Source organism: Eretmochelys imbricata, chromosome 24 (genome assembly GCF_965152235.1).
Source record: "Eretmochelys imbricata isolate rEreImb1 chromosome 24, rEreImb1.hap1, whole genome shotgun sequence".
NCBI classification, from domain to species: domain Eukaryota; kingdom Metazoa; phylum Chordata; order Testudines; family Cheloniidae; genus Eretmochelys; species Eretmochelys imbricata.
Window position 1 is genome coordinate 18274477 of NC_135595.1, and position 60948 is coordinate 18335424.

The 60948-nt window shown below is 52.5% G+C and overlaps 6 protein-coding genes across 10 annotated transcripts in view; 3 read left to right on the top strand and 3 right to left on the bottom strand.

Annotated features, from left to right (window-relative positions):
- The window catches only part of LOC144279998 (interferon-inducible GTPase 5-like), a 4815-nt gene extending 2735 nt beyond the window's left edge, over positions 1 to 2080 (bottom strand). Inside the window, exons 1-2 of the mRNA XM_077841693.1 lie at positions 2063 to 2080; positions 161 to 245 (exon numbers count right to left, since the gene is read on the bottom strand). Coding sequence (XP_077697819.1) covers positions 161 to 245; positions 2063 to 2080 — 103 coding nt within the window. The remainder of the gene's footprint in view (positions 1 to 160; positions 246 to 2062) is intronic.
- Positions 2081 to 2833: 753 nt separating this feature from the next.
- On the bottom strand, positions 2834 to 4132 carry LOC144279657 (interferon-inducible GTPase 5-like). Its single transcript, XM_077841241.1, has one exon. It carries the CDS (start codon positions 4130 to 4132, stop codon positions 2834 to 2836), a length of 1299 nt encoding a protein of 432 aa, XP_077697367.1.
- Positions 4133 to 9857: 5725 nt separating this feature from the next.
- Positions 9858 to 23632, top strand: LOC144279377 (uncharacterized). 2 transcript variants are annotated; one of them, XM_077840832.1, is made up of 7 exons: positions 9858 to 10125; positions 11210 to 11286; positions 12941 to 13285; positions 13830 to 14180; positions 14938 to 15218; positions 19096 to 19216; positions 20970 to 23632. In XM_077840832.1, exons 2-7 carry the CDS (start codon positions 11232 to 11234, stop codon positions 21662 to 21664), a joined length of 1848 nt encoding a protein of 615 aa, XP_077696958.1. In that variant the 5' UTR covers positions 9858 to 10125; positions 11210 to 11231; the 3' UTR covers positions 21665 to 23632. The 2 variants fall into 2 exon arrangements, with proteins under 2 accessions (XP_077696958.1, XP_077696957.1); XM_077840831.1 differs by lacking the exon at positions 9858 to 10125 and adding an exon at positions 10214 to 10338.
- A 2469-nt stretch (positions 23633 to 26101) lies between these two features.
- Positions 26102 to 36403, top strand: LOC144279375 (uncharacterized). 2 transcript variants are annotated; one of them, XM_077840830.1, is made up of 6 exons: positions 26102 to 26944; positions 27382 to 27611; positions 29508 to 29861; positions 30790 to 31140; positions 31503 to 31783; positions 33791 to 36403. In XM_077840830.1, exons 2-6 carry the CDS (start codon positions 27554 to 27556, stop codon positions 34982 to 34984), a joined length of 2238 nt encoding a protein of 745 aa, XP_077696956.1. In that variant the 5' UTR covers positions 26102 to 26944; positions 27382 to 27553; the 3' UTR covers positions 34985 to 36403. The 2 variants fall into 2 exon arrangements, with proteins under 2 accessions (XP_077696956.1, XP_077696955.1); XM_077840829.1 differs by having other exon boundaries at positions 26102 to 26397.
- An 8134-nt stretch (positions 36404 to 44537) lies between these two features.
- On the bottom strand, positions 44538 to 50051 carry LOC144280012 (interferon-inducible GTPase 5-like). 3 transcript variants are annotated; one of them, XM_077841703.1, is made up of 2 exons: positions 49904 to 50051; positions 44538 to 46518 (listed from the first exon to the last, which is right to left on the bottom strand). In XM_077841703.1, the coding sequence occupies exon 2, from the start codon at positions 46428 to 46430 to the stop codon at positions 45147 to 45149; it is 1284 nt and encodes a 427-aa protein (XP_077697829.1). In that variant the 5' UTR covers positions 46431 to 46518; positions 49904 to 50051; the 3' UTR covers positions 44538 to 45146. The 3 variants fall into 3 exon arrangements, with proteins under 3 accessions (XP_077697829.1, XP_077697831.1, XP_077697830.1); XM_077841705.1 differs by having other exon boundaries at positions 44538 to 46514; positions 49904 to 50018; XM_077841704.1 differs by lacking the exon at positions 49904 to 50051 and adding an exon at positions 49340 to 49484.
- On the top strand, positions 49821 to 60528 carry LOC144280011 (interferon-inducible GTPase 5-like). Its single transcript, XM_077841702.1, has 2 exons — positions 49821 to 49960; positions 56306 to 60528. Exon 2 carries the CDS (start codon positions 56394 to 56396, stop codon positions 57675 to 57677), a length of 1284 nt encoding a protein of 427 aa, XP_077697828.1. The 5' UTR covers positions 49821 to 49960; positions 56306 to 56393; the 3' UTR covers positions 57678 to 60528.
- The last annotated feature ends 420 nt before the right edge of the window (positions 60529 to 60948 follow it).

Below are 60948 nucleotides of genomic sequence, written 5' to 3' on the forward strand. Positions count from 1 at the left end.
CTGGGCATCTGGGCTGCTCACCTGCCGGTTTCCTGCAGCTGCTGAATGGGGAGGGGAGGGGATGAGCCCCAGGAGACGGGAGCCCTCGCGGCTGCAGAGTCGTTGCCCAGAATGGCCCTGGGCTTCGGTCAGAGATGAAAGGCCGGAGCCATTTCAGGGCCTTGCTGGTCCTCCTTCGGAGGCGGTAGCACGGTGGCAAACGCTGCCGAGACCTGCCGCAGGAGCAGGGCGGCTGCACCCCTGGCCTGTGGGCGGGAGCCCGTCACTCAGGGCCCAAGTGCGGGAGCCAGGCAGGGCCAGGGCCGAGCTGCTTGCAAAGTGGGGGAGCCCGCAGGTTGCACGGGTGGAACGAGGAGACCTGCTGTCAGGGGCACGCCTTCGTCACCAGGAGTCACAGTAACTTTTCACTCCAGAGACTCCAGCCCAGCTGGAGGGGGCTGAGCAACATCGCCCAGGCTGGCTTGCCATGCCTGGAGTGTAGGCCCCCAGCCCCCCAGCCCATTTCCTGGTGGACACAGCTCTAAATGTTGCCATGCAGTCAGGGGGTGACAGTGTGCAGTTATCACACACACACACACAATGCAGGGCTCAGCCCCTCCAGCAGGGGGCAGCACTCACGCACACACCCACACCCACACACACACCCACCAAGCCCCAACCCCCTGCCCCAGCCCTGAGCCCCCTGCAACCCAGAGCCCCCTCCTGCACCCCAAGCCCCTCATCCCTGGGTTGCCTAAGCATTTAGTTACGGTCGGGACTCCCTGCCACTGGACATTAACGGTGTTAACTAGAGGGACTCCCTGCCACTGGGAATTAGTGGTGTTAACCAGTGGGACTTCCTGCCACTTGGAATTAGTGGGGTTCACCCACCAGACTCCCTGCCACTGGGAATTAATGGGGTTAACCAGTGGTATTCTCTGTCACTGGGAATTAGCAGTGTTAAACAGTGGGACTCCTCCCACTGGGAATTAGTGGAGTTAACCCACGGGACTCCCTGCCACTGGGCATTAACAGTGTTAACCAGTGGGACTCCCTGCCAATGGGAATTACTGGGGTTAACCCATGGGACTCCCTGCCACTGGGTTTTTCTCTCTGACCATTGTCATCATGAGCTACACAGAGGCTTAATTCAGGTTATAACTGAATTTATTACATGAGACGACTATATATGCACGAGCAGTAATCATAAAGAAACAAGCACACTAATTATTGATACAGCATGAATGCAGTTGCACTGGCCATAGATTACATCGGACAGTGGTTTTCAAACCGTGGGTCACGACCCAGCACTGGGTCGCAGAACGGAAGGCGCTGGGTCGCGGCGGTTCTGGTCAGCACTGCCGACCGGGCCGTTAAAAGTCCCGTGGGCGGTGCTGCCCGGCTAAGGCAAGCTAGTCCCTTCCTGTTCTGACACCACGCTGAGCTCAGGAAGCGGCCAGCGGCAGGTCTGGCTCCTAGGTGGGGGAGCCACGGGGCTCCATGCGCTGCCCCTACCCTGAGCACCCGCTTGTGCAGATCCGCCAAGGAGCCAGACCTGCTGCTGGCCGCTTCTGGGTGCAGCGCGGTCCCCGGTGCCAGGACAGTGGGGAAGCCTGCCCTAGCACATCTGCTGCGCCGCTGACCGGGAGCCCCCGGAGCTTAGCCCGTGCCCCACCCGTGCACCCCAATCCTTTGCCCCAGCCCTGAGCCCCCCCAAAACCTGGAGCTCCTTCCTGCACCCAATCCCTGCATCCCTGGCCCCACCCCAGAGCCTGTACCCCCAGCCCAGAGCCCTGACCCCCTCCTCCACCCCAACCCCCTGCCCCAGCCCAGAGCCCCCTCCCACATCTTGAACCCTCATTCCCAGCCCCACCCCACAGCCCTCACCCATGCATCCCATCCCTCTGCCCCAGCCCTGAGCCCCTCCCACACCCCAAACCCCTCATCCCCAGCTCCGCTGGGTCGCGGGCATCAACAGTGCTCTTCAACGGGGTCACCAGAAAAAAAGGTTGAAAACCACAGACATAGAATTTAGCTTCTATATCCAACTCGTAGCAATACGCTGGATTGTCCAAGGGCTCACCCGGGCTGTTGGGATCATGCTATGATTAAATTGCTCCTCGGATCACCTGATGCAAAACACAGCTTGGTTACAGTCGCTATATGAGCGTTGCAAACTCTTGTGATTCATGCAGTTATTGGTAGTTCCCTGTAAAGCTTCCTGGTGTCATGTGGTCATGGGAGATTCTCAGGTGTTATTTAAAAAAAGAAGTTTCTGGCCCTGGTTTTCAGGGGCTGTGCAGAACAGCAGCACAAGGTGACCAGCAAACCCTCAAAACAGGAGGCAAATGAAAAAAAAACAACATTTTTAAAAATCTCATGATTTTGAGGGGCCTGAGTGGTGATTTCTGAATGCTTGCAGTGACATTGCTGGGAAATGCTTGTTCCAGCACCCTCATTCATCTGTAACCCGGCTGCTAGCACACAAACTAGCCATGGTCTGCACTTCTTCAGATCAAAGGCATTGTTTAGAAGGTGCACAGAGTCTGCTGTAGGCAGTGGCTGGATGGTCGTGCAGGCCGGGTACGAAAGAGACAGCAGCTGATGGCAAAGTTGGTTGCGACACTGATTTACATTAGTTGAGGATCTTGGTGTATTTTGTTGGTTTTCCCGTTTTAGACAAATGGTTTGGCTATCCTAACAAGTCCAACAGAAAGACTAGAAACCCGACTCACCGGGGGAAATTAAAGAATGAAAGAGCCGGTTCTTTTCGGCTTGATTTTTAACATTTGGGGGTGAGGTGGCCCAGTCTCCAGCTGGGATTGGGTCTCTTATTCATGAACAGGTCTGCTGATCATTTACGCTTTTTCCCGTCTTCCTTCAAAGCAGTCTTCCGAACCCTTCTGGCATCTTCAGCCACTTTATCGAGAAAGCTCAACAGCATGAAGTAGGTGGTTAAAAAAGAGATTCCCGCAGTTAACATGGGACCAAGCACTGGCAGATTTGCAGTTAATCTAGGTAAACCCTTCTCCCCCTTTAGAAGCATTTTGATTACAACATCTCTGTTTATTTCTTTTGCCCCAGGAGATGTGATAACGGCCTTCAACTCTGCTATTGGTTTCCCAGTCTGCCTGGCCAGATTAGCCAAGGAGCCCTCATCTAGGCGGAAGTGCTTGTAGAAGGCAATCATGGATCCCAGCAGGATGCTAATATCACAAGCAACAGAGAGCTGCGGGATTGGAATGACATTGACTAAAGCCGATGCGACAGAGATTAGCCATATCAGCTTCTGCAGGGCAGCTTTCTTCTCCTCTATGATTTCTGCAGACAGGTTTGGCAGACTGAGCAGAAAGGCAAGTCTCTGCAGACCTTGGAGATCATCCTGCAAAGTCTTGACCAGGGCAGGAGCATCATACTTAGTGAATTCACAGCTGGAGAGAAGGAAAATCTCTGGGTTGCTCATCCCTGTCTTTTGCAGGTGTTTCCTGCAGTCCATCCTGAGTCGCTCCAGGATGCTCTCCTGACTGAATGTTCTAGGGTGATCCCTTTCTTCGTTGCGCAAGTCTTCATCCACCTTGGAGCGCACAAAATAGAACCTCTTCCCCATCCTCTCGATCTCCCGGGCCAGGGCCACGTGGTTGCATTTGAAGCGCTCCGAAGCGATGATCACGAAGAAGTCATAGCGTTTGAACTTCACCTGCCGCAGGTACGTGTTTGGCTGGAAATCTGGGGCACCAATGCCGGGCAGGTCCCACAGGCTCACGTTGGGGTGGTTTGGATAGGGATAAACAGTCGGCTCCGTCGTCGTTTCTGTCACCCCAGTTGGGGCAGCCCCGTCATCCTCAGCGGTCAGTCCCCGGAGGGCGTTGATGAAGGACGATTTCCCGGCACCCGTCTCCCCCGTGACTGCGATGTCGAGCATAGTGGATTTGAACGACTCCAGCTCCGCCTGCACTGTGGAAGCCACTTCAGCCTGTCCTTTGTCTTTGAAAAGATCCATGAACTCCTCAAACACCTTTATGGAGCCATCGAAGAATTCCTTTGGGTCCAAGCTTAGATCCAGAGCTCCCATGAGCACTGAGATGGACTCCATACCCTTCATGAGCACTGAGACGGACTCCATACCCTTCGTGAGCGCTGAGACCAGCTCCATATCCGTGGCACCTGCAAGAGATTTCCTCTTCCCAAGACAAGAAAAGGAAACGGCACGTTTTGGTCAGTGTAAATGCAGCCTTAAAAAAATAAACTGGTTCAGGTTTTATAGCAACGTATAGACTTGCAGCTGTGGGGCTGGTTTCACCCCCACCAGCACGTGTGCTGGAACTTGCATCCCCGTCCCCACGGTGCAGACACCTGAAGCGCTGTAAATACTGGGTAACCTCCCCGGTGCACGGACTGTTACTCCTGGGGGGATTCTGCGCTCCTGTGCACGTGTCTAATTAACGAGCTGTGCATATTTTTAATACTTTGGAGCAGAATTCTCCCAGGAGTAGTCGATGGGGCCGTCAGATGTGCTGCTCTGCGGAGCCAGGAGAGCAGGAGGTCGCCAGCAGGGGTGTCTGGTGATGTCTGGAGTACGTGTTGCTTTTGGGGATGAGTTGGGGATGGGAGTGAAAGCCAAGGACCACCCAGGACAGGCACAGGGGTGGAGGGAGAGGGGCTCAGACCACTCCACGAGATCGAAGTGCTCCTAATTCCCGATTCCCACATGGGGGGCAGGCATGGAGACCCCCCCTCCCCAGGGCTGCAGGGTCGTGCCGGCGGCTTTCAGCTGCTTCTGGAAGCTGAGCGGGCAGGCAGAAAGCTGCCTTAGGCCTGTTGCACTGCTCTTGGTGGTGGTGGGGGGTCCCCAGGGCCTTTTAAATTGCCCAGGGGTGGCAGGCGGGGACGGGGTGGACAGGCCAGGAGAGGTGCGCGGGGGCGGCAGGCGGGGCTGCGGGAGAAACCTGGCCCCCAACTTTGGTGGAGTTGGCCCCCCCCTTGCTCCATACATCTCGCCGCCCCTGTGGGTGCGGGAATATCCTTATGGGACCAGCTTCTGGGTGGAAGAGACACAAGCTTGCAAACTTCACAGAGTTCATCAGGTCTGGCACCAAATAATCATTGGTAGAACCCGTGATCCTTAAGAAAAGGATTTTGGGGGGGAGAAGAGGGAAAGCACTGGATCTTGGGAATCCCTGGCTTAAATGACCCCATATTTGGATCAGTAACCCTAGCCAGTACCTCCATGAGGCACACCCTGGTTCAAGGCGATCTAATTAACTATGCAGACTTTAGAGCACTAGAAGATACCGAAAGGTGGTCTAAATCTTAACGGAGCAGAGCTGCGGGTGCTGGCCCACTGTCATAGGAGGAAGGGCCAAGAGAACGTGCTCCTGTTTGCGTTGTGTTCTCCAGGGCGTTGGCTGGCTCACGGGAGCTGGGAATGGAAAATATTCCCATCGATAACTGAAACTGACAGATCAGCCAAGTACGGGAAATGCTGCTTCAGAGCTGATTAGAATTTGATTTAAGGTCAAAGTTTTGACACGCGACGTTGACAGTTTGTGTTTTAACAGCTGCAAAGTTTCAACTTTCTGAGTCTCAATGTCTACTGTCGTTCTTGTCTGACCCCCCCGATTGTCTGACCTTCCCTGGCTTCCCGCAACTGTGAACATTTAAATCAATAAACATGCTTAAAGCCCATAATTGTGCACAACTGAGAAAACTGAAATCAATACAAATAAAACAAATGCTTAAAACCAAACATTGATATCAAATAAAAATACAAATTCTGCCAGGCCTCGCTATGGGCCTTTCTCCTCCACAGCGCTGGTTCCAGTCCAGCTCCAGGGTTTAAATCTCTGGGAGATTAAACAGCCCAAACTGGTGGTTGTATTTTTATGTGTATTCTGTGGCGGGTGAGAGATTTCTCACATTCTTTAATACCTCGTTTTCGGGCCTTGTAAATGACAGAAACAGCCTTTGGGTTTTGTGGAGAGGAATGCGGGGTCCGAAATCTCAGTTAAGCTTCATCTCACCACTCGGGCGGCATGAAGGGGATTTAGCGTAACTGAGAATCTCCCTAGTTCCTTGGTACCTTCCCCCCGCCCTATAATTGCCCCGCTCTGTACCTCAGAGCTCCACAACTCTGCCTTGCCCCACCTGGCCCCTCAGGGGCCCTCCAGGGCTCCCCATCATTCCCCTTGTGCCCCCCTTCCCCGCCCTTCAACGCCCTCCCCGCCCCAGCTACCTCAAAGCTTCCTCTGCCTTGCAGCCACAGCAGCTCCCAGCTTTCTTCTGTGACGAGGCAGGAGCAAAGTGCAGGTGTTTTGTTATCGGGGTCACACCCCGCCTGGCAAGTAGTCAGCAACACTGACCAAGCCAGGCCAGTGCTTCAGCTTTGCACAAGCACCGTCTGGAAGTTACCTGCAGCTGGTGGTGAACGCAGTAAGAGAACAGGGGACGTGGCTGCTCAGACATTCACCTCGCCTTGTGACCAGAGCACCACCAAAACTCCCCTCTGCAACTTCTGTGCTCTCTCCTTGCACCCCAGAGCCTCCAGGTAACCAGTCCAGCTGCCCACTGAGCGCCCCCTTGTGGGCATAGCAGCTCCACAGCACCCTGTCTCAGTTTCCCTTCTTCAGGGCTCCTCACCGAACACCACACACAGGAGTTTCTCCATTCAAACACCCCTCCTCAGAGTGAAGCATCCCAGGCAGGAGCTCCCTGCTCTGTGAAGCCCTGGCCAGAGCTTCCCCTCTGGCTCTTCAGAGTCTCCTTGAACAAGGGGTCCTGTCATTTGACAGAGCATGGGGCCTGGCTTCCAACCCACCAGCATTCCTTCCCTTACTCCTAACCCTGACCTGCTCCCGGGGAGGGGTGCAAATTGCCACATGTAAAAACAATCCATCCCCCCCACCTGCTCCAAATCATCCCCCCATGTCACTGCCCCTTTTACTGTCCCAGACCCCTCCAGCCCATCCCTGCTGCCCCCCAGCCCCTCGTTTCTTCACCCTCACATACTGACTGTCTCTTTCTGGACTCTATGTTGTCGCCCTGATCTCTGGCTCCATTCCCTTTTCCGTCCCGACAAGAGCTGGGCCCCATCGTCGGCCAGTAACACACCCACCCACCAGTGGCCTGGATCCCAGGCCAGACTGTGAGCTGCCCTCTGGGCCATCTCGCTAGGGCAGTGCAGACCTGCTGTTGAGCGGCAATGAAGCTCCAGTTGTATTAATTAATTAAGGCCTGGTCTACACGACAAAGTTAGGTCAAAGGAAGCCGCCTTTGCGTCTACAGTAGGAGGTCCCTTCCGCCAACCTAACCCGCCTGTAGCATTGACTTAATTACTTAATTAATTTGATGTTGATGGGTTGACAGCTTAGCTGAGCATGGTGACTCAATGCCCCAAATGTGCCCCAGCGTGGAGTACACAGGAGGCGGTGGATCTTATTGCCGTGTGGGAAGAAGAGTCTGTGGAGGCAGAGCTCCCATCCAGCTGAAGAAATGTTGACACCTACGCAAAGATCGCGTGGGACATGGGGGAGACAGGCTACACCCGGGACATGCAACAGTGCCATGTGAAAACCAAAGCACTTCAGCAGGCAGGGGTATCAGAAGACAAGGGAGGCAAACAATCATTCTGGTTCGACAACGAGCTGCGTGCGATTCTCAGCGGCGACCCCAGCACTACCCCGAAAATGCAGTATGGCTACCTCCCAGGAGCCCCGGGCCACCTCCGGCAACAACAAGGAGGACACTGTGGACAAAGAGCAGGAGGAGGAGAATGGAAGGCAGGCGAGCGGGGGATCCATTCTTCCTGAGAGCTAGGACCTACTTTTAACCCCAGAGCAGTCCAGCCATTCCCAGAACAGCATCGTGGTCAGGCGTGATGCCGGGGAAGGCACCTCTGGTGGGGATGCAATTCCAATGAAACTGTAGGGGTTACATGCTCTTATATTTTATGTTTAATATGAAGGAAAAGTAAGGTGCAGTGGGTAGCTGATTCCCCGTGGCTGCCCCAGCTATGCAGAGGGTTCTCTCCCAAAAAGGATGTTTATGTGCACAGGGATGGCCCAGGAATCCTCCATGGAAACTTTCATGGAGGTTCTCTGCAATTCTTTCCAGAAGGTTTCTGGGGAGGGCTGCCTTATTGGGAACACCCACAACCAGGCTTTCAGATGCTGCAAAGGAGGAGCCAGATGCACTGATGGTCTACTAAAGGGAATCCACACTCCCAAGGACTTTCCCAGGAACTGGATACCATGGAGACTCCTCAGAGAGAGCACGTAGACAATGGAGGCTCTTTAACTCAGGTCATAGCAAAGCCTAAGGGACTTAGGCACCAAAGTTCTATTTTCATAAGTGACTGAGGGCTATATTTCCATAGCTATTTAGGTACCTAAAGGTGCAAAGAGGGATTGGAAATCAATGGGAGTTGGGTGGCTACCCTGTTGGAGCACTTCCCAAAACTCCACTAGGTGCCTTTCTGCATCCTCTGGCACCTAAATACCTTTGAAAAGCCAGCCCTTAGCTCCTAAGGCACTTTTGAAATGTTCACTCCTGGTTCTTGTTCATTTGGATATTATCCAATTCCCCCAAACAGCTTCATCTCACCCTGCCGATATCCAAAAGTAGAACCAATAGACTCCCAAAGGAAGGACAAAATAATTCATCAGAAGCTAATAAATGTGTGAGGTAACACCACTTGCTAGCACTTTTGTGATTTCAGGATTTTGTGTTTTGAAATGCAAATATAATAAAAAAATCAAGAGACACTCTGTGTGTGTGTTGGGGGAAGAGAGCAGAATGGAGACACATTAGGGTCCAAAAAAAGGAATGTCCCTTATAAAAGAAGCTGCGAATCACCCATGAGTTCTGCACCTTTTGAATGATGAGAAACAATTGGAAGCCCTGAGTTGAGCCATCCAAGGCCCGTGTGTTTATGTCATTCGGCAGCCTGCAGAGGCAGTATTAGCTCTGAACACATGTTCCCACCCATTTCCCCTTCCAGAACAAACAGGAAACCCAAGCTCAGTAGCGGGCAAACATACAGAAAGCAGTAACTCTTTAACTGCTAGAGGTGCTCAAATAGGTCTGTTAAGCCCCCCACCCCGCCCCCATGCAGCACAGCGCCCCCTAGTGCCGCCCTGGGGCACCGGCACCAGCCCTGACAGCCGGGGGAGAGCCCCCACCCCGCCCCCTTGCAGCACAGCGCCCCCTAGTGCCGCCCTGGGGCACCGGCACCAGCCCTGACAGCCAGGGGAGAACCCCCACCCCGCCCCCATGCAGCACAGCGCCCCCTAGTGCCGCCCTGGGGCACCGGCACCAGCCCTGACAGCCAGGGGAGAACCCCCACCCCGCCCCCTTGCAGCACAGCGCCCCCTAGTGCCACCCTGGGGCACCGGCACCAGCCCTGACAGCCGGGGGAGAGCCCCCACCCCGCCCCCATGCAGCACAGCGCCCCCTAGTGCCGCCCTGGGGCACCGGCACCAGCCCTGACAGCCAGGGGAGAACCCCCACCCCGCCCCCATGCAGCACAGCGCCCCCTAGTGCCGCCCTGGGGCACCGGCACCAGCCCTGACAGCCGGGGGAGAGCCCCCACCCCGCCCCCTTGCAGCACAGCGCCCCCTAGTGCCTTTCTGGGGCATTAGGGCCAGGCCTGCCTGCCGCAGGAGCGCGCCCCCCCCAGCACAGCGCCTCTAGTGTTGCCCTGGTTCATTGCACTGCCTGCAAGGGGAGAGCGCCCCCTACTGAGTCACTGACCCCACACCCTGGAGCCACCTTAAATTTTCTGGTGTCCCACCCAAGCACTGAGCGCTGCCAGCTCTGCTTGTCTTGAGTCTGTGAGATCAAGGCTGCTGTGTGCCAGGGGAACTTTTCGGAACATCTGGGCAACAACTTTACAGGGATGAAACAGAGCTGAAGTGGTTTAACTTTCACGTTTCTTTGTTAAAACGACTTAACTGATTGAGTGTAAACCCTTGCCTGGACCCTCTTATTTCTTCTTAAAGCAATTAAGAAGCAACTGAAATAAATCAGCTGAAGACATGTAACTTCTGTGTGTGTAGACAAGGCCTCGAGGTTCCTGTCCTGAATCCATAAAGCGCCATCTGCAAACATTAGGGCTTCATCCTTTTGTGGCGTTCGGGACGCACGTTCCAGGTCTGTGCCTCCTTTAGCTACATTATCTGGCTGCTGCGTGAATTTTGTGCTGTTTCAATAAGCGGTTGCTTGTTTACTTTCACTTTCCTGTTACTCAGAGGCTGCTCTCGTAGGGGGGAGAGATGGGGCGGGTGCCGGGGAACGAACAGGAATTATTCCCTTTCCCCCAGCACACCGAGTAGATCGGAGGGTTTGATGCCTTTGGGGTGGAAGGTAAGAGATTCCCCTGCCGCCTGGGGCTGATTTCTTGCTGGGATTTTCTCCAGAATACGTTTCGAAGGCCTGCTGAGTGGCACCTCGAAAATGGCTGCTAAACACGGAACTGCACGTTAATAGCTCTAGATCGAACCTGGAATCTGCTGTTCTAACGGAGTCACGGCCGTAACAGCTGCACGTGGCCCGCGGATTTAGTCAGGGGGACCCCAGCCTTCGTGGGATGATGGTGCCGAGCAACATGTGATGATGGGGGAAGACTTTTGTGGCTAGGCAGAAGGGAGGGGGAGAAGCCCTGAATCCCCAGTATGTGTCTAAACTAGTGGTCCCCAAACTTTTCAGGGTCACATCCCCCACTTACCCCTGTCGCCCTCCCGCCCCGAACCAGGGCTGGGAACATGGCCACACTTCCGGGGTGGGGAGGATGTGGATGGGGTAAGGGGGCCGAGGCTGGGGCCCGGTAGCAGGCCCGCAGCCAGGGGCTGAGGGTGGGGGTGGGCCTGAAGCTGAGATGGGGGCAGAGCGGGGCTGGGTGTCGCTTCCTCCCCATCCCTGTGGGGGCTGGCCCTGGCCCACTGTGCCCCCCCGCCCCGGGAACGTTCCTCCACACCAGCGGGTCAGTCGGTGTAACTGCGTGGCTCAGCCGGGGGGGGTGGTGGTGGTGGATGTTTCACACCCCTGAACGAGGTGGTTATAGCGATGTAAGTTTGTAGACTAGACCTCGCTTCAGTCTCTATTAGTTTACCCTAGGTTTGTAGAGACATTTCGCTAGGACCCTGCTGAGCCGAGCCGAGCATCAGGTCGTCAGCGTTCAAACAGGCATTTGGGGCAGGATCCAGCCGTTCAGAGCATGTTGCTCCTTCTCTTGCAGATGTCCGACAGCCTTCAGCGTAATGGGAACCGGCCCCACGTTATCACTTCACTCGCTCGCTCTGTGGACCCTCTACGGTAAGTCCCCGGTTCAGTACAGTTCTGATTGTAATGACGCAGGCTCGGACACGTGCTCCTCGGTCTTTGGATCACACCCGGGGAGAGGCTCAGTCCCAGATCTCCCGCACATCACACTCACCGCTCTCCCACGTGGCTCCAACTAGTCCCTCCACCATTCAGTGCAGCTATGCCCTACCCTTTGAAGGCAAGTAGCGCGCACACTGATCGTTCTCTTGCTGTGCCAACTCCAGGGGGGCAGAGTTAAGGTTACAGGGGTGTTAACCTTATCTCAATACTTCCTGGTTTTCAGAAGCCTCAGTTTTGTTGAACTCGACATTCTGGTAAGACAGGAGCTATGACTGGGCGTCCTTAACTCTGCATTAACGAGGGTGACCATACGTCCCGCTTTGGTCGAGAGACTCCCATTTTTAAGTCCTGTCCTGGCTCAGTTGGCAAAAGCAAAATGCACAAATGCACAGTTGTGTCAAACAGGTGGGGAGCGACCCCTAGCAGGGGGCAGAGGAACGTGTGGGGAAGGGGGACGAGTGGCAAGGCCAGCCCTGCATGGGAGGGAGGGCTCGGGAGAGCGGCTTAGGCCAGGCCAGCCCCACATGAGCGGGTGACAGGGGGTCTTGGGCTGGCCCCACGTGCAGGGGGTTGAGGGAGGCCTCAGGCTGGCCCCACGTGGGTGGGCGGTGGGGGCCTTGGGCCAGCCCCATGTGGTGTCCCGTTTTCCCTTTGGGAAAATATGGCCACCCTAGCATTAACAAAATGTTTTGACGTTTGTCCCATCTGGATTTGGAGACATTTTACCTCTGGCCTGGAGCTGTGACTGGTTTTCTTCCCCTGCCCCTGTACTCCCCTGCTTCCAAACGATTTTGGTCCCTGTAACACGCTGCCCTTGTCACACTCTGGGAGAAACATTCATGCTAGCATATGAGGCACTGGGGAGACCTCATCTGGAAAACCGTGTCCAATTCTGCTCAGGGAAGATGAATCCGGACTGGGCCAGGTGCAGAGAAGGGCTGCTAGGATGATCAGAGGAATGGAGAGCTGATCTTAGGAGAGGAGACTGAAAGGCTTGTTTAGCCTAGCAAAAGCAGGCCAGGAAATGAGTCTCTCTGGCCTGTGTTGTGCCGATGGTCATAATGGTCCATTCTGGCTTTAACATCTATGCTTCTGGTTCTTGGTTCGCCTGAGCCCCACACTGGCCCTGTAATTTTCACCCACTTTCAGATCCCTTCATGCAGTGAGAGTGGCACAAAGCAGCTTCAGTGTCAATGGGAATCAGGGCTGAAAAATGTACAGGCAGAGAGAGACTGGATCTGAAAGTGAAAGATGTTATATTGACATATTACAACTAGAGAAGTTAGAAACAAACTTCATATCCACTTATGGAAAGATTATGACATAACACAAAACTTATTTCTTAAGAATCCAGAACCCTAACACAGAAGAACCAAAACCAGAGAGAGACAAAGCAGGCTGCTCCTAGGGCAGAGAGGCATAACTCAGCCCATCTTACTCTAGGCTGGCTCTTTGCAGACAGACTGATGATCGCACACTTCCCTGCAGACCCCCAGCTTTTGAGTGGGACCCGGAAACCTCTTACCCGTTAAAGAGATAGCTTGTCATTTTAACACTCTAATACCGACCCTTGCTTTCCTTTCAGGGGTCATTGTGGCACAGTCACCCATCACAGCTCAGTGCGGCAAGGACATTACCCTGAGCTGCACCTTTCCCACACTCGGCTTGGCAGCAAATCAACAAGTGAATGTCACCTGGAAGAAGCCAAGAGCCGAAGGACCAGACCTGCTGGTCCACAGCTACTCTTTGGGAACAGAGAAACAATCTGAGGCTTACAGGGGGCGGACGCAGCTGGATCCAGAAGGATTCGCCAAAGGGGACGCATCCCTGAGACTGAGGGATGTTCACATTCAGGACGAGGGGTTTTATAGCTGCTTCGTCAACTCTGAGCTGGGCCTGTGGTCTGAGGAGACGTCGCTGACAGTGCTGAGTATGTCGCCTCCTACAATGGGCTTTGCTGGCCTCTGAGGCTACAGCTGGTCGAAATGATGCTGTCCAAACGTTTGTTGGGTGGAAAACAGCTTTTCAATTAAATGCAAATTGTCACCCCCCCAAAAAATTTTTTTCCCCGTTTTTTGTTGCTTAATTCCCATTGAAGTCGAGGGATTTAGGCACGTAGAGGGATTCTCAAAAGCACCTCTCTGCCTCTGTAGGCACCTGAATCCCTTTGGAAATCCTCTCACTCTGTCTTGGTGCATCCATGGCCTTGATACCAAAGCTTCTCTGGCACCCTCCATCACTAACTCCAGTATTAACCACCATCTCCCCTTCTGCGAATCCACTCAGGTTTGGCAGTTACAGATTTTGGGGTGGAATGGAAGATGGGTGCAGGCTGTTTCCCTGAGGAAACACCAACAGAGAAGCGTTGTGTTGTGGTTACCTTTTAGACTACAGCGTATGCAAGTTGTGTGTGCATGAGCCACTGGTTGGTGTCTGAAAAATTCCACAAAAAAATACGGATTTTTCTCTTTAAGGGGCAAGACAACGGGAGTTACCCGTTGTAGTTCAGGAAGGGGAGGACGTCACCCTCAGCTGCTCCTTCGAACCTGAGCAAAACCTCCGGCTGTTGAACATCACCTGGAAGAAGGAAACAGCGGAGGGACGGGATCTCCTGGTTCACACGTACTATAATGGGAGGGACCAGATGCTGAGACAGAATAAGGCTTACTGGGGCCGGACCCAGCTGTATCCGGAGAGATTCCATGAAGGAATCGCGTCCCTGAGACTCAAGAACGTCCGGCTGGAGGATGACGGGGTCTACACCTGCCACGTCAAGCCCAAACTGGGCAGGTTTTCCATGCGGATGAGAGTTACCGTGGAGAAGGGTAGGGCTCCTCTTACAGGGTACCGCACAAGTCCCAGGGTCAGGGTAGCTGGGCCGCTAGGAACTGCTCCACGTGGCGGTGGGTTATCACATCACCATAACCCACTGGGGAGCAGAGTCGGACGGCTCAGCGAGATGGTACATGGGGGGCCAAGGCGATCGCTGGTGAATCTCAGTGGTAGCAAAGGGGAAGAGGTCAGAGGGCCCAAGCACAGGCAAATAGGGTTGCCAACGGTCTTGTTTTTACCCAGGTAGTCTAGTTTTTGGCTTCTCTGTCTGGGTGGTTTTCTGGGACCTGGCAACCCTCAGTGGCACCCAAACCAAAAGTCCAGTTACCGCGGGGTGGAGGGAGGCACCGGGTCATTACCCCGCCCCAGCCCCTGCTCAACCAAGGCCACCTCCTACCTGCTGGTGGGCCCCTTGAGACGATCCAGCGAGCAATGTGGGGAGAGGAGCAAGCAACGGGGTGGGGCCTTGGTGGGAAGAGATGAAGAAGGGGGCGTGGCTTCCTCGTGGGTCTGGTTACCAGCAATTAGAAAGGTGGGAACCCTACGGGCAAATGGGAGGAGAAGTCTCCAAGAGATGATCTCTCTGTGCAGCTCTGACAATATTGGCCATCCCCCGGACTCGTGGCAGTGGGAAAGGTGTCTGAAATTCCCAACCCCTCTTGGGGGGCGTTTCCTGGGACCCTGCTGTGCTCACAGAGGCATTCTGGGTTTTGTGGATTTTTCTTCCCTCCCACCCCCCATTTCTTACAGGCGCCAGGTGTGTCTGGTTCTTTTGGGCACCTCTTCTTCTTCTTCTTGCTCTTTCCCTGTTGGTAATGGTTATCATCATTAAAATGCATCGTCTTCCCGTCCGATGGAAACTGAGGCCATCCAAACACGCCTTCCGATTGGAGGCTGAACAGACAGATATCCGTCTGTCTGATGACTATGAGGAGAAAAATGACAACGTGGAGGGAAGAGCGCAGCCGGAAGCATACTTCTTGTGGGACATAAGAGTGGATGATACCAAACAGACTCGAGAGTCCTGGCAGGTGAGTTTCAAAACATTTTTCTTTCCTTGGTGTGTCTATTGGAAGGCGTCTTCATTACAGATGTGAGGAGGGTTTATGCCGCTTTGAGCATTTTTCTTTTACCTGTTTGAAATCCCTCTGTTTAATTACATTTACACTCAGCAGTCTCCAGCCACAAAGAAAAAAATTCCCTGCCTCCCCTTCTCCACCAGAATTTTTAAGGCTGATAGTTTTCTGACACCAAATGTCAGGGTGCAGGTACCCCGCACCTAGATGGACTGTGAGGAGTTTATAATTGCTCAGGAATGCATAGATTCCGGACAGAGCGGACAAATCTGATCTTCTGGTCTGACCTCCTGGATAACGCAGACCAGAGAACTGCCCCAATAAGATCCTTTAGAAAAACATCCAATCTTGATTTTAAAATTGCCAGTCATGGAGAATTCACCACAATCCCTGGTAATTTGTTCCAGTGATTAATTACTCTCACAGTTAAACCTTATTTCCAGTCTGAGTTTGTCTAGCTTCAATTTCCACCCATTGTATCATGTCAAACCTTTCTCTGCTTGACTGAAGAGCCCTCTGTTATCAATTTTCTATTCCCCATGTAGGTATTTATAGACTGTGATCTTATTCTTATTGCCTTAATTCTGGAGGCTGTACATTTCTCCTTGTGTCCATTTGCTTCCCTCATCAATTTTCTACAATGCCTAGCTTCTAATTTATAGTCATTGCTATCAACTTCTCCTTTCTTCCAGTTGTTACATATTATTTTTTGAAGCTTTTTCACTTCATCTCTAAGCAGGCTGTTTTTTTAAACTCTTTCTCATCTGGTATTGTAGTTTTCTGGGCATCTAGTAAAATGTTCTTAAACCATTCCTAATTATCATTGACAGTTTTCTCTTTACATTCTTTCTCCCAGCTGATTCATATTGTAATTGTTTTCAGAAACTGGCCCTGTTAAAACACCCTGTATCTATATTACCGCTTGGGACTTTATTCTGATTGCACATGACAAATGTGACCAAGTCATGACCACTTGCTTCTAAACAGCCATTCATTTTTAGTTCTGTGATCCATTCCTTTTGACCTGTCAAGATCAGTAGCGGATTAGCCACTGGGTTGATGGGGCCTGTGCCCAGGTGCCCTGGCCAATTGGGGAGCCCCGGAAAAATGGGGCCCCTGTGTTCTGACCCTGCTCCCCTGCAGGAGAAGCCGCAGTGCCTGGACCCCAGCTGCAGCCCCGGGCATAAATGCCCCCCACCGTACCCTCCTCCCAACAGAGGCAAGACATGTGGGGGGGGGTCACATGCAACTCCCCCACCCATTTCTGTGAACGCTCCCCCCGACCCTGCATGTTTTGGCTCCCGGGGAGCGGAGGGGAAGGAAGCAGCGGAGGGCCCTGCCTTAGCAGCTGGATGCTGCCTCCTTAGTTCCCGTCTGTTTCCTCTACAACCCTGAGTGCCCACGGGGAAGGGGGGGGGGCATAGCAAAGGGAGGTGGGGTGAGGGGAGGAGAAGGGGATAGGGGATGGGCGGGGGGAACCAGGAGCCCAGCATGTGGCATTCCCTGGGCAGCAGCAGCCCCAGCAAGGAGGTAACTGGAGCAGCCCCAGAGCAGTCCTGTCCCCTCCACAGCACCGGCAGCCCAGGTCCCACTGTAGGCTGGGGGAGAGAGCCAGTGAACCCAGGGGACTGGCGTCAGCCTGCATGGGCGCGAGTTGTCCCCCGAGATATAGCAGTCAAACTACGCCTAGGGCCCCCGGGACTCCAGCTCCCTGCTGCAGCCTCAGGGCTATGGCAGGGGAGGGGGACAGAGCTTCTCCAGTCTCGGGGCCATGGGGTGGGGGGGAGCAGAAAGGAGCAATGTTGTGTGGCCGCAGTGGGGGGTAGGGGGAGAATGGGGCTGACTGTGTGTGGAACAGGGTGGGGCAGTGGGGGGGAGGGGCGGAACAGGGGGGGGACTGCAAGTGGAAGAGCTCAGGGCCCCATGAAATCTTAATCCGCCTCTGGTCAAGGTGAAGTCTAATTAGAGATGGTCAAAATGGTACCGTTGAAACATTCTTATGATGAAAAATGGCTTTTTGACCAAAGTTTTCCAGTTTTTAAAACTTTCCAGGTTAAAAAATAAGGGTTTTGGAAACTATTTTTTTTTGTGCTGAAAATGATTTTCAAAAACCACATGTTTTTCCCATTTTTGGTTTTCCAGACACTTTGCCCCCCCCCTTTTCCCCCCTTTTCCAATTGGCAAAAGTTGGTAAACAGTGTGAATGCATCCGATGCAGTGAGCTGTAGCTCACGAAAGCTTATGCTCAAATAAATTTGTTAGTCTCTAAGGTGCCACAAGTCCTCCTTTTCTTTTAGTGTGGAAAAATACATTTTCAATCCCTTTCTTACTGTTTTCCAGGTTCTAGCTGGAAAACACGAGAAAGGTGGGAGAAGCAGGTTGTCCTTCACTTTATCATACTTTTAAAAAACCTTTCCCCGCCTTTATCCAATGCCAAAAAGGGAGGGGGAGCCAAGAAAGGGAAAAAAAAACCCACTTCCTGAAAATTAAAAAAAGGGAAACAAATCAACATTTTGAGAATGAACATAGTTGGTTTGAATTGAATTTGTTTTGTTTTGAAAATTACAGCAGAAAATTGAAATGTGATAATAAATAATAATAATAGACTCATAGACCCACAGGGTTAGAAGGGACCACAAAGGTCATCAAGTCTAACCCCTAATAATAAAAACCTATTGTTTATTAGGTGCATTACGGTAGCACCCCTAACCTGGCCTGGGACCCCACTGTGCTAGGCACTGTATATTATTAGTGCCCTTTATTAGGTGTATTATGGTAGCACCCACGCGCCCCTATCCTGGTGCAGGACCCCACTGCACTGGGCGCTGTGCATTATTAGTGTCCTTTATTAGGTGTATCGCGGTAGTGCCCAGGCACCCCTATCCTGACCCAGGACCCCAGTGCACCAGGCGCTGCACAAACACAGAACAGAGTCCCTGCCGCAAAGAGCTTCTAGTCTATGCAGAAGCCAAGAGACGCCAGCTGGAGACGGCCAGACGGACGGGGGAGGGCAAGGAAACAATGAAAGACTATTGTCTAAATAGACACGGTCGGGGAAGGGGGAGAACGCACAAGCAGAGCGAGCAATGGGAGGGCCGGAAACGAGGCGCATTGCATTAGCACAGGGGAAGGGGCAAGGGGGGTACGGGGTGCCGAGGGGAACAGGGAGTCAGAGGAGTGAAGCTGAGGTGAAGGGGAGGGGGCGCTGGCACAAAGAACCGGCCACCTTAGTCCTTACCGGCCCCACCCAGCCTGTGCCGAGACGGTAACGCACCCAGTAAACACCAGCCTGTTGGATTAGGCCTCCCCAGCGCAGCCAGAAGCCATCTGCAGCCAGGCCCAAAGGAGGAGAAAAGGGGCTCCTGCTTCCCTCCCTCTTGAGATTTTGAAGAAACGGGGCACCAGGAGCTTGCTTCAGCTTATGGCTTCCCAGCCTTGCCTCGCTCACCTGCCCCAAGGATTTCGCCAAGGCCTTCGGGCGGAGGATACGGTTTTATGCCTTTCCTACCTTCACTCCTGTTAGCCCAGCAGAGGTGACGCAGAACGTTCATCCACATTGCAGCTGGGACGTATCATTCCCAGCGTGGGCAGAGATGCACGTGCCGGCTCCGATCCAGCTAGCCCCTCGCAGCGGGGCCGTGGAGACACAAGTCGTAGCCCCCGGGTACAATCCCGTCCGAGATCCTAGACACGTCCTGGGGCAGCTAGCCTGAGACGCTGCCTGTACCCCTGCAGTCACGCCTCTGTTTTAAACGAGCTAGTTCAATCAGAGTTGTGCCGATTGCAATGTAAACGCAGCCGTTCTATTCACTCCAATGTCAATCTTTTCTAGACACCAGCCTGGGATGAACGACGCGCATGGGAAAAGCCAAATCAGCCAAAATTCTCTCGTGGAAAGTCTCCTGCAAGGGAAAAGTTTCCCAGAAATATTGCCCGGAAGCCTAGCAAGAAAGGTAAAGTCCCACTTGTAAGCCGTGCTATTTTCACAGAAGAAGGAAAACTAATTCAAAAGAATGATTCTAAAAAACTAATTGAAAAGGTTTATGTCATAGACCTCCCATTATTTCTTAACTCTCTAGGTCTCTGTGGATTATTTCTCACACGTGTTTGCTGTCTTCCCAATTTCATATCTAGGCATGTCCCTAACAAGTTGCTCCCTTCTTCCAGAGCAGAATGAAGATGTTAAAGAGATTCGGCGCTCTTAGGGGCAGGGGAATGTCTCTCTCTGGGTTTGTGCAGCGCCCGGCGCCGTGGGGCCCCAGATTTTGGTTGGCATCTGTGCAGCACCCAACAATATGCAGCCCTGATTTCGGTCAGGGTGTGCAGTGCCCAGTGCTACGGGGCCCCCGCTCTGTGTTTGGACTCTAATACAAAGTCAGGGGCTGGTTTGCTTGTGCGTTACTCCACGTCAGAAATCAGGAACTGGGGCTGCGGGTCGAGCCAGGTTACCTGGAGAGGAGCAAGGCAGAAGCAGGGCAGGATCATCACAGCCGTGGGCACATGCTTTGAGCAGCCCCCAAACTGCTGCTTCTCCAGAGCCCGTCTGCTGACTCTTTCAGCTCATCAGGCGGAATAGCCAATTAGGGAGCCCACTCCAGGCTGTGCTCGTTAGGTTGCCCAGAGACCAGCTCTGCTGCAGGCCCCGATTCCTGACCATCACAGCCAGCTGAATGGGCGGGAGCCACCTGTAGACCAGGTTCTGGCTCTTGGTTCCGTTTGTAAGTTTCTTGTCCCCCCAGGAACGGGGGAAGGGCCCGCCCACCTCCCAGGATTTCCAATAAGGCCCCCAGGAACTGCAGCTGGGGGCGAGCTCCTCAGCCCAGGCAGACAGTCATGGGCGAGCTCAGAAGGCTGAAAATAGCTTTCCCCACAGAGCCTGGAGCAGAGATAAAAGCATCAACTGGGTCTGCTGGTGGCTGGGACGGGAAATGCTGCTGTGTCCCCCCCACACACATTCCAGCCACCCTCCCCCCCCCCCCCACACACACACGCGCTGTCTCCTGGCCACCCTGGGCTGTGGATGGGGTGTGATCTATGGTAAAATGTCACTTCCATTGTAAATCCAACTTGTGAGTGCGGAAGGCAAGAGGAGGAGACACTAAACAAGGCAGAGACACAGCTCAGTCCTGACCTGCAGCCCCCGCTACCCCAGCCCTGAGCTCCCCACCCCCTCAGCCCTGCCAGTGACCCTTGATCCTGATCTGCAGTCCCCTGCTATTCCAGCGATGGTCTCAGGCTCTCTGCAGACTCAGGCAAGCGCTGCATCAGTAACACTTGGGGAGTTCCTCCTCTCACATCTATTGCCCCAGGTTATCTGTAGACTCATCTCTGCATTTGTTACCCTCAACTCATCATTCTGAGATTCTCTCCACAAGCATAACACTTAGAGAGTTACTTTAAAAAAGGAAAGCCGTGATTCTGGAGAACAAGCGAGCAGCTTTCGGTAGGGGCAGCTACAGATATGGGCATGTACTGGATGTTTCCAAGCCCTGCCTAACGGATGCTGTAAATGACAGAGGCTGGCAATGACCCCCAAGGGAATCACGAATGGGCAGCCTACAGCAGCGTCCCAGCCATGCGTGGGGAAGAGCCCTTCCAGCCCCCTATGGAACATCACTGGAGGCTGAAATCAGAGTTGAGAGTTTCATGTTTGACAGGGACTTTTAAAGCCAACTGCAATTGAAACGTTTCTTTTCCTTTTCCAAGGCCGGCGGCTAGGCTCGGATGGGGATAGTGCGGACTCCTGGAGTGACAAGTTCACTTCTGAAGCAAGTGATTTTTCCGAAGTGGACTCTGCGTGGCAGGAGGATGGGAGGTCATCACAAAAGACCAGGTGTAGGATCGCTCTCCTGGGGAAGACGGGCGCTGGGAAATCATCCTTTGTCAATGCCATTAGAGGCCTGGGTGATGAAGAGGAAGGTGCTGCTAAAACCGGGGTGGTGGAGACAACAATGGTACCAACTTCTTACCGGCTTCCCAAACAGCCCAATATTACTATATGGGACCTGCCGGGGTTCGGGCCGACAAAGCGTCAATCAGACACAGACCTTGATCTCTTCAGCTTGAGCCAATACGATGCGTTCCTTATCTTCTCCTCCCATCACTTCACAGCCACCCATGCTGGCTTGGCCCGGAAGATCCAGCGAGCGGGAAAGAAGGTTTATTTTGTGCGCTCCAAGGTGGACCAGGAGTTGCTTCCTGCCCGGAGGCATCAGCCTTCTACCTATAATGAAGAGCGAATTCTGCAGAAAATCAGAGACACCTGCATGACACACTTGCAGAGAGAAGGGGTGACTTCCCCGCAGGTTTTTCTCCTGTCTAGCTTTGAATATGGCCGGCACGACTTCCCTCTTCTAGAGGAAATATTACAGAGAGAATTTGGGAGTCGTTTCCCTGGCTGAGCTCTTGTTCCCCAAAAATCTTGCACAAGGAAAAAGCAGCCAGGCGGAGTCAGAAACCAGCCCTAACTTCAAGTTATAATACCGAAAATATTCATATAAATCTCTAAAAGGACATGGCAGAACTAGAGGGGGTTTAGAGAAGGACCATGAGAATGATCAAGGGCCCGTACCCAGCTGACTTTAATGTCGTTGCCCCTTTTGCCCCCACCCCCTTTCCCCTGGCCGCTGAGCTTCTGTCTTCCCTGTCCCCTAACACAAGAGCAAGGGGGCATTTAATAAAAGTGAAGGTTGGGAATTCAAATCGAAGAAAGGAGCTCCTTTTTCACACAGCGTGTGGAACTCACCACCCCATGATGTCATGAAGGCGAAGAGTTGAGCAAGGTTCAAAGAGGGGTTGGCCATTTAACGAGAACAGCCAGAGCGATCTTAGAAAATGACAACACAATGGTGTTGTTTGCAGCGTTGGTTCCAGGATATTAGCGAGACAAGGCGGGGAAGGGAATAGCTTTTATTGGACCCATTTCTGTTGGGGAGAGAGACAAGCTTTGGAGCCTACACAGACAGGGGTGGCGAGTTGGGTGGGCCTGTGGTGCCCTTGCTCCACCAATATTCAGAGCACGGGGGCCCGGCTCCACCAAAGTTCAGGGCCAGGTCTCTCCCCCGGCCGTGCCGGCGGCTGCCCATACACGCCTCCCCTGGCGCGTCCCCTGAGCCTGCGTGCTGCCCACCCGCTCCACTCCAGATCCCTTTCCTGCGGCCCCTGGGCAGGGGGTGGGGGTATGGTCTCTCCATGCTGCCCCTGCGGCTACTGGGAGCTGTGGGGGCGGTGCCTGCAGGCAGCAGCGCATGGAGACCCCCTGCGCCCCCCGGTCTAGGAACTGCTGCCGGAAGGGGGTGCGGGTCACTTACAGGAGCTGCCCCAGGTAAGCGCCTCACCCCTCACCCCCTCCAGCACCCAAACTCCCTCCCAGAGCCTGACCCCTTTCCCCCCACACCCAAACTTCTCCCAGAGCCTGACCCCTTTCCCCCCACACCCAAACTTCTCCCAGAGCCTGATCCCTCACCCCCTCCCGCACGCAAACTCCCTCCCAGAGCCTGACCCCTTTCCCCCCACACCCAAACTTCTCCCAGAGCCTGACCCCTCACCCCCTCCCGCACCCAAACTCCCTCCCAGAGCCTGCACCCTGCACACCCTCCCGCACCCCAATCCCCTGCCCCAGCCTAGAGCCCGCACCCTGCACCCAAACTCCCTCCCAGAGCCTTAAGCAGGGGGGACGGGGACTTGGACCTGTTCTGGGCACCACCAAAAATTCTCCAACCTGCCCCCCTGTTAACACAGAGCTCTTCTTCAGGTCTGGGAAAGGTATCAGAATACCACAGCGAAATACAAGCGGGGACAGATCGTATAGCATATTGAGCAATAACTACATGGGCGAACCGAGACAGTCACTGTGCTCCTTGGACGGATACAAAACCACAATGGCGTTTATCCAATGCATCCCGCCAAAACACCAGAAACTTTTACTTGTACCTACCCCGAGTGGTAACGCTGACTGCAGGGGGGTGGTTTCTAAACCGCTCCGTCATGGGGTGCATTAATTTCTCTGTGTGGGCACGGCTGCTGCACACTAGAGGCTCACTAGTGTTCTTTGCCATAGTTTGAAACAGTCCTACAGTAAACGCGCACTGGGAAACGTTCCAGAGAGAGATTGTTCATTACAGGCATGGAAGGATTTGTTTTTATTGGTAAATGTCAGTAAGCATCAATTTCACCGGACATCCACAAAACATGGAGGAAAAAATATCTCCATTGATAATAACTGAAACGTACAGAAAGGCAGAGTCAGAGAAACACTGCTTGAGAACTTATCGAAGTTTGATTGAAGACTATTTACTTGGTGTATTTTGACATGGGATATTGACAATTTGTGTTTTAATGGTTATAAAGCTTTTACTTTTTGAATCTCAGCATCTACCATCATTCAACACTTAGTATCTGATCCAGTGGCGTAGCCAGGTGGAGAAAACAGGTGGAGCTCCGGGTCTTCGGCGGTGTGTGTGGGGGGGTGTCAGGCGGCGTTCCGGGTCTTCGGCAACACTTTGGCGGCAGGTCCTTCACTGGCTCTGGTCTTCGGCAGCCCTGAAGGACCCTCCGCCCACCCAATGCCGCCGAAGACCAGAGCGAGTGAAGGACCCGCCGCCGAAGACCCGGAGCTCTGCCTGACCCGACGGTCACTTCTGCTCAGTGGGAGAGCGGCCACTGCCCCGCTCCCCTCCAGCCACGCTACTGATCTGATCCCCCTTCATATTTTCCCACAACTGTGAAATTTAAATAGATACAAATGGAACAAAAGGCTTAAAAACAAACATCACTATTATTAGTTGAATTCTGCCAAGCCCAAGTATATACTATTGTAATGAGCAATGCATATAACGGACATTACTCTTTGGAGTGAGTATTTACAAAATCAAAGTCCAATTTTTGGACCTCTGCAGAGAACTGCAAAATTGCTAAAAATAAACCCTGAGAAATGAAATTAACCCCCCGCCAAAATAGAGGTCCTAGAAATAGCCTTTCCCATCCATCCACAGAGCTAAAACTCCTCCTGGCTCACATCTCGATTGCTGTGACATCCCCTTCTCCAGCCTTGATAAATGCAATCCTGCCCTGCTCAGATGCATAAGAACATAAGAACGGCCCTATTGGGTCAGAGCAAAGGTCCATCTAGCCCAGGATCCTGTCAGTGGCCAGTGCCAGGTGGCCCAGAGGGAATGAACAGAACAGGGAATCATCAAATGATCCTGTCACCCATTCCCAGCTTCTGGCAAAGAGAGGCTAGGGACACCATCCCTGCCCATCCTGGTATTCATAAAGCTGCTGCCGAGATCGCTCCCTGAGCCCACTGCTTTGTCTGCGCCACCCCTCTCTTTGCTTTGCAGCCCTGCACTGGCTTCCCCTTCTCCAGCTCCTCAAATGTCAGCTGCTTCTCTTCACTCAGACAGGCCTTCAGGGCCAATCCCCACCCGACCTTTCCTTTCTCGTTCGCACTCCCACCGTGGGTCAGCCCTTGCTGCCAGCCTCGATCTCCCGCTTGGTACATTTCCAGACAAGCCCCTCGGTGACACAACACCCCCGCGCTCTCCTTCACGCTTGGGGGGATCTCCCTGTAAACATCCTTCTGGGCTACACTGCCTTGTGATTTCCTTGCCCTCCCCTTTCCGTTTGTCTGGCTCCAGCTGGCGTCTCTTCTCTTAGACTGGAAGGTCTTTGGGGCAAGGACTGACTTTATTCTGTGTCCGTGCAGCGCCTGGCGAAATGGGGATCCTGGCCCATGATTAGAGTGCCCTGGAGCTACCGTAATGCACCTAATAAATAAATGAAGTGAGACCCATACAGACCCCTCCAGGTTTAGCCCAAGATGCACCATTTCCTTCTGCCTTTAAGAGAGGCAGCATTGTGCCCAGGATCAGCTCACTAAACATGGCCAGACACCTGTAACCAGCAGCTAACAGGCAAAGGTGAAATCGCACATGTCTTGGGGTTATGAAACCATGACTCCTTGGGAGGGAGTTCATGAGCGTCTCCCCATCGGCCCCCCAGGACTAGGGGACTGCCCCATCCAGCCTTACTCCAGAGAGAGCTAAAGCCATGGCAAGAAGATGGAGGGCACACAAGTGTCCACCTGGTCTGCTAAGAGTGACAATTCCCTGCCACCTCTCCTGGCCACCCACAAACGACACATCTAGCAAGGCCATCTAGCCCCAGTGGGGCTGGACGAACCCCAATCAGGGCAGGTCTGGGTTTACTTGGTCCTGCCTCGATGCAGGGGGCTGGACGGCATGATCCCATCCAGCCCGACATGGCCATGATTCTCTGGAAACACCACAGAAAGGAGATCGGTGACCCCTAGCGCCCCGCTGGGGCATCGGGGCCAGCCCTGAGTGCCAGGGGAGAACCCCTTGACCCCACTCCCTGCAGCACAGCGCCCCCTAGCACTGGCCTGGGGCATTGGGGCCAGCCCTGACTGTCTGGGGAGAGTGCCCCTGAGCACTGGATCACTAACTCTGCTCCCTGCAGCGCTCTCTGGATTTTGGGAGCTTTCCTAGCCAAGCACTGAGTACGTGCAAGCCCTCTTAGCCAGTTCCTGCCAAGCTAACCCAGCTCTCTGCCAGGGGACCCCATCAGGGCACGCGTCAACCCTCTGGCAAGAGTCAAAGAGCGTCCTCCCAGGAAATTTGGCAGCGTCACCTTCAGCTCTTTGGCCAGGGCTGCACTACACACTTACTGTGTCACTCAGGGGGGTTGGGAGGTGTGACAAATCCCCACACCCGCAGTGTAGACAGCTGTATGTGGATGGGAGAGTGTCTCTTACGGAGGTGGAGTTACGAAGCAGACGGGGAGAGCTCTCTCCCGTTGGCTTAGAGCGTCTCCCCAGATACTCTAGGGGGTACAGCCATGCCGATGTCCATTTCTAGTGCAGACCTGCCCCAATCTCCCACTGTCTGTGACATTCAGGATTCTTGGTGCGGGTCAGCTTCCCGGCTCGTTTGCTCACTGCTTTCAAAGACAAACAGGAAAAAAAAAACCCTGCCGGTTGCTTTCACTTTCCAGATCATTCACCCTGCTCACGTCGGTGGCAGAGAGGCCATGAGAGCGATAGGAAACCGAACACAAATCACTCTGTAAGCTCTTTGCAGAGTCGGGGCACCTGGGGCTCCCGGGAGGGAAGCTGGTAAGTGGCCTTTCTTGGCTTTGGGCCTTGTTTTGTCGGCGACTGGTTGTTTGAAGGCCAAAGAGGCACTGTACCAGCTGCCGAGGAGCAGCCATTTTAGGTGTCCTGAACGCCACATACCGATGAATAATGGCACAGAGCTGGGCTCTGCTCCTAACGCTCCACACGGGCCATCGAGTTAGCCAGGGTGAGGCCACTCGATGCAGGACGCTGGGCAGCATGTGGCCATGGGGGAGGCTCTCCGGTCTGACCGGAAGTACACTTTCTCTGGGAGAGGCACAAGCCCTCAGTTCCCAGCACAGAAACATCCTCCTCCCCCCTCCATTTTCTATTTGTAATAGAAAACGATCCCCTTTCTCTAGGCCAGTGGTTCTCAAGCAGGGGTACGTGTATCCCTGGGGGTAACCAGAGGTCTTCCAGGGGGTACATCAACTCAGCTAGATATTTGCCTCGGTTTACAACAGGCTACATAAAAAACCCTGGCAAAGTCAGTGCAAACTAAAATTTCATACAGACCATGACTTGTTTACACTGCTCCACTGAAAATGTAAGTACAATATTTATATCCCAATCGATTTATTTTATAATTATATGGTAACAATGAGAAAGGAAACACTTTGTCAGTAATAGTGTGGCTGGGACACTTGTACTTTTATGCCTGATTTTGTCAGCAAGTCGTTTTTAAGTGAGGTGAACCTTGGGGGTACACAAGACAAGTCAGACTCCTGAAAGGGGGACAGTAGTCTGGGAAGGCGGAGAGCTGCTGCTCTAGAGGGGTGGTGCTGCATTTTGGCTTCCCCTGGGATGCCGGAGAGAATTGGATTCCTCCTTTGGAATTGCATTCAGTGTCATTTACACCAGGGAAAAGGGGGTGGGGGGGGTGAGCATTAATGAGAAACCAGGTCTGCATTTGTTAAAGGCATTTCCACAGCATCCTGCCAAATCCTTCCACCCCTTTGCTTTCCTGGCCATTAAATTACATAGGATATGAGAGATTGGAACCAGCCGGGAGTTACGCCTGAGCGCTACCGGGGTGAGCGAGAGGGGAATCGCGCCCTGTGCCTTCGTTCCTGATGTTCAGCGGATCGCCTGGGGCAGGAGCCAGCTCTTCACAGACTGTCCTGCCTTCGCTGGCAGACGCAGGCTGCTCCGCGCCATGGCGCGAGTCAGTCTTGTTTGCTCACTTCACGCGATTGTGCTGTGGACTCTCTGCGGTAAGTATTCCGGCTCTGCTCGCCTCTGTCTTATTGAGGAGTCACGATGCTGGTGATAACGACTTCAGTGCCCAGAAGCCCCCGTCACAACCCAGGACCCCACTTTGCTCGGTGCGGTACGTTCTGATGCTGTTTATTAGGTGTATCACGGTAACACACAAGAACCCCACTCCTGGCCCCTGGCCCCGTTGTGCTCAGTGCTGTGCATTATTACAGGAACTCCTCACTCAACGGCATCCTGTTAACGTTGTTTTGTTGTTACGTTACGTCGCTGGTCAATTAGGGAACACGCTCGTTTAAAGTTGCGGAATGCTCCCTTCTAACGTCGTTTGGCAGCCACCTGCTTTGGCCACTGCTTGCAGGAAGAGCAGCCCCTTGGAGCGAGCTGGTGGGGGCTTGGAACCAGGGTGGGCCGGCAGCCCCCCATCAGCCCCCCTCAGCTCCCTGTCCAGCAGCCTCCCAGACTATCAATTGCCGGCAGTTCACCTGTCCCTCCCCCCCCGCTGCCGTGTGCTGCTCCTGCCCTCTGCCTTGGAGCTGCTCCCGGGAGCCTCCTGCTTGCTGTGCAAAGGGGGGTGGGGAGGGCTGCTAATGTCAGGGTATCCCCCTCTCCCCGCTCCTTTACCCCATCTCCAAAGAGCGGAGGTGGACATGACAGGGCTCGGGACAGAGGGAGCTTGCTGGCCGCAGCTTCTGGAATGCATCCGATGAAGTGAGCTGTAGCTCATGAAAGCTTATGCTTAAATAAATTGGTCCGTCTCTAAGGTGCCACAAGTCCTCCTTTTCTTTTTGCAAATACAGACTAACACGGCTGCTACTCTGAAACCTGTCTCAACTTGCTGATCTACTTAAAAAGGCAATGGACTTAGAGTGGGGTCAGTGTACTTAAAGGGGCAATGCGCGTCTCTCTCTCTCTCACACACACACACCCACACACACCCCAGCACTTTGGAAAGTGGAGGGAGTGGTGTGTTCCAGTGGGATAGCCTGGGTTCATCATCACGTTCAGTTTCCACAGCGAATGTTTGTAGCCACTGCCCTGCTGCGTCTCCTCCCTCCGATCGTGCTGCTTTGTAGAGTGCAAGGCTACATTAACAACAACGTGTTAACCCTTGAGGGCTCAGCCCAGTGCTAATTCATCATTCAGCAGAAAGGCATTCCCTCGGAAATATCCCACCCTCTGACTCCACCAACTCAACCAAGCTTCACAATCATTGCTGTGTACAGTATTCAATCGTTTGTTTAAAACTTGTACTAATTATATATAAATACACAGTACACACACACACACACACAGAGAGCTGTGGATGGTCTGCCCAACTTATCAGGTCTCATGCTAATCTTTTATAACTCGAGATTGGTTTAAGCGTGAGGTTCAGTCTCACTTCCAAAATGTATGTTAGCATTAAGTCCTCTAACTCTGAATCTTCTTGTTATCCAGCTAACCATCCAATCCCTCTTTAGATCTTGTCAAGCTCCTGGGCTCAATGACATCATGTGGCAGGGAGTTCCACATGTTCACTGTTCCATGAAAAAGTACATCTTTTAATCAGTTTGGAACATACCACCTTCTCATTTCTTTTTTTCCTCTATTTATTAGCCAATACATTGTTACAAAAGCATTCCTGTAACTAGCTTTACACCCTCCAAAAAGACAAGGTTTGGTGTACATACAAGATCTGGCCTTCAGAAAGCTGTAAGCCTAGGAGGTTGGCCAACTATTAAGGTAGCAGTTTAACACTTCTTTGCTCCCTCCTTAGTATTCAAAACATGTCGGCCCAACTTACAGGCTGGGGGTCTCTCTCCTGGGGAGCAGTGAATCTGAAAAAGATTCGGGGGTCATGGTGGAGGTTGGAGGACGAAGGACTCTGATGCTGATCTTCACTTTCCTTTAAGGGGTTGCTGGAGAGGAGACAGCCATCACAGCTCAGTACAGGAAAGACGTCACCCTAACCTGCATCTTCCCTTCCAAATTTAAGATAAGCTTCCATCGATTGAGCATCACCTGGACAAAGGAAGGTGCCCAGGGCCAGGATTTCCTGGTTCACAGATTCCATCTGAAGATGAACTGGCTGGAGGGACAGGAAGAGGCTTACAGGGGCCGAACGCAGCTATATCCACAGGAATTCCCCCAGGGAAACGCATCCCTGAGACTCAGCGACGTTCACCTCCACGATGAGGGATCCTACCTCTGCAGCGTCACCTGTGAGCTGGGAAACTGGTCCCAGAAGATTTCACTGACAGTGCTAAGTACGGTTCCTCTTCCTCTACCCCGATCATAGCACCCGCGACAATCGCTCCAGGCCCGGTGTACCATGTGATCACCCAGCAGGGCAAATGGGTGCCTCATTGCAAAGCCAGTGTATCCACCAAAAATGCCACACTCGTCTGGCCTTGATCTGGTCTGCTTTCTGTTCTACCTGTCACCTCCCAGGCAAGGGAAGGAGAACTCCCCCTGCAGTGCGACTTAAAGCGCCATCTAGCCATATGATTTTCCATGCAGGTTTTATGTGGTGAGGAGAAATGGGTAACATTCAGTGCAGCTCCTGTGTCTCAAAGAGATTGTTTCAGGCTCTTGGCAGATACCGGCAGCCATTGGTTCGTGGTCTGCCTGTCTCTGCTAGATTAACGAGCCTGTTAGTGCTTGGTATTTTCTCCCTGTGAAGGTGCTTATAGATGGTAATCATGCCACCTCTACTTTTGGATAAGTTTCACAACCATAAAGGCTAGAGTGTGACATGTTCTTAAAATGAGATTTTAGATTCTGGACCTGAACAAGGCTGGCACCAGGGGAAGTTTAAGGGGCCATGAGCCAGTTCAATCCAACCTCCACGGATATGTTCTGTGTACGTAATTTCTACATTTCAGGAAAAATGGGTGAAAAAAATTGGGGGGAAAAATGAGGATTTGCTTGTAGGCACTTATCACTCTTCCATTTCCATAGGATCTAGCCGTTTCTCAAAGTTTAATGTACTTCTCCTCACAGGGCCCCTGTTTAGTAGGACAGGGCTGTTGTTCCCATTGTACAAATGCGGAAACCGAGGCACAGGGCGATTTAGTGACTTGTCCAAGTTCACCCAGGGGTTTTGTGGTTGAGCAGGGAATTAAGTCAGGATTCTGGAGTCCCAGGCTCGGGCCCTAACCCCCCCTTCTGTTTGGATGTTTGTTTCCCTCTCAGGTGACAGTGAAACAGAAAGGCCCATCATAGTTCAGACAGGGGAGGACGTCATCCTGAATTGCTCCTTCCAATCCGAGTTAAACCACCAGCCACTGAACATCACCTGGAAGAGGGAAGAAGAGGAGGGACCGGATCTCCTGGTTCACAGCTACTGCTCTCAGCTGGACCCATTGGAAACACAGGATGAGGCTTACCGGGGCCGGACCCAGCTGTATCCAGAGAGATTCCATGAGGGAAACGCGTCCCTGAGACTCAAGAACGTCCGGCTGGAGGATGACGGGGTCTACATCTGCCACGTCAAGCCCGAACTGGGCAGGTTTTCCGTGCGGATGAGAGTGGCCGTGGAGAAGGGTAGGGCTCCTCTCTTAGGGCACCGCACAAGTCCCAGGGTCCGGGCAGCTGGGCAGCTAGGAACTGCTCCACTCAGCAGGGAGTGGAGCTGTGTGCAGAGGAGGAGGGTGGGGGGGTCTAGGCGATAACCAGCGAGGTGGGAGGTGAGGTTGGGTGATGGCAAATGGGAAGGGGAGTGGGGTCTGTGGAAGGGCAGGTGTCCATGACATGCTCTCTCTAGGAAGCTGTGATCCACGCTAGGGAAATGCCTGAGAGCCTCCGGCTTCTGTTTGTTGGACATGTCTAACCCCCTCCTCATGTGCCCCTGGGGAATTTCCGGTCTCTCATGCTGCATCCCATTGGGTTTATTTTGTGTTTTCCAGCTGCTGAGCTTGTCCAGAGCCCACCAACACTGTATGGTCTGTGGTTGATTGATCTGGGAGTATTACTGGTGATATTAATATTTGCTCTCCTTCGAATGTATTATCCTTCCTTGCGGAAACTGTTGCTGAACAAAAAGTCGCCTCGCAGTGAGCCCCAACAGACTGTGTCTGACCATAAAGACAAAGAGGAGAGAAGTCATCTACTCCGGGCATCCCCGTTGACCTCTGTGGAGCCAGGAGTGGCCAATCCCACGCACAGTCCACCTGCACATTCCTCCCCGGTATGGCTCCAGACATTTTGCGTCCCTTCTTCGTTTGTATGTGTGAGGTCGTTAGTTCGAGGGGAGGAGGCTGGGTCACTAGGTCTCTCTCTTTGGATTTCACATGGCCGTGCTGCCCGTTTGAAATTATTCATTTGTCAGGCAAATGTGGAAAAAGGGATCAGGATTGTGGTTTTGAAGACTCTCATGTTTTCTTTCGTCACAACTCAAAGCCTCTTGGCGCAGAGACTTCACATTTGCTTTATTTAAGGGCTTGTTTACACATGAAAGTTAATCCGGAATAAGGTAAAGTGTGAATTTAAAGCAGAGTAACTATTCCAGAACAACACCATAAGGGGATGTTCTTATTCCAGAATGAGAGTGCCTTTTTCTTTTGTCCAAAGTGGATTAAGGGCTTGCCTACACAGGGCATTATTTCTGACTAACCATTCCTGATTAACTCCCTGTGTGAACGCTCTTATTCTGGACAAAGAGTGCTTTATTTGGAGCTAGCCTAATCCACTTCCAAAGCCTCTTCTAACCTCCAGTATACATCTTCCCAGAGCACCATGCAGATGTCAGTGGCAGAGAGCCAGTTAGGCCAGCTTTACAGGACCCTTGTACCAGAAGCCAGCTCACTCCCACACCACCTGCTACCTTTCTAGGTCAGATTTCCAACCAGAGCAGGAGTTGAGGACCTGGCCCTGAAAGTTCTCATCACAGGTGCCCCAGCTAACAAATAGGGGCTGCATTTTCCTACTGGCCTTGCAAACTGCTCCTTAAACTGATTTTGCAATCTGTGTAACTAGCTCACAGACACTTGACTCAGAAAGTTTCTGCTCATACTTAACTCACACTTACTGAAGCCAGAAATATCAAACCTAACTTGTTTGGTAGATCCTTGGTGCTCTAAAGATCAAGCCAATTCTGAAGACAATTGCACCAGCTGTTTGAAAGTTGTGCAGATGTATGTAGCAGATCGCAGACTCACCGGTGCTATGCCTCCTGCTGGTCATCTAGGAATTAGTTCATCAACCTCAGAGCACTCCCTGCTAGCTGGTGTCTCGCCTGCTTCAGGCCCCATGTCCCTCCCAGACCCCAGTGCCCTTTAACTTTGGGTTCTGCCCACAGCAGTACCCCCACACTCTAGGTCTCCCCTCCTAGAACCCCCTCTCCCATGCCCACCTTGCCTCAGTGGCTCCTGCCAGTCGTCATCTAGCCCCCTTTTTCTGGGGCAAACTGCAGTCTGTAATGGCCACTCATCACTGGCAAGGGGGTTGGACCTGCTGCCTTTCCCTGCAGCCCCAGTACTTCCCTAGGCCTTTTTGGCCGGCCTCAGCCTGGGAGGTTGCCAGGCCTGAGCTCCCCAGCTCAGCCTGCCCCTTCCCCAGCACTGCTCTGTCAAAGGTACCTTTCGCTCCTTCAGGCAGCTAGCTCCACCTCTCTCCAAAGCTAGAGCAAGACTGCCTGCCTCCTGCCCCTGCAGCTCTTTTATAGGGCCCAGACTGGCCCTGATTGGCTGCCTCTCCAACTTTTCTGATTGGCTCCCAGCCCTAGCCCTCTCCAAGGGCTGGCTTTTAACCCTTTCAGAGCCAGAGCAGGGTGACCACCCTGCTACAGTGTAACTTTGGTATGTCTTCTCCAAAACTGCCCTGGGTCCCCAAAACAGGCAGAGATTGTCAGATTCCAGTTGTGCATCTGGGCTGCATGCTCAGAAAGGATCCTCTGCGAATGTTTCTCACACCTTCCTTGCAGAAAGGGGGCTGGACATACACCTTTATGATAGTGCTGCCACTTCTCACTGGTCCTGGTGAGGGACCTTTGAAGGTCTGATGTGTATGGGGGTGGGGGAAGAAGAAGGACAAAGTGTCCTCAGTCCCCTTCCCACCAGCGATTTGTTCAATTTAACTGCAGCTTGTTGCAAATACGCTTCCAGCCTGCTGTGGTTCTCCTGTGAGCTGATTACATTATAAATGTTGCCCTTGAGAATACATGATCAATATTTGGTCTGGGTTTTTGTGTTTTCAGGGACAGACTGCCAAAGACAGGGGAGAACCAAGGGCTGCTCCTGGAGTTCAAATAGTACCTACATTGATTTCTATAATGCAGCAGAAGGCTTTGGAGTACACCAAGTTAAACATCGCCATCATGGGAGAGCTAGGCTGTGGGAAACTGTCCTTCATTAACGCCATGCGGGGGCTATGTGATGAAGACGAAGGTGCTGCCCCACTCGGGGAGGAAGAAATGATGATGGAGCCAAAAGCTTATCAGCATCCCAAACACCCAAGTGTGACTTTCTGGAGACTGCCAATAGATTTTCAGCCATGTCTCCAGCCGGTGAAATTTGTCCACTACGACTTCTTCGTCATCATGGGTTTAGAGGGATTCACACGCAAGCATGCTGAGCTGGCCCGGGAGATCCAGAAGGCAGGGAAGATGTGTTACTTTGTGCGCTCCAAGGTGGATGCAGATTTGGATTCTGCCAAACGTAGCCGGCCCTCCACCTATGATGAGGAAAATATACTGCATGACATCCATAACCACTGCATTAGGTGCCTGGGAGAGGGAGAGATGATCAATCCTGAGGTTTTCCTCCTTTCCGCATTTGAATTAGACAAGTACGATTTTCCCCGCCTGCGAGACAGCATGGAGAAAGCACTCCCAGGTGACAAGAAAAGGGCTTTGATACTAGCCCTGCCCAACACCTCTCCGCAAATCTTGCAAAAGAAAAAGGAAGCCCTGCAGAAGCAGATCTGGAAAATAGCCCTTGTGTCCTCTCTTATCACGGTTATTCACATACCCGGTATCTCCACCATTCTTGGCATAACCATCCTGCTGATAGTCATGAGATACCACTGCCTGGTCTTTGGCCTGGATGATGTCTCCTTCACGGTTCTCACAAGGCAGTTTGGCAAACCAGCGGAAGAGCTGAAGGCCATTATGAAGCCCCAGCTGGCCAAGGAAATTAGAATTAATGTGGTCTTGCAGCTCCTGTCCTCGGTTGGGTGCGGCATATTCACAGGAGCTGGTTTGTCTCTGTGGCATTTACAGGTGCTAGGATTCAAGCTGTCCGGAGGAGTTGCAGCAGTAGGATTACTGGGGGCTGGTGGAATTTCATTGGCTACCACGTATATCCTGCTGAAAACCTTTCTCAGCAGTGCTGCTGAAGATGCCCAAAGAATCCTACAGAAGCTCAGTCCATATGACAACAGGGAAAGCTAACGAAGCTAACGAGACGACTCAAATGAGGAAGGATTTCCAGGACCATAATTTTCAGGGCACACACTTCACGAGCACCATGTGCTTATTCTGCTGTTCTTGTCCCTGTTCTGGTCCTTCCTTTTGGAGCTCCCCTGGTGTAATCCTCCAGCACGTAACTCCACCAGCTTCCACTTGACACTGGAACTGGGCTAAGATTGTCACACAAGACGGGCTTAGATTGGAAGAACCAGCATCATAAACCTGGGTCAACGGATGAATAGTGAAATGATTGAATTTAGGTGTGTGGGAAAGATGCTGGCAGAGAGCCTGAGTCCTTCGTGTATTCCCAGCCCAGGCAGCTGGCCCTGTTCTACTTTCCTGCACACAGTTCTTTCGTTCTTGTATTGTTTCTTTTCCTATCTATTTATATTACAGCAACACTTACTGGAGACCCCAGCTGGGATCAGGGTCCCGTCGGGCCGGGCGCTGCCCAGACACAGTGCGAGACAGTCCCTGCCCCCAGCTGAGATCGGGACCAAGGCGTGCTGGGCGCTGCCCAGACACACAGCCAGAGACAGTCCCTGCCCCTAAGAGTTTACAAAGAGACACAAGTTGGGAGGGGAAATGGAGGCACAGAGAAAGACCCTAAGCAGGCCAGAAACACATCCTGCGTCTCCTCACTCCAAGGCTAGTGGGCTAACAAACCTCATGCCTCACTTCCTCTCTCAGTCTTTTAGCTCCGCTTCCTTGTTCGCCACTCAGCAGCAGGCTCCGTGCTGCCTGGGACGGGGCGTTCCCGGGGGGCTGCCCAGGTCCTGGCATCTCAGCTCAGCGGCAGCGTTACGGGACGAGAAATCTGGGCCTGGCAGCTGAGCCATCTGTGTGGTCGCTGCGGGAGCTGCTGCTGCTTTCCCCCTTTAATGGGGGTTATGATAGAGCTCTATAAAGTCCTGATGGGTATAGAGAAAGTAAATAAGGAAGTGTTATTTACTCCTTCACATAACACAAGAACTAGGGGTCACCCAATGAAATTAATAGGCAGCAGGAGGAACAAACAAACAAACAAACGGAAGTATTTCTTCACACAACCCACAGTCAACCCATGGAACTCTTTGCCAGGGGATGTTGTGAAGGCCAAGACTATGATAGGGTTCAAAAAAGAACTAGATACATTCATGGAGGACAGGTCCATCTACAGTTATTAGCCAGGATGGACAGAGATGGTGTCCCTAGCCTCTGTTTGCCAGCACTGTTTTTTTCATTCCCTCTGGGGCACCTGGCACTGGCCACTGTGGGAAGACAGGATACTGGGCTAGATGGACCTTTGGTCTGACCCAGTATGGCCGTTCTTATGATATTTCCAGGCTTGGCTAGGAATATCTTGCTGTATTATCTCCGGATTGTTCTAAATGTACATATAAACTTAAAATATGGCTTTAATTGGTGTTTGTATTTATATTTTTTCCTTTCTTTATATAGGAATTAGGTGCAGTGCTCCCGTCAGCTAATTTCTAAGTTGTTATCTCCCAAAAACACTTGAGTTTTCAGGTGCCTGAGTAGCTCCTCGAATCAAAGTTAAAGTTGCCCCCGCCCAATCTAAAATGGCACTGCTGCCAGACACACAGCCAGAGACAGCCGAGATCTGGGCCCAGTCATGCCAGGCACTGCCCAGACACACAGCCAAAGACAGTTCCTTCCCCTAAGAGTTCAGAAACAGACAAAAGGTGGGAGGGGAAATGGAGGCACAGAGTGAGACCCCAAGCAGGCCAGAAACACACCCTGCGTCTCCTCACTCCAAGGCTAGTGGGCTAAAAAAAAACGGCATGACTCTCTTCCTCTCAGTCTTTTAGCTCTGCTTCCTTGTTCACCACTCAGCAGCAGGATCCGTGCCGCCTGGGACGGGGCGTTCCCGGGGGGCTGCCCAGGTCCTGGCATCTCAGCTCAACGGCAGCGTTACGGGACGAGAAATCTGGGCCTGGCAGCTGAGCCACCTGTGTGGTCGCTGTGGGAGCTGCTGCTGCTTTCCCCGCAGCCCTAGGGACGCCTTTGCACAGTGGGGGCAGAGCCAGGGGCGTGCAAATTTCTGCACCCTCATGCTGTTCTCCTCTGTCCCAAGCCTCCTGCCAGACTAGCCTGGGGACCTCGAGATGACGGTTGCTGATAGAAAAACTATGTGTATCGTTATTAATGCTGTAGATTTCCAGGCTAGGAAATGGGTCTGAGTCCCTCACTTGCTGTTCGGTCTGTGTTACACCTCCCTCTGCACCCTGAGCCAGCCAGTCCCCACCTGGGGCCAGATTGGGGCTGGCGCCTCGTAGAGGGAAAAGGCCTCATTTCCCATTCCCCACTTCCCGAGCCAGTCATTTCAAGCAATAGCATTACAAACCGGGCGATAGCTGATGGTTTATACCTTTAAAAGGTAATTGCTTAGCCTGCTCACCGTAGGTTAGCAAGACGCGAATACAGTGTGTCTGTTCACTTGCCTGTGTGTTCCCCTCGTCAGACTTGCTTTATACTCCACTAAACAGGCATCTTTCGGGACTGAGCGTTTGTGTTTCCGAACCTTATCACTCACAGAAGACTGCATTAATTCAGGGCTGGTGGACGGGTCAGTGCTGGATCGCATGCACGGAAGTAAGTGTGTGGTGAGCAGAAAATCTTAGGCCTTGTCTACACTACAGACGTTTGCCATGCGCCGTACTGTCTGGTACCTCTCAAAGGCTTGAGATGCAGGTCTAGTCCACCTACAACATTGTTTGCTAACCATGCTGACTGCTGCCCAGCATCCTCTGTGCTTCATCAGGTGTAACTCAGCCCCCAGCTGATTCTAAGTCAGCACATTTATCCTTAAGGTGAAAGCATGGCAGAGAAAACACATTCAACACAATAAAACTGCCCGCGCTAATAATCTTCCCAGAGCTCACCCACAATCCCAGCAGCGCCCTGGTAGCTGATCAGTTCTGCAACCCCCCATCGGGGGTTTTCTGTGGTTACAAGTTCATCACAGCTGTTAGCGCAGAAAAGGAACCCCCAGGAATAGGCCAAGTCCTCCCAACCCTTCCCAGGAAGGACTGGAGCTCTCGGGAGATTGTGCAACCAGAGCGAATTCACCTAATAATCCTCCACCCCAATGTTCTTAGATCCCAAAGGCACTGTGGTTCCCCTCTTCCATGGAATTACATACAATCCCTGCATGGTCCGGGGGTGGAGCCCCCATTTCAGAGAGACTAGCCCCAGCTCCGCCCCTTCTACTTGCCCCCCCGCCCCTCCCATGGCCAGAGACCCGAGACCCCTGTCCCCTTGGATGGAGGAGCCCTGATCCATCTGGGACCCCCTGCCTCCTCCCACAGCCAGTGTAGTGCGAGAAATTGCTATCTCCAATACAATACACCCACACAGCGTATACAGCCTTTGATTCCCCCCATCCTGGAGTTGGTGTGAATTGGCCAGTTGCCAAGGGCAAGTGAGAATGTCTCATTACGGGGGAGATTCCCAGCAAGACTTACAAGAACTTTGCTGTGCACAGTCTGGCAAAATACCTTGCTCGCCTCAGCAGGCTCCGTCCTTTTTAGCCTTGGAGGCTCAGGTTTGGGGCAAGGCAAATCCTTATAGGTGGCACAGGGTCCTGCTACTCCTCTCCTCAGTCAGTCCCTTGGGCCTGTTTTCCTTCCCTCCTGGGGAGCGAGTGCAGCCTCCCTGCTGGGAAGGTCTGGTGTCTTGCGGCAAACAGCCTACTAGCCCTTCCCTGCTCCCCTCACTTTCCCCCTCCTTCCAGCCAGGGGAGGGTTTTAAAAGGTCCCAAGCAGTTGGAGTCAGCGGAACCGAATCGCTTCCCTAGCAACCCCTTTCCCAGCTGAGCCTTATTGCCCCCTGGTTCTCTCTCCTCAGTGGATAGGGAGGGGCCTTTTAATCCCCTGGGACTAATTACTACCCCCCTTTTGTAGCTGTTTGTCCTGGGTTTACCCCAATAGCAACATTACAGCTTTCAGGTTAGCTTTGAGAGCATCAGGGTAATTCAGGCACCTGGCTTGGCAAGGATGTAAACAATATGGTCCCAATAAGGCAATAAAATCAACAAACTTAAACAGCTTAATGTACACATCTTACACACACCAGCCGAGTCTCTCTCTCTCACTCACACACACACACACTAGTTCTATCCATCGTGCGCCTGGCTGGTGTCCATCTTCAGAATGCGTTCCCTTTTCTCCTTTCTTTCATGGGTTGAGCAGTGAAATAGTTCACAGTGTGGCCATTAAAAGCTTTATTTGCAGTTACACTAAAGCCTCTTGAAAGCCCCTTGACACTGGCAGAGCAACCGAAAGTGGGTGTATATTATAGAAGCCCCCTCTGAGGCCCTTCAGGATCATCCCAAGTGTTTGAGTTCGCGCCCACTGGAATGAACGGGGCAATTCACACCTCACAGCAAGCGTTTCAGGCTCTCTGCAACCTTAGGCTTGGTCTACACTTACAACTCAGCTATGTACAGCCGCGTCTGCACTACAAAATAAACTCAACCTCACTTCGGTCGGCAAACAGCCGCTGCAGTAAGTACATTGCTGGGGCATGTCTCCACCTCGCTCCTTGTGCCGGCTGTGTGCGTCCTTGCTACGGGCGTGTCTGTCGACTGCACTGTCAGAGTGGGTGTAGCGGGGCAGTTACCCTGCTCCTGGGGAAAAAGCTCGGCTGATTGGGGGAAGCAGCCACAGCTGGCCCTGATATAAGGGCTGAGGGAGGAGCTGGGTCAGTCTCACTCCAGCCTTGGAGGGGGAAGGACCTGGCTGCCTGGGAGACAGGGTACCTTGGGCAGAGCAGGGCTGGGGAAGGGCAGGAGGAGGAGCTGGGGTGCTCCAGCCTGGCAACTCCCCAGGCTGAGGCCTAGTTAAAGGCCTAAGGTGGTACTGGGGCTGCAGAGGGGCAGCCCGGGGACAGGCAGAGGCAGCTGGTCCAACCCCCTTGCCCGGGATGAGTGGCCATGACAGTCTGCAGCCTGCCTCAGTGAGCGGGGGCTAGATGAGGACTGGCAGTAGCCACTGAGGCGTGGTGGGTTTAGAGGGTTGGGGGTTCCCCTGGGAGGGAAGACCCAGAGCGTGGGGACTGCCGTGGGGCAGAACCCCAGGGTAAGGGGCACCGGGATCTGGGAGGGACACTGAGCGGGAGAGACACCGGCCAGCAGGAGGCGCCGTGCCAGTGAGTCATCGATCTGCTACAGTGGGGCATGGTGGGATGGCTCCTGACAGCGGGTAACCGTCGATGTGAGCAACACAGTGTCTCTCCTGTCACTGCATCTACCTAACTACAACGACCTTGACTCTGCACCGCTCGTGGAGGTGGAGTCATTACGTTGGGGTGGCAGGGAAGTTAGGTCGGCGGGCGTGAAATGTAAGTGTGGACGCTCCCGTGGTTAGGTGGACATAAGCTGCCTTGCGCCGACCTAATTCTGTAGCAAGGCCCCGACCTTCTGGTTTCCCCAGGGGTGCTCGACCCCTGCTCTGCCCCAGGCCCTGCCCCCCACTCCACCCCTTCCCCCACGGCCCACCCCCACTCGGCCTCTTCCTGCTCCTTTCTGATCCCTCCCCCCAGCGTGCCCCACCCTCACTCCACCTCTTCCTGCCCTCTGCTCCTCCTCCTTTCCCCCAGAGCATCTTGCCTGCTGCGGAACAGCTGACCTGCAGTGGGCGAGCCGGGGGCACCGCGAGGGAGAGGAAGGAGCTGATCGGCAGGGCTCGCCGGTGGGTGCTGAGCCCTGGAGCACCCACGGAGTCGGCACCTGTGCTCTGTAGCGAGGTCTCTGTAGTCAGAAGCTACCGGTGCAGCACTCAGCTCGTGTTGGGCGATGATAACAGTCGGCTGCGTGCGCGTTCCCTCCGTGCGCTGCCCCGGCTCTGCGCATATCGCTGACACAGCAGACCCCGAATGACCACAGGCTCTAGTGAGGTACGAAGGCACGTCGGCCAGGTTTATTGCTCAAACGAAGTGCAGGGATAGTTCCCCATAGACTCGACAGGGCATACTATGAATTTGTGCTCCCTGGCAATGGACACAGCTCAGTCAGCGGCGGGACTTTCCGCTGCCCCCTAGGCCGGACAGAGACACCCCCCCAGGGATGTATCTTATACACAGGTACAAACAAGTTACACAACGTTCCTGGCGTATCGAGGTGCAACCCCTTTCCGTAACTATGCACCACCCTTCTACGCAGTGAGGTGCCGCCTCTCACCTTGTACATGTTGGTTCGAACAAAACAACTCTCTCCATCACACTAGCCTTTTGCCCCTGTCCTTGTTGTCTATGTGGATGGTATCAGAATGTTCTTGTACCATTTGTGGACGGTCCTGGTATCCAATACACTTTAGATCTATGTTTGTGCAACAGCATATCTTTATGCACCATCAGCCTTTTCCTTGCCAGCTTCTGCGAGCAGGGTCTGCCTCTGGCTCACAGCTTAACTTTGCTTTATGTTAGCAAAGTCTTGACCATTACTTTAGCTCAGGCCTTAGCTCTCATACCTGGCCTCTGATACCAAGGGTTTATGTTTCAGGGCCGCATCTTACTACCGTCTCAATCAGGGATGTGAAAAAGCCCCCCCCCCCGCCCCACACACAGCCAGCATTGCAATGTGTAGATGCAGCTGTGCCAATGGAAGAGCGCTTAGCTAACGTCGTTCGAGGAGGAAGTGTTCCTACAAAAACTCCTGTCAGCATCTACGCCTGGTCTATACTTAAGAGTGAGGTCGACACAGCAACTAGAGACTTAATTTTGTTAAAAAAAAAAAGAGAGAGACTAAGAGGACAAATGAGAAGTCCTGACAAAGCCCTGGCTGGGATGATTTAGTTGGGATTGGTCCTGCTTTGAGCAGGGGGTGGGACTAGATGACCTCCTGAGGTCCCTTCCAACCCTGATCTTCTAGGATTCTATGATTCTAAGTCTGCTCAAAAATTTTTATAAAACAATTTCTTTTGTAATATGCATGTAAGCAGTGTCAGGATGAGCTCCACCCTGACATCTGGTGGTGAGGTGCGGCAAGTTGTGGAAAAGAACTTCAGGGGCCGATGTCATTTGCATAGGCACACCCACCACGCCTAGAATGAGACCATAGCTGCTCAAATGGTCACTTTGGCTGCTGTGGGATCCCCAGCGTCTCTGTTATTGGGGCAGGAAGAATAAATTGTTATTACCCTGATTATGGGAACTGTGCTTGGAACTGTACGTGGCCTTTTGTTATGATGGAGGGATTCACCATCAACTAAGTAGCACTCGCTAGGCAAGGGTCATGGGTTCCAAAACTGTGTGAATAGAGAGAGGCTGGGGACAAGTATTAATACTTGGTGGCATGGGCCCCTTGGTGAGGGCCTTACATGCTAATTGCACTTCCTCCTCTCTCCACTGTGGAATATCAGAGCTAATTTTGATTTCATTAGAAGTCTAGTTATAGGCTGCTGAGCTCACTTTGGGCTGACAGCGCACCAGCACTGGGGCTCCCCTACTACAAGCTGAATTCACCTAAGAGCTGAAATCACTGAGTGTTGTGTTAAGTAGTGGGGGAGCCTGAAGATATATTGTGGAGCAGTTTGCGGCACGGCTGGTGAAGCAGTTCAACGCGGAGCAGTGTGTGGATGGCAGGAGCTGCTTGTGGGTCGTGGAGCTGAGCGAAGGAGTTCGTGGGGCAGCTGGCGGAGCGGAGCGCAGTGGAGCGAAGGAGTTCGTGGAGCGAAGGAGTTCGTGGGGCGGCTGGCGGAGCGGAGCGCAGCTGAGCGAAGGAGTTCGTGGGGCGGCTGGCGGAGCGGAGCGCAGCTGAGCGAAGGAGTTTGTGGGGCGGCTGGCGGAGCGGAGCGCCGCTATGGAGCTATGGGGCGGTCAGCTTCAGATCATGTAAGGTGCCTCTTATCCCCGTCCCATTTCCACCCAGGTTGGGAGGTAAAGCTCCGCAGATAAACTTTCGAACTCTGGGGCTGCCCTGACCAGGGACAGAGACTTTTGGGGCATTGGACTTTTGGGACTTTGGGTGATTTGGGGTTGCTGGACTCAAGAACCAAAGGGAAAAGGGCATGCCCCAATTTGCCTGGGGTGGGTTTTTTGTTTTGCTCATGGGTTGTGTTATGAATCCTGTTGGTGGTGTTTCCCCAACATAATGCCACATTGTTTCTCTCTGTTATTAAAAGGCTTTTGCTACACTCAGGCTATGTGCTTGCGAGAGGAGAAGTATTGCCTCTTGGAGACGCCCAGCGGGGGTGGTATATATTTGTCCCAGGTCACTGGGTGGGGGCTCGAGCCGGTTTGCATTGTGTTATTGGAATGGATCCCCTAGATATTGAACCCGGCCCTTGTTGCTGCCAACTCTGACGGGCAGAAGGGTTACATGCAGAATACAGGTTTTATCAGCAAGAGTTTGGAAGGACCTGGATAATTCACACATAGCTTTCCACTCATGCAAAGGAGCAGAGCTGAGACCTCTATGACACATGAATTAAGCTAAATGTAAGGCACCAGTTTAAGATATCCTCAGAGGCTTGCTCTAGTCTAACTAAATCAAATTAAAAAAGGGATTTTGGTTAAAGTGGTGCAACTTTTGCCTGTAGACCAGGCCTGAACTTGGTATCATGTTGTCACGCTGCCCGGAGAGACTCAAGGGCATGGGTACCAACCTCAGGGCAAACTGCCAGAAATAGGGCACAAACCCCCAAACTGGGTGTGAGGTCTATGTTTCGATTTCACAAAAACCAAATATCAAGTGTAAACTCCTCAGGCATCATAACAGCCCAATCATGGAGTCACAGACAGTCGCCTGGGGTACCCTGCTCGATTTTGCCACCCAGGCAAGCCTGCCTTTGTGATGGATGGTCACTTACACCAAAAATCACAGCAATATTTAGCATCTGAAGAAGTGGGTATTCACCCATGAAAGCTTATGCTCCAATAGTCTGTGAGTCTATAAGGTGCCACAGGACCCTTTGCTGCTTTCACAGATCCAGACTAACACAGCCACCCCTCGGATACTTAGCAATATTTAGGTTTCTCCCAGTTCCAAAGGACCCGTCACTTATACCATGCCAACTGCACTTTAGATCTCGCACCAAAGATGATGCTTGTGGCCACTCCTATAATAAACTCACTAAGAATTGATTCATTAAGAAAAGGAAAGAAGAATTCCTCATTTACAAGATTAATGCAGGTAAACATATATGCACACACGGGGTGGGAACCGTGGTAATAGGTCATCTCCATACGCTCCTTAGGGCTAACCCAGGCTAACCTGGGATTCTTTTGCCTGTGTTATGTAGCTCTTTTGCACTTTCAGAGTTCAAGCCACATAAAGATGATGATTTTTCTTGTCAGGCAGTTTTAGTCCCTCCCTTCCCCCAGAGTTTAAGCTGACAGGATGAGCGCTTCTGCCCCTCCCCTCTTCATGGGTGTGCAGGGGAACAACCCACAAAGTCTTTGGTTTATGACAGTGGCTCTCAACCTTTCCAGACGACTCTTCCCCTTTCAGGAGTTTGATTTGTCTTGTGTGCCCCCAAGTTTCCCCTCACTTAAAAATGACCTGCTTACAAAATCAGACCAAAAAATACAAAAGTATCACAGTGCTGTCAAAGCGCACTATTACCGAAAAATTGCTGCCTTTCTCATTCTTATCGTACAATTATAAAATAAATCCATTGGGATACAAATATTGCACTTACATTTCAGTGGACAGTCTATAGAGCCGTGTAAACACGTCATGGTCTGTATGAACTTTTAGTTTGCACTGACTTTGCTCGTGCTTTTTATGTGGCCTGTTGTAAAACTAGAAAAAGCCTAGATGAGTTGATGGACCCTCTGGAAGACCTCTGCGTATCCCCAGGGGTACATGTACCCCTGGTTGAGAATCACTGGTGTATGATGTCCCACAATGGCCTGTTTGGATCCAATAAGCCTTCCTGATGGGCAGGAGATAACCCTTCCCGGGGCAAACCAGTATTTCACACTCGATGAGGTTTCTTTCCTGGCTGGGTTTACGGTTTCAGAGCAAACGTTTTACAAAGCCCTCAAGTAGTACCACTAGAGCAGGGGATACAGACATTACAAGTGAAATTAAGGCAGGCAGCAACTCACAAGCATTTCCTAAAGTCTGAACACATTTTTGTAAGCTTAACATCTATATTAACAACCCTCACACACAGACTGGTTTCCAGCTCTGAATTTGTCAGGGCTGAGGCCTAGAGTCTTGGCATGAGCTGGCACCTGGTCGGCCAGCGTCACACCTGCCTCCAGCTGACATTGGATTGGTTGGGTTTTTTTCATGCATTACAGGCAAATTGATTTCTTGGTGATGTTGTTTTGACTTTTTTTCTTCTCCCTCCAAAGCCTTTGCCAGGACTCTTTGGGTATCTTCAGCAAGGTCGCTTATAAAGTTATCCAGCATAAACTTTGTTGTGCCAAAAGAAACCTGTGCAGAAAACAGTGACCCGACCACTGGCATACTCCAGGCAAAGTAAGTCAGATACATCACTCCCTCACCTGCAGACTTTTCCAGCAACTTCAGTACAAGGTCAGTTGTTATTTCGGTAACCAGTGGAGAACTTATCACGGCCTTCAGATCTTTCTCCCGCTTCCCAACCTGTTCAGCGAGTGCAGTGAGGGAGTCAAAATTCAGGCCAAAATTCTTGCAGTAATCTCTCATGCAACCCACCAAGACAGACATGTCAGCAACAAGAGAGAGACCTGGAAGAGGAATAGCACCAGGACCGCCCGACAAGGTAGCTGGATTACATGTGGTCTTCTGCATAGCTGTTTTCTTCTCCTGCAGGGTCAAGCATGAGGTATCGAGCAGCTTTTGCAACATAGCATGGCAGAGTTCTTTATCCAGAGTTTCCTTCAGGAGGGGAAAATCGTGCTTGTCAGATTCCCAGCTGGAGAGGAGAAAAACCTGAGGGTCATTCACCCCTGCTCTTTGCAGATGGGCTTTGCAGTCCTCTCTGATCTGTTGCAGGGTTCTCACCTCACTATAGTTTATTTTTCTCTTTTCAGCCCCCAAGTCTTGGTCCACTTTGGAGCGCACAAAATAAAACTTCTTCATGTTCTCCTGGATCTTCTCTGCAAGGTTGGCATGAATATCTCTGAAGCGTGTAGCAGTGACAATAAGGAAAAAATCATATCCTGACAAGTATTTATCAGTCATCTTGTGTTCAATTGACTGAAAATTTGGCGTTCCGATTCCTGGAAGGTCCCATAAGAAAACATTAGGGTATTCAGGATGTGAATACATGGTTGACCACACTGTCGTTTCCACCACCCCGACCTCAGCGGCTCCTATATCCCCATCAGCTAAGCCCAGGAAGGCATTGACAAATGATGACTTTCCAGAGCCCGACTCCCCGATGACAGCAATTTCGAATAATCTGGGGGACTTGATCATCCGCTGTGCTATCGAAGCTGCTTTTTTAAGGTTTCCTTCTTGGACAGCAGCTTTGAATTCTTCTTCGCTCATAGTGGGAGATTTTTTCCCAACCACTACTGGGTCAATGGACTTTTACTGAGACTTCCTGTGAGCCGTTCAAACGACCTAAGCTGCCTGTCTTTGAAAAAGAGACCAAATATTTCAGTTATTAAAAATAAATGGAATTAATCTCCCCTATGACCATACCATTATATCTCCCATAAGTCCTCAAGACCTAGGGCCAGATCCTGGAGCTACGGCTGTTTTATCCCAGCTGGGAATCTGTCCCCAATCACCCCAGGGGAGCTACGGCCCCTTGACCCAAGCTGGCAAGCTGCCCCTTCATTACTGTGTTATTAGTACTATTCTATTTTGGCCAAGCAAAGTGAGGTCCTACATGCAACTTGATGGCATTTCTCTGTTTGTTTGTCTGTCCGTTGGACAAGCAGAACGGGGAAATAGACACACTGGGTACGTCTACACTGCAGTAAAACACCTGTGGCTGGCCTGTGTCGGCTGACTCGGGTTCATGGGGCTTGGGCTGTGCGGCAATAAAATTACAGTGTAGACCTCGGGGCTTGGGCTGGATCCCGGGCTCTGGGCCCCTCGGGGGACACGGGCCAGCTGCAGATGGTTTACTGCAGTGTAGATGTACCCACTGAGCCCTTGGCAACTGGTTAACTGGCCAAGCAGCTTTAACCAACTCTGTAAGGGCAGGTCTACACTACAGGCTGGCACTGATGCAGCTGCACCACCGTAAGGCTTCTGGTGAAGATGTTCTCAGCTGACAGGAGATATCTCCCATCGGCTTCATGGCTCCACCTCTGCGAGAGGTAGCAGCTATGTCAGGGCAGACGATTTCCTTGCTGTCTACACAGGGGGTCAGATTGGTATAAACCAGGTCTCTCAGGGGATTTTTTCACCCCCCCTCCCCCCGAGCACTGTTGTTAGACCAAAGTAAGTGTGTGGTGTAGACAAAATCCAAGAACCAGTTGATGGCCCTATTAACACCTTCACAGCTCTCCAATCTCTCCTGCCCCAGACCTGGAGAAGAGCCCTGGGTAGCTCCGGAGCTCGTCTCTCTCTCGGACAGAAGTTGGTCCAATAAAAGCTATTCCCTCCCCCACCTTGTCTCTCTAATATCCTGGGACCCACGTGGCTACAGCTACACCACAAACAACATTCTCCCAACGGAACGGAACATGTCGACATCTTAATGACTGATCTCACAGACAGAAAGAAAAGATATAATAATGGGAGGGGGATGGGAAGCATACAGAGCCCCTGGCTTGGGATAGGGAGTCTTTCAAATAGAGGGGGATGCGTGGGGGCACCCAGGAAGCTTGTGAAGAGACAGAAGGTCAGGTATGGCTGGAAGAAGACAAAGTGGGAAGAAATCTACCTTGAACCCAGACTGTAACTTGTTCAGTCTTAGCCGCTAGAAAGCATATTTATTTACTTTTATTTGCTTGTCATCATTTTTGTCTTTATCGCTTGTACCTGAATTCACTGAGCCTAACAAAAGAGAGGATTTCCGTCTACACTATGAACCTCACACCACCACAGCTGTGCCGCTGCAGCCATGCTCTGTAAGGTACGCAGGAGAGAGATCTCCTGCCCACGAAATAAAACCACCCCCAATGAAGGGTACTGGGCTGTGGGAGTGGGGGAGATCCATGCATGTTGGGGTCCTGGGCAGGGGGGTCTGCGTGGGGTACTGGGAAGTTGCAATGGGGCTGAGGATGGGGGCGGGGGCTGGATTCAGTGCATTTGTGTGGGAGGGTGCTGGGCATAGCGGGTCCATTGGGGGCTGGGCAGGGGGGGCTGCGTGGCGCGGCATGGACCCACCTCTACAGGGAAGGGGCATGCTGGCAGCACAGGGCTGGGCGGGGCAGCGTGCGTCTGGCGACTGCCGGTTTCTAAACAGTGCCCCACATTGGGCGTGACCGCCCCCGCCGTGCCTTGCCCCTGGCCGGCCCCTCGCTCCAAGGACCGACCTCCCTGCGCCATGTTCCATTGCTCCCATCGGGGCCCACAGAAAGTTTATCCGGCCCAGACTGGGTCAGAGCAATGGTTCATCTAGCCCAGTATCCTGTCTTCCAAGAGTGGCCAATGCCAGGTGCCCCAGAGAGAACGAACAGAATAATCAGGGAAGCATCAAGTGACCCATCCCCTCTTGCCCTGTCCAGCTCATGGCAGTCAAAGCTTAGGGACACCATCCCTGCCCGTCCTGGCTCATAGACATTGATGAATCTACCCTCCATGAACGTATCTCATTCTGTTTTTAGCCTAGTTATATTTTTGGCCTTCACAACATCCCCGGGCAAACAAGTTCCACAGGGTGCCTGTGTGTTGGGTGAAGAAGCACTGCCTTGTGTTTGTTTTAAACCCGCTGCCTGTTAATTTGACTGGGTGACCCCTGCTGGTTGTGTTATGTGAAGGGGTAAATAACACTTCCTTCTTCACTCTCTCCTTCCATTCATAGGATCATGGAATTGCAGGACGGGAAGGGACCTCGAGAGGTCGTCTAGTCCAGTCCCAGGCACTCAAGGCAGGGTTACGTAATAACTAGACCATCCCTGACAGATGTTTGTCTAACCTGCTCTTAAAAACCTCTAATGACGGCGATTCCACAACCTCCCTAGGCAATTTGTTCTTGACAGTTAGGAAGTTTTTCCTGATGTCCAACCTAAACCTCATGGTTGTACAGACTGACATTCTGGCATGGGTGGCTTTATTGCATCGGCGTAACGGGGCGCTTACGTTGTCCGGAGACAAATTAGCGTGTAGACACGTGCACAGATAGGTGGACGCAAAGTGACTTATGTCAACCAAATTCTGTAGCACAGACCAGGCCGCAGGCTCTCCTGTTGAAGCTTTGGATCAATAGTTAAAGAGAGACTGGGCCAGACAGAGGGCGCGTGAGAATGACTGTAGAGCCTGGTGGTGAGAGCACCCACCTGGAAAACACAGTGTGGAGTTCGCCCGCTCACTGACCCTTCAATTATCTATCCACCACGGAACAGCGTCACCAGGAGAGACTCGGGGAGCCGGCGTCAGCCAGTCACCTTATGCCAGGGGCTACCGCAGCTGCCACTGGCTGACCCATTTGAGCAGTACCGGGTTCACCACGGCGCTGGGCCCACACTCAGAAGGGGCCCCGGTGTCCGGACTTGCTGCTTCAGCCTCCAGCGACCAGCCCGATCCCCCGGCCGGCTGAGCTGGCCAGGAAAACTGCCCCTGCCGCCAGTGAGTGCCGGGGGCCAGTTCCCCCCTGCCCCCCAAGTCCCAAGGCAGGGAGCCAGGGGAGTAGAGTGGAGCGGGCTGGGGCCGGGTCACTCCACTTCCTGCCGCCCTGTGGCTGCGTGCTGGGTGGAGCTCACAGAAATTAGACTTGAGCTCTGCTGCGTGTTTTTTCAATAGATTGCGTGGTACTTTCAGTTTCCATATTGCTGCATCACAGACTTACAGGAAGAGAGAGACACAGAGAGAGAGAGAGAGATGGCTGAAACACAAAGGATTACCATATTTCTTTAACTTCCCGAGAAGGTTCCAGGAATGGAAGCACCCAGGGGTGGAAGGTAAGAGATTTTCTGCTCCAGGGTGGGTTGGTGAAATTGATTCCTTGTGTCATTTTAGCAGCTTCTTCATGTCTGTAAGTTCAAGGCACAAGTGATAGAAAATGGTTGCTATGAAGGTCTCGCTGAAAATAGCTTCTAGATACTTCCGTATTTACCATTCCACACTCAACTCCCCCCTGGTCACCCAGCCAAAGACAACTCCAAGGGCTTGTCGTCAGAGCTGGGCAAAACAGTTTTGCCCAAAACATTTGTGTGTGTGTGGGGCGGGGGGCGGTGCAAAAAATGCAGGTTTGGTGATACTGAAATGTTTTGTGAATTTCAGTTGATTTTGCCAAATTATTCATTGGGGGGAGGGGCACCCTAATTGCAGGAAAAAACAGAAATGTTTCCTAATGACATTTTGTAAATGAAAAGTTTTAGAGTGGCTTTTTGTGTCACAATTTCCTCTGATTTCTTTAATTCCACAATGACTAAAAAAATGGCAGAACTGAAATGAAATGTTTCCTTTGTCCCAAAACAAAACAAAAATTTAACTCGTTAATGAGCTGACAGGTTTAAAAAGTTCTGTTTTCGGTTCAACCCCAAATGCTTTTTATTCCCCTGACTTTTCAAAATTGCCAGCAAACTGTGAATTATTATTATTATTATTATCCATTATTTTCCCAGCTCTAGATTCACAGAGTCATAGGACTGGAAGCGAGCTCAAGAGGGTTTTTAGTCCAGTTCGTAGCACTCATGAGAGGACAAAGTATTATTTAGACCCAAGGCCACAGGTCGGGGGGGTCATGCAGGTCAAGTGTCCCCCCAGCAACTGGCCCAGGTCGGGAGTGGACCAACGCCTCTTCCCTCTGCTGGGGTGTTGACTGTCACTAAAACCTGTTTGTGTTAATTTATGTAGCTTTGTATGCAAAAGCATAAAGGGGCCTATTCAAGGTGCTGCGTGCCCCTGCCATAAGTTACAAAATCAGAAATAAAATTAACCAGCTCACTAACCCCGGGCTATTTTCTGGGAGGGCCTGTGTGTTCCAGAGTGGACAGTTTTCAGCCCACTCCCTTTGCTATCAGAACTCAAATGCAGGGCCGGATTAACTTTTTGTGGGCCCAGCACCATACATATTTGTGGGCCCCCATGGGGCAAGGTGCAGGGGGGCGGGATGGTCAGTCTCGAGAGTGAAGGGTGGGCTGGGGGCAATGAGGCTCAGTGCAGCGGGAGCAGCCCTGGTCCACACAGCCCAGCAGGAGGGCACGGTTTACAAATCTGCAGCTGCCAGACGCACACCGGCCTGCCCAGCCCTGTGCTGCCAGCCTATGACCCTTCCCCTTGAGGGTGGGCCCGCACCACACCGCCCCCCTGCCCAGTGCCCCACCCTTATGCCCAGCGCCCCCTGCCCATAGATCTCCCCACTGCCCCCCACTTTCCTCACAGCCCACCATCACAGCTGCACAGCACCCCATATTCCTGAGGGGATTCTGCACCAAAAAAAATAAAAATTCTGCACGTAATAGTTTAAAATTCTGCAAATTTTATTTGTCCAATAAATAAATGTGGAGGCTCCAACATGGCAGTGGGGAGCACAGGCCACTGGTTGCATGGAGGTGGGAGATCCCTGCAGCCTCCCCCCACCCCACCCCGGGACAGGGACTCAGCAGTGAGGCTGCACCCGACCCTGACACAATGCAAGGGCCAGGCCTGTCCCAGCAACACCCTGGGGCCTTGCCCCCCTGTGCCAGGCGCACCAGGTGTGGGTGAGCAGGCTCAGCCCAGCAGCAGGATCCAAGTGCAGAGGGACTTAGTGTGGGGGGATCCAGGTGAGGGTAAGAGAGTTCGCTGTGGGGCAATCTGGGTGCGGGCGGCTCAGTGGGCGATCTGGATGCACAGAAGCTCATTGGGGGGTTCCAGGTGCAGGGGCAAATGGGACTCTGCAGGGGATCCCGGTGAAGGTGTCTGGGGCTCAGCAGGGGGGGTCTAGTGCAGTGGAGGTGGGGTTCATTTGGGTGGGGGTCCAGTTGCAGGTGGTTGGGGCTCTGTGGGGAGGGTGTCAGGGGGGTTCATCGGGGTGGTACAGATGCAGGGGAGGTGGGGCTTGTCAGGGTGAGGGTTCAATGGGCCTGCTGAACAGGGGAGCCCCAGCTTCTGCCAAGGGGCTGCCGCAGGCTGGGCTCCAGCCTCCCCCCGCTTCTCTTCCCCATCCCATGCCCCTTCCCCCCTGCCCCATCTCCTCACCACCTCACCCTCTTCCTTCCCACTGCCTCTTCCCCTTGCCCCCACTTCCCCCTCCCCTTCTCTTCCCCATCCCATGTCCCTTCCCCACCGCTCCATCCCCGCCCCAGCTCCCACTTCCCCCTCCCCTTCTCTTCCCCATCCCTTGCCCCTTCCCCACTGCCCCATCTCCTCCCCACCCCACCCCCTTCATCCCCACTGCCTCTTTCCCCCATCCCCCACTTCCCCCATCCCCTTCTCTTCCCCATCCCATGCCCCTTCCCCACTGCCCCATCTCCTCCCCACGCCACCCCCTTTCTTCCCCACTGCCTCTTTCCCTGCTTCCCCTGCTTCCTTCTCTTCCCCATCTCATGCCCCTTCCCCACTGCCCCATCTCCTCCCCATCCCACCCCCCTTGTCCTCACTGCTTCTTTCCCCCAGCCCCTGCTTCCCCTGGCCCCTTTTCTTCCCTTCCCCATCCCAGGCCCCTTCCCCACTGCCCCATCTCTTTCCCATCCCACCCCCCTTGTCCTCACTGCCTCTTTCCCCCAGCCCCCGCTTCCCTGGCCCCCGCTTCCTTTGCCCCCTTCTCCTCCCCACCCCACCCACTTCCTTCCCCCCTGCCTCTTTCCCCCTAGCCCCAGCCTGCCCCTGCCCTTCCCCCCCATAGGCACTCACTGTCGTAGGGAAAACAGGATGGCTCCCAGCACACAGAAGGGGAGCTCAACCAGCAACACTGCTGGGGCCAGTCAGGGACCCTCTGGCCCCCCGGAAGCGGCACAACCAGCCAGGACCAGCAGGGCCATCCCTTGACATTGTGGTGCCCTACGCAGGGGAAGGGGGGGGTGTCCCCAGGCCTCCGCGCGGCGGGGGGGACTGTGCCCAAGGTCTGTGGGGGGCAGGAGCAGGCAGGCCCGACCCCACAGTCACGGGGCGACGGGAAGTGGAGTGACCTGGCCCCAGCCCACTCCACTCTACTCCCCTGGCTCCCTGCCTTGGGACTTGGGGGGCAGGGGGGAACTGGCCCCCGGCACTCACTGGCGGCAGGGGCAGTTTTCCTGGCCAGCTCAGCCGGCCGGGGGATCGGGCTGGTCGCTGGAGGCTGAAGCAGCAAGTCCGGACACCGGGGCCCCTTCTGAGTGTGGGCCCAGCGCCGTGGTGAACCCGGTACTGCTCAAATGGGTCAGCCAGTGGCAGCTGCGGTAGCCCCTGGCATAAGGTGACTGGCTGACGCCGGCTCCCCGAGTCTCTCCTGGTGACGCTGTTCCGTGGTGGATAGATAATTGAAGGGTCAGTGAGCGGGCGAACTCCACACTGTGTTTTCCAGGTGGGTGCTCTCACCACCAGGCTCTACAGTCATTCTCACGCGCCCTCTGTCTGGCCCAGTCTCTCTTTAACTATTGATCCAAAGCTTCAACAGGAGAGCCTGCGGCCTGGTCTGTGCTACAGAATTTGGTTGACATAAGTCACTTTGCGTCCACCTATCTGTGCACGTGTCTACACGCTAATTTGTCTCCGGACAACGTAAGCGCCCCGTTACGCCGATGCAATAAAGCCACCCATGCCAGAATGTCAGTCTGTACAACCATGAGGTTTAGGTTGGACATCAGGAAAACCTTCCTAACTGTCAAGAACAAATTGCCTAGGGAGGTTGTGGAATCGCCGTCATTAGAGGTTTTTAAGAGCAGGTTAGACAAACATCTGTCAGGGATGGTCTAGTTATTACGTAACCCTGCCTTGAGTGCCTGGGACTGGACTAGACGACCTCTCGAGGTCCCTTCCCGTCCTGCAATTCCATGATTCTATGAATGGAAGGAGAGAGTGAAGAAGGAAGTGTTATTTACCCCTTCACATAACACAACCAGCAGGGGTCACCCAGTCAAATTAACAGGCAGCGGGTTTAAAACAAACACAAGGCAGTGCTTCTTCACCCAACACACAGGCACCCTGTGGAACTTGTTTGCCCGGGGATGTTGTGAAGGCCAAAAATATAACTAGGCTAAAAACAGAATGAGATCCGTTCATGGAGGGTAGATTCATCAATGTCTATGAGCCAGGACGGGCAGGGATGGTGTCCCTAAGCTTTGACTGCCATGAGCTGGACAGGGCAAGAGGGGATGGGTCACTTGATGCTTCCCTGATTATTCTGTTCATTCTCTCTGGGGCACCTGGCATTGGCCACTCTTGGAAGACAGGATACTGGGCTAGATGAACCACTGCTCTGACCCAGTCAGGGCCGGATAAACTTTCTGTGGGCCCCGATGGGAGCAATGGAACATGGCGCAGGGAGGTCGGTCCTTGGAGCGAGGGGCCGGCCAGGGGCAAGGCACGGCGGGGGCGGTCACGCCCAATGTGGGGCACTGTTTAGAAACCGGCAGTCGCCAGACGCACACTGCCCCGCCCAGCCCTGTGCTGCCAGCATGCCCCTTCCCTGTAGAGGTGGGTCCATGCCGCGCCACGCAGCCCCCCCTGCCCAGCCCCCAATGGACCCGCTATGCCCAGCACCCTCCCACACAAATGCACTGAATCCAGCCCCCGCCCCCATCCTCAGCCCCATTGCAACTTCCCAGTACCCCACGCAGACCCCCCTGCCCAGGACCCCAACATGCATGGATCTCCCCCACTCCCACAGCCCAGTACCCTTCATTGGGGGTGGTTTTATTTCGTGGGCAGGAGATCTCTCTCCTGCGTACCTTACAGAGCATGGCTGCAGCGGCACAGCTGTGGTGGTGTGAGGTTCATAGTGTAGACGGAAATCCTCTCTTTTGTTAGGCTCAGTGAATTCAGGTACAAGCGATAAAGACAAAAATGATGACAAGCAAATAAAAGTAAATAAATATGCTTTCTAGCGGCTAAGACTGAACAAGTTACAGTCTGGGTTCAAGGTAGATTTCTTCCCACTTTGTCTTCTTCCAGCCATACCTGACCTTCTGTCTCTTCACAAGCTTCCTGGGTGCCCCCACGCATCCCCCTCTATTTGAAAGACTCCCTATCCCAAGCCAGGGGCTCTGTATGCTTCCCATCCCCCTCCCATTATTATATCTTTTCTTTCTGTCTGTGAGATCAGTCATTAAGATGTCGACATGTTCCGTTCCGTTGGGAGAATGTTGTTTGTGGTGTAGCTGTAGCCACGTGGGTCCCAGGATATTAGAGAGACAAGGTGGGGGAGGGAATAGCTTTTATTGGACCAACTTCTGTCCGAGAGAGAGACGAGCTCCGGAGCTACCCAGGGCTCTTCTCCAGGTCTGGGGCAGGAGAGATTGGAGAGCTGTGAAGGTGTTAATAGGGCCATCAACTGGTTCTTGGATTTTGTCTACACCACACACTTACTTTGGTCTAACAACAGTGCTCGGGGGGGGGGGTGAAAAAATCCCCTGAGAGACCTGGTTTATACCAATCTGACCCCCTGTGTAGACAGCAAGGAAATCGTCTGCCCTGACATAGCTGCTGCCTCTCGCAGAGGTGGAGCCATGAAGCCGATGGGAGATATCTCCTGTCAGCTGAGAACATCTTCACCAGAAGCCTTACGGTGGTGCAGCTGCATCGGTGCCAGCTTGTAGTGTAGACCTGCCCTTACAGAGTTGGTTAAAGCTGCTTGGCCAGCTAACCAGTTGCCAAGGGCTCAGTGGGTACATCTACACTGCAGTAAACCATCTGCAGCTGGCCCGTGTCCCCAGAGAGGCCCAGAGCCCAGGATCCAGCCCAAGCCCCGAGGTCTACACTGTAATTTTATTGCCGCAGAGCCCAAGCCCCATGAACCCGAGTCAGCTGACACAGGCCAGCCACAGGTGTTTTACTGCAGTGTAGACGTACCCAGTGTGTCTATTTCCCCGTTCTGCTTGTCCAACGGACAGACAAACAAACAGAGAAATGCCATCAAGTTGCATGTAGGACCTCACTTTGCTTGGCCAAAATAGAATAGTACTAATAACACAGTAATGAAGGGGCAGCTTGCCAGCTTGGGTCAAGGGGCCGTAGCTCCCCTGGGGTGATTGGGGACAGATTCCCAGCTGGGATAAAACAGCCGTAGCTCCAGGATCTGGCCCTAGGTCTTGAGGACTTATGGGAGATATAATGGCATGGTCATAGGGGAGATTAATTCCATTTATTTTTAATAACTGAAATATTTGTTCTCTTTTTCAAAGACAGGCAGCTTAGGTCGTTTGAACGGCTCACAGGAAGTCTCAGTAAAAGTCCATTGACCCAGTAGTGGTTGGGAAAAAATCTCCCACTATGAGCGAAGAAGAATTCAAAGCTGCTGTCCAAGAAGGAAACCTTAAAAAAGCAGCTTCGATAGCACAGCGGATGATCAAGTCCCCCAGATTATTCGAAATTGCTGTCATCGGGGAGTCGGGCTCTGGAAAGTCATCATTTGTCAATGCCTTCCTGGGCTTAGCTGATGGGGATATAGGAGCCGCTGAGGTCGGGGTGGTGGAAACGACAGTGTGGTCAACCATGTATTCACATCCTGAATACCCTAATGTTTTCTTATGGGACCTTCCAGGAATCGGAACGCCAAATTTTCAGTCAATTGAACACAAGATGACTGATAAATACTTGTCAGGATATGATTTTTTCCTTATTGTCACTGCTACACGCTTCAGAGATATTCATGCCAACCTTGCAGAGAAGATCCAGGAGAACATGAAGAAGTTTTATTTTGTGCGCTCCAAAGTGGACCAAGACTTGGGGGCTGAAAAGAGAAAAATAAACTATAGTGAGGTGAGAACCCTGCAACAGATCAGAGAGGACTGCAAAGCCCATCTGCAAAGAGCAGGGGTGAATGACCCTCAGGTTTTTCTCCTCTCCAGCTGGGAATCTGACAAGCACGATTTTCCCCTCCTGAAGGAAACTCTGGATAAAGAACTCTGCCATGCTATGTTGCAAAAGCTGCTCGATACCTCATGCTTGACCCTGCAGGAGAAGAAAACAGCTATGCAGAAGACCACATGTAATCCAGCTACCTTGTCGGGCGGTCCTGGTGCTATTCCTCTTCCAGGTCTCTCTCTTGTTGCTGACATGTCTGTCTTGGTGGGTTGCATGAGAGATTACTGCAAGAATTTTGGCCTGAATTTTGACTCCCTCACTGCACTCGCTGAACAGGTTGGGAAGCGGGAGAAAGATCTGAAGGCCGTGATAAGTTCTCCACTGGTTACCGAAATAACAACTGACCTTGTACTGAAGTTGCTGGAAAAGTCTGCAGGTGAGGGAGTGATGTATCTGACTTACTTTGCCTGGAGTATGCCAGTGGTCGGGTCACTGTTTTCTGCACAGGTTTCTTTTGGCACAACAAAGTTTATGCTGGATAACTTTATAAGCGACCTTGCTGAAGATACCCAAAGAGTCCTGGCAAAGGCTTTGGAGGGAGAAGAGAAAAAGTCAAAACAACATCACCAAGAAATCAATTTGCCTGTAATGCATGAAAAAAACCCAACCAATCCAATCTCAGCTGGAGGCAGGTCTGACGCTGGCCGACCAGGTGCCAGCTCATGCCAAGACTCTAGGCCTCAGCCCTGACAAATTCAGAGCTGGAAACCAGTCTGTGTGTGAGGGTTGTTAATATAGATGTTAAGCTTACAAAAAAGTGTTCAGACTTTAGGAAATGCTTGTGAGTTGCTGCCTGCCTTAATTTCACTTGTAATGTCTGTATCCCCTGCTCTAGTGGTACTACTTGAGGGCTTTGTAAAACGTTTGCTCTGAAACCGTAAACCCAGCCAGGAAAGAAACCTCATCAAGTGTGAAATACTGGTTTGCCCCGGGAAGGGTTATCTCCTGCCCATCAGGAAGGCTTATAGATCCAAACAGGCCATTGTGGGACATCATACACCAGTGATTCTCAACCAGGGGTACATGTACCCCTGGGGATACGCAGAGGTCTTCCAGAGGGTCCATCAACTCATCTAGGCTTTTTCTAGTTTTACAACAGGCCACATAAAAAGCACGAGCGAAGTCAGTGTAAACTAAAAGTTCATACAGACCATGACGTGTTTACACGGCTCTATAGACTGTCCACTGAAATGTAAGTGCAATATTTGTATCCCAATGGATTTATTTTATAATTGTACGATAAGAATGAGAAAGGCAGCAATTTTTCGGTAATAGTGCGCTTTGACAGCACTGTGATACTTTTGTATTTTTTGGTCTGACTTTGTAAGCAGGTCATTTTTAAGTGAGGGGAAACTTGGGGGCACACAAGACAAATCAAACTCCTGAAAGGGGAAGAGTCGTCTGGAAAGGTTGAGAGCCACTGTCATAAACCAAAGACTTTGTGGGTTGTTCCCCTGCACACCCATGAAGAGGGGAGGGGCAGAAGCGCTCATCCTGTCAGCTTAAACTCTGGGGGAAGGGAGGGACTAAAACTGCCTGACAAGAAAAATCATCATCTTTATGTGGCTTGAACTCTGAAAGTGCAAAAGAGCTACATAACACAGGCAAAAGAATCCCAGGTTAGCCTGGGTTAGCCCTAAGGAGCGTATGGAGATGACCTATTACCACGGTTCCCACCCCCTGTGTGCATATATGTTTACCTGCATTAATCTTGTAAATGAGGAATTCTTCTTTCCTTTTCTTAATGAATCAATTCTTAGTGAGTTTATTATAGGAGTGGCCACAAGCATCATCTTTGGTGCGAGATCTAAAGTGCAATTGGCATGGTATAAGTGACGGGTCCTTTGGAACTGGGAGAAACCTAAATATTGCTAAGTATCCGAGGGGTGGCCGTGTTAGTCTGGATCTGTGAAAGCAGCAAAGGGTCCTGTGGCACCTTATAGACTCACAGACTATTGGAGCATAAGCTTTCATGGGTGAATACCCACTTCTTCAGATGCTAAATATTGCTGTGATTTTTGGTGTAAGTGACCATCCATCACAAAGGCAGGCTTGCCTGGGTGGCAAAATCGAGCAGGGTACCCCAGGCGACTGTCTGTGACTCCATGATTGGGCTGTTATGGTGCCTGAGGAGTTTACACTTGATATTTGGTTTTTGTGAAATCGAAACATAGACCTCACACCCAGTTTGGGGGTTTGTGCCCTATTTCTGGCAGTTTGCCCTGAGGTTGGTACCCATGCCCTTGAGTCTCTCCGGGCAGCGTGACAACATGATACCAAGTTCAGGCCTGGTCTACAGGCAAAAGTTGCACCACTTTAACCAAAATCCCTTTTTTAATTTGATTTAGTTAGACTAGAGCAAGCCTCTGAGGACATCTTAAACTGGTGCCTTACATTTAGCTTAATTCATGTGTCATAGAGGTCTCAGCTCTGCTCCTTTGCATGAGTGGAAAGCTATGTGTGAATTATCCAGGTCCTTCCAAACTCTTGCTGATAAAACCTGAATTCTGCATATTACAAAAGAAATTGTTTTATAAAAATTTTTGAGCAGACTTAGAATCATAGAATCCTAGAAGATCAGGGTTGGAAGGGACCTCAGGAGGTCATCTAGTCCCACCCCCTGCTCAAAGCAGGACCAATCCCAACTAAATCATCCCAGCCAGGGCTTTGTCAGGACTTCTCATTTGTCCTCTTAGTCTCTCTCTTTTTTTTTTTAACAAAATTAAGTCTCTAGTTGCTGTGTCGACCTCACTCTTAAGTATAGACCAGGCGTAGATGCTGACAGGAGTTTTTGTAGGAACACTTCCTCCTCGAACGACGTTAGCTAAGCGCTCTTCCATTGGCACAGCTGCATCTACACATTGCAATGCTGGCTGTGGGGGGTGGGGTGGCTTTTTCACATCCCTGATTGAGACGGTAGTAAGATGCGGCCCTGAAACATAAACCCTTGGTATCAGAGGCCAGGTATGAGAGCTAAGGCCTGAGCTAAAGTAATGGTCAAGACTTTGCTAACATAAAGCAAAGTTAAGCTGTGAGCCAGAAGCAGACCCTGCTCGCAGAAGCTGGCAAGGAAAAGGCTGATGGTGCATAAAGATATGCTGTTGCACAAACATAGATCTAAAGTGTATTGGATACCAGGACCGTCCACAAATGGTACAAGAACATTCTGATACCATCCACATAGACAACAAGGACAGGGGCAAAAGGCTAGTGTGATGGAGAGAGTTGTTTTGTTCGAACCAACATGTACAAGGTGAGAGGCGGCACCTCACTGCGTAGAAGGGTGGTGCATAGTTACGGAAAGGGGTTGCACCTCGATACGCCAGGAACGTTGTGTAACTTGTTTGTACCTGTGTATAAGATACATCCCTGGGGGGGGTGTCTCTGTCCGGCCTAGGGGGCAGCGGAAAGTCCCGCCGCTCACTGAGCTGTGTCCATTGCCAGGGAGCACAAATTCATAGTATGCCCTGTCGAGTCTATGGGGAACTATCCCTGCACTTCGTTTGAGCAATAAACCTGGCCGACGTGCCTTCGTACCTTACTAGAGCCTGTGGTCATTCGGGGTCTGCTGTGTCAGCGATCTGCGCAGAGCCGGGGCAGCGCACGGAGGGAACGCGCACGCAGCCGACTGTTATCATCGCCCAACACGAGCTGAGTGCTGCACTGGTAGCTTCTGACTACAGAGACCTCGCTACAGAGCACAGGTGCCGACTCCGTGGGTGCTCAAGGGCTCAGCACCCACCGGCGGGCCCTGCCGATCAGCTCCTTCCTCTCCCTCGCGGTGCCCCCGGCTCGCCCACTGCAGGTCAGCTGTTCCGCAGCAGGCAAGATGCTCTGGGGGAAAGGAGGAGGAGCAGAGGGCAGGAAGAGGTGGAGTGAGGGTGGGGCACGCTGGGGGGAGGGGTCAGAAAGGAGCAGGAAGAGGCCGAGTGGGGGTGGGCCGTGGGGGAAGGGGTGGAGT

Coding starts and splice junctions, on each gene's coding strand:
- LOC144279657 (XM_077841241.1), bottom strand. CDS start 4,132: ATGGAGCTGGTCTCAGCGCTCACGAAGGGTATGGAGTCCGTCTCAGTG.
- LOC144279377 (XM_077840832.1), top strand. CDS start 11,232: ATGGGAACCGGCCCCACGTTATCACTTCACTCGCTCGCTCTGTGGACC. Junction 14,181..14,937: donor GAGAGTTACCGTGGAGAAGG/GTAGGGCTCCTC, acceptor CATTTCTTACAG/GCGCCAGGTGTGTCTGGTTC. Junction 15,219..19,095: donor AGACTCGAGAGTCCTGGCAG/GTGAGTTTCAAA, acceptor AATCTTTTCTAG/ACACCAGCCTGGGATGAACG.
- LOC144279375 (XM_077840830.1), top strand. CDS start 27,554: ATGGCGCGAGTCAGTCTTGTTTGCTCACTTCACGCGATTGTGCTGTGG. Junction 27,612..29,507: donor TGTGCTGTGGACTCTCTGCG/GTAAGTATTCCG, acceptor CTTTCCTTTAAG/GGGTTGCTGGAGAGGAGACA. Junction 29,862..30,789: donor GATTTCACTGACAGTGCTAA/GTACGGTTCCTC, acceptor TTTCCCTCTCAG/GTGACAGTGAAACAGAAAGG.
- LOC144280012 (XM_077841703.1), bottom strand. CDS start 46,430: ATGAGCGAAGAAGAATTCAAAGCTGCTGTCCAAGAAGGAAACCTTAAA.
- LOC144280011 (XM_077841702.1), top strand. CDS start 56,394: ATGAGCGAAGAAGAATTCAAAGCTGCTGTCCAAGAAGGAAACCTTAAA.